This window comes from Stegodyphus dumicola, chromosome 5 (genome assembly GCF_044657685.1).
Source record: "Stegodyphus dumicola isolate Sdum_Otavi_A_Nest chromosome 5, ASM4465768v1".
Lineage (NCBI taxonomy): Eukaryota > Metazoa > Arthropoda > Arachnida > Araneae > Eresidae > Stegodyphus > Stegodyphus dumicola.
Window position 1 is genome coordinate 76,531,020 of NC_140772.1, and position 72,089 is coordinate 76,603,108.

A 72,089-nucleotide genomic window follows, 5' to 3' on the forward strand; every position below is an offset into this window, starting at 1 on the left:
GAAACTGTATCATTAAAATAAAGTTAAATTTATCAGGATGATCAGAGTATACTAAATAATTTTCCAATTAGTTGAATGCATTGCATAATGACGTCGCTCCTTGCAATACATTATTTTTTTACTTCGTCTGTGACATTTGTAGAATAAAGATTAACCTGATACCTGATAAATGAATAATTAAAAAATTCAGAAGATTCATACGCAGTGCTACAACACAAAATCTTTCTCATTCCTTGCGTTGTCTTTTACCGTTCGACAGCCCGAAATCATAGTAGCTCCGAATTCCCCAGGTCATCAGAGTGAGATGTAACTACTGGAATACTGTTGCGCCTGTAGCGATTTCTCCCATACAAAGATAAACAACTGTGATCATTTGTTATCGTGTTGAAAGCAAGAAGCAAAAGAAATCTGTCTTTTTCGAGCAGATCAGTCGTATTTAGAAACGTAATATAGTATAAACGTTTTGATATACATTAGTAAGTCAGATATATTTTCATTTTCCCGTAATTTTAGGAGATAATAGTCTTTAGCCTTTACACTTATTCGCTAACTATAATACCAGAATTATATCATATGTTTCTAAATAACTTACGCTCAGTTTTGGGTAATGATTTTCCTTTCCTTAATAGCCTACAGGCATCCGAGTGGTAAAACAGCTGAGCAGTAGTTCAACTCGAATTTAGATCTCATCGAATGAACTGGCTGCATGGGATTTTTCGTTGTTTTTCCGTATTTACGTTTTTGCCTCTTCCTTTAGGCAGATACCCTTCGTGTTCTGTGCTATAACATAATCCAATTCAGTCCCTGGAGTTGCCACTGATCCCATTAAGTCTAGGCTGCTAGAATCATTCCTTTAGAATCCTAAACGATAGACACTGGATATCAACAGATGCTTATACAGATTTTAGTAAATGTCGAAGCTAGATGATATCGTATTTCGCTTACACAAAATTTTTATTAACATTCACTCAGTTTATACATTTTCCCTTAAACTCATCTTATTCGATTTAGCTTCAAATTTTTCAAATATCAATTTTCAAAATGACAAAATTTCTATCTGAACACTTTTCAATTTAGCTGAATTTCATTCTTTATTTAAGTTTGTTTCGATATGTGGAGATACACAGATGTCTACACACTATATCAAAGACGTTGTAGAGTCATTGTTTTTGAAGCAAAAGACATTAAATGTGCAATGCCCTAGCCGGGACTCGAACCTGGATCTCTCGAATACACGCCGAATGTGTTATCGTTACACCACAAAGGTATGCAGAAAGGAGGGATAAAAGGCTTTATACAGTCCCCCTTTTAAAGGGCGACTGGAAATTAGGGGATCCAATTGTCAAATCCTGGTGGTGAAGAATCATCATTCTTCACTATTTTAATTCGGGTTCTACTGTAGAGTTATTAGGATTTTTTTTTTTTTTTTTTTTTTGAAGCGGAAGACTTGAAAAATGTGCAATGCCCTCGCCGGACTCGAACTTGGACCTCTCGAATACTGGCCGGTGAGCTACCGTTACATCACGAAGGCATGCAGAACGGAGGAAGAAAATGCGTTATAAATTAAACATTGAATTTTGTTTTAACAACTAAATAATAACAAAAAATATAGGTGTAAGTCAGTTGCACACTATATACAAAACTTCTAGGTTTAAGTCAATTGCATCTAAACGCTGAGAGAAAAAACTTCTTTTTAAAACAAAAACGTAACTTTACTTACAGAGAGATGGAAATTTTGTACAGTACTTGTTTTACATATTCACACACTAAAATGTTAAAAAAGACTGGCAATCCGCGAAGGCTAAATAGTAAGAAAGTGCGCATGTTATATCAATAGTCAAAATATCTGTTGCAAGTTGTACTTTACCGCGTAAAAGATATGAATTTGTGTGTAGATTTACTGTTTGGCACCTATATCAAGCCTTAAATACGCATTGTCCTTGAATTAATAAATTGATTAAGTAAAGATTAAATTAATGATCTTTATTCGCATCCCGAACAATTCAAATAACGTTTTTTTGCAGTTTTTTCATTACTTATAACAAAGCAAAGGAACCAAAGCTTAAGGGAAAGGTACTTTTATTGAGAACACTTTCTAAAGAACATTAGTAAGTCACGTGTTATACACGGTGAATGCAACGAAATTATTTTGGAGCCGACCCATTCGCCAAGACTAAAAGCTCGCATAAGACATTAATAAGCATTTTGTTTTGCACTTATCGTTGTAATAGGAAGAATTCTCAATATAGTAGTCAGTGATGTAGCAATATAATTTGCTTATAATACGATTCACTAAAAAAAAAAAAAAAAACACTGATACAAAAACTCTTTATCTGCGCCGCTCATAAAAGATTACTCCGCTGAGAAACGTTTTGTCTGTTTTCTAACGGATCTAGTGAAATGTATGAGAAATGCGAAACCTGATCTATGTAGCTAGTGTTTGACCCTACGGGCCATGAACACCAGCATTTATTGATCAGTCAGAAAGTACTCCATGCGTGTACCAGTATATACGTGAGAGAGCGTTCTGTATTGATCCCACACCCTTGGTAAATTACTAACCGGTTAATTGAATTCTGGAAGGTCTTTTGAGCACCAGCTGATTGTTCGCACAAAGTAAGGGCAGAAAGATTATTTTAATAAGTAAATTAAATATGGCAACATCAGTTCTTTTCTAAATGTATTCGTGATGCCGAGTTAATTGCACAACTAGGCGTTTGGAGCTGATTTGTAAGTGACAAATTATATATTTTCATTAGAACAATTAGTTTTGAAGATTAAATCGGAAAATGATGTAATGGTATTGGGAAACTCTGCATGCGAAGTGCCAGAAGGCTTCAAAAATTTATAAATAAAGACTGAAATACAGAAATAATGGATTTATTTAATATTCTAATTCCCTTATGTATTGTTGGATTTAATTTGAATAAAACGGAAAGCTGACGCTGCAGTAAATGGATCTATAAATTAAATAAAAGAAAGTTGATGTAAATTTTCGTCTTAATTGCGCAATTAATTTCCTCATAATATTTAAAGTGTTTTTATCAGTGATTTCTTTGCTGAAATTTTAATATATTTTTACCTCTTTAAGTACCTTAGTTTGTAAACGTTTTACTTTTGTTTTTCATCAAATTTTATATGACACTCTCAGTACTAGCTTTATATTGTACTATTTTGTCTGTGATTTATTTCAGCTTTCATGACATATATTATGCAACATATATCTTATCCGTATGATAATAGCCTGATTCTCATAACTGCAACTTCCTGCACTTAAGCAATACTAAGTTCAAAATGAAAGTATGTTTCGTAGGTACTCTCTGACAGCATTTTCTCAGTCGTTTTTATACTCTAAGATTGAAACAGCTCACCATTTTACTTTGGCAGCTGAGAATTATTATCGATTTCAAAACTTTACTTTTCAAATGCATGCTAATCTCTATGCAGCATACATTTTTGGATTTTCTCTCAAAAGTTGCCTTTTACCTCGAAACTACACCTGTCTGTTTCGACCTATGAATCAATGAGAGATCGAAGTACTGAAAGCGTACTGTGCTTGATATTCTGTCCTGGTTTAAATGTAGGCATAAAAGAAAACACAGAAACCGCAGCGAAATACGTATGAGAAGTCTGCTGTATATTTTTTGCTGTTATAATGACAAAGGGATTGCAAACCATAAAAGGATTACAAAGCAATAAAGCATGTTTGGAAGAAAATGTAAGCACACTATTAATCAAGAACGTTGCGCAATTGTCTGAAGCTTCAGAATTAAGGCGTTTTTTCAAGAAATTATGACTTTAAATTTAAAGAAAAACTGTAACGGTTTCAAAATTTAAAAAAAAAAAAAAGAATTGAAACTTAACTGTAATATGAATGTTTTAAGATGATGTTTTGGGACCAGCAATGAATACATCAAAAAATATTTTTCATCGTAGGTGAGGATATTATATTTCACAGAAGGGAAGAGCAAATTATTCTGCGATTTCAATTCTATTCTCAGATTTATTCCATTCATCGAAGACACAAGTAGGTCATCAAAATAATATTAGCAAAATATATTTTAATACTATCGAAGGGGCACTTACTCACTTTTTGGAGGAATCTCCACAGGAAATATCACAGACACTGAGTTCTGAAGGTCCTGGAATCTAACCGCCCAATACATGACCATGTTGGGCAGTTCAGTGGACACAGGACTTCGGAATATTTATGTTTAGATGACATATTGAAGGCAACTGAAGCGGAACCTAAACTCTCTTCATTTTGTTTTGAGACGTGACGTCAGAATTGACGTATTTGAGACACATTAATGTGAGACTCAAGTTTCGCTTGGAAGAAACAACAGTTTCGCAACGAATCCAAAATTTGCTTAGACTTTTTGAAGAATCCTATATATACAAAGTATACATAAATTACCGCAAAATATTTAATCGAACTTCGTTTATCCAAACTGACTGTGGGAGATCAATATCAGATAAAACGTATGTTATATTCAGCTTTGTACTCTTTAAACAAAGGTTAGAAATGGCATATTTTATATTTATCCCTTTGAAGTGTATTATTTGTGTGGAATAGATGTAGAATAAAATAAAATTTAATATTTCCCCTGTTAACCTAATTTTTTTACTGAAGGAGATGATATGCACACCTAATCAAGAAACCAAATGTTGCAATTTTATAACAAGACTCAGATAAGCTGCAATTTGTTATATTTCTTTTGCCAACTCCAATTGCAAAACAGTGCTATTATTCACAGAGTGGCAAAATTGTCTTGATTGTACTGTAAGACTGTTTTACAGTTTATTAAAATATGTGAAGCTTCCCTATTTAGCAATTTATTTATTTTAAGGATATACTTTTAGGGCTCAAATTTTAATGGGCGTAATCAGATAAAAGCACACATTATAAACTCATCTACAAGGACTTCTTCTGAACCTTCATTTTCACTTACAACACTCAGTTTTCACATATAAATAGATTGTAATAACTTGTTTATATTCTAATATATTTATGGACATTAATCACAGCGATGCTGTGCGAACATCTGCAGGGAGTTAAAAGGCATAGCGATGGAACGGAAAGGGAAGAATTAGATTTCAACCAGTGAAGAGAAGATGTGATAGTAATGTGGGTACATATAGTAGCATCATGATTGCGTAGTTTAACCATATTAAAAATACTTACTTGAATTTTATTTGGATAAAAATTAGGAGTAGCAAAGTGTCGGATGAATAGCCTTCTTTCTCATATTGAGAAGCTAACTGTACACTCATAAATTCCATGCCACATCTGAGCATAAAAGTTTCCGCATTTTTTTTTGTAAAGGTTTTGCATATTTCGCAGGGGGGTTACTATAAATATCGTTATATGGATTCACATTTTGGACCGTCTTCCTTTTTTGCATCCTTGTAACAATAAGTAAATATAAAACACCCTTAGAATCACGTTGCGTTTTGGCTCCCTTGTACCAGTTGTAAACAAAATATTCTTTAACACTGATAAGTCATGATTTTTGTTTTCGTTTTCATTATTTAAAATCAGCGTAGCTACAAAACACTGCTACAATATACATTAACACTTTGGTGATGAAAAATGAACAGGTTGATAAAAACATTTATTTAAATGAAATTGGAAATGACTGTTTGGGGAATTTACGATTCTTACCTTTATAATTAAGCTTTATAATGTACATATTTTCCAGTTCCAAATAAGGGATTTTCGATGAGTGAAATGGAAGCAGGAATTTAAATTTTATCTCAGAGCGTCGCAATTATAATTCGACTAATAATTTTTTAAACTGCTTATTTTTCGGAGCAACTCATAACAAAGCGCAAGAGGATGCCTTGCACACAAAAAGTTTCTTAAAAACTTTCAGCTTTTTTTTCTAACAAAATAAGCATAACGAAGTTACCTAAAATAATCCATTTTACTGAAATAATGATAGTGAATTTTATAGGGGGTATTGCGCATTCTATTCAACCTCTGCGTTAGCATTTTATTTCAACTCATCTAATAGGCTTCAAAGTAATACATGTCAATGTTTGATCTATAATGATGACATGGGCTGCAACCGTTAGTACTAAACATTCAGTGTATTACAAATGAGTTAATAAATCCAATGATGAGATATCTGCAATAAAGATGCTAGGCTCTCTCTTAGAAAGCGTGGAAAGTTAATGGTTTTTCCGTGCGTCCAAACAGAAAACTTATTTTTCTTTACGGCCAAGCACGTTTTGCTTAATAAATAAGTTCAGAAAAAAAATAATTGACTTGGAAAAACCTATAAATTTAAATAATAAAATCGAACTTATAAACACTATTATCTTTTATTTGATATATTACACTGTAAACGATATTGAAATGTGTGAATATTTTATTGATAGTCAGCAGAAGATAATGAAAGTACTGAAGAGACAGAAATAAGATAGATACAAAGACAAAACGCATAAACGAATATTGTTGTGTACAAAAAGATGAGTTATTTATAATGCTTAAAAATCTTCTTTCATAAATATCATTTTCAAGATCTCAAACTGGCCTTTTTAATTTCTATTTAGTACACCAAGAGCAATTTTTCATTGGTATAGCATTTTGTCCCAGATCCCAACAAAAATTTAATTTATCTTGGAGTTTAAAGTGAGCGTAAATTTAAATGATTATTCTTTTAAATGTGCGTTCTTAGTTTTTTTACATATTCCCATATTTCATGCACATAAAAAGCCAAATTTTTATGACCACGTGTCCTCAAATCTTACAACACATTTGGTGACGGTAAAGCGCTTATTGTGACTTCAGAGAAATATAAATTTGGTGGAAGTTAATCACAGTTATCAATAAGATTAGTTTGAACACATCTCGCTGATAAAGCACGAGATTTAAATGAGTTAGACAAAAGGCAGATTGTCATGACACGACGCTTTGGAAGCAGCATTTTGGGAGCCTAAAAGCTGGACGCATGCTGCTGCAATTAGTGTGTACAAAAATAGTTTACTGATAATGAAACGAACAGTAAACATCAAGACGTTGTTTTCCCATGCTTCATCAGCAGTCGGTTGTGACGCTCCCTAAAATACAACTGATGCTTTTACATTGCGCAGGGATTGCTGATTTTTATGCTAGCAAAGCAGAAGTGTTTCAGAGCACCCATTTTAGCGGATGTTGTTAGATATAAAATTCCGCTACAGCCGATCCCCAAAAGTTGATATCATCTCATCGTAGTTTACTCTTACAGTGGGCATCATCAATGGACCTTTCAAGAGTGCAAATGTATTGGCTGGTTAAAAGAAACCCAATTTCTTCCAAATCATGTGGATGGGAGGATCAGAATTTGCCTGTTGACCTGTGAATAGCTGCTGAACCAATTTACGGCAGGTTGTGGCTTATTACGCTGCGAAGAACATTTAAATCGGCCAACTTCAGGCTCTGTGGTGGTCGTCGAAAAACAGTTGAAAGCCGTGGGCTACATGAATGTCACTATTATATTTATTTATAGCGCCTGTTTTTCCCATATGACGGTGGACTCTTGCAGTAGTACAATACCTTCTGCCACAAATCCAAGATTGTAGTGTGATATATTTGAAATTTATAATGGCTCTGGAAGGAAGCCAAATGTTACGGCAACACTTCTTGCTTACTCAGAACGCATTCTGAACGCAGCAAGAAAGACTGCGGATAAAATTTGAATGCCATAAGCATATTATTTGGCATATTAATCTGTTCTTATAAATGTTCGTAAAGTATAGTTTATAGATTGCACATATTGCATATAAGTGCATACATAATTATTAAGGATTATAAACATCATAAAATACATAAAATTAAGGATTATAAACATCATGAAAATTGCAATTTTTGATCGAAATTACTTATTCATCATATAACAACGTAGTTTCCGCAGCAGGCCTCAGAGTTAACGCTCACTTTCTGGCCTTTCATTTCTCCATATCTTAATCCAATTGAACAATTGGTAAGGCGAAGGACCCGGTTTTGAATCCCGATGAAGGAATGGATGTTTATAAATGTATAGTGTCCGTACGGCATGGGGGCACTCTAGTTATGTGGCAAGCCGAAAGTCCTCTCGCGAGCTTGGTGGTAGTATAAGAGGGGTGGAATACCCTCGAACCCGTCTCCCTGGAGCTCTGGAAGTCCCTGGACCCGTCTCCCTGGTGCTTTAATTTTATGTTTATATATATACTCGATAAAAATTGGGGGGGGCCAGAACTGAGCTAAATCGTACTATCACCTGAAAGGTACTCAAGGCTGTTGCCAACGGCCGGCGTCATCTTGCGCTCTTTGCCACGAGGAATTTCATGGGCTGGTTATACTTCAGACAAGTTACCATCAGAATAACAACAACAACATTTGGTAAGGACAGCTCGTTGGAGCTCGTGGGTCAGAGCTGTGTCATCTACGAGAATTGACGAGCCTGGTGTATGTATACTTGGTATCTTTTCTTGGAGACACATAACAGAAACTCAGCGACTCCATATCCTCAAGTAATGGGGCTGTTGTTACAGCTATAGGTGGACCAACAAGGTGTCAGATATGTGGTCACAGTAGTCTGGGTTTTCAATATATAATTTTAGACACATTTGAATAATAACATGTAAAATATTACTTTTTTAACATATTAATTACGCAGATCTAATTTTTTATGTATAATCATAGAATATAGCTTATTTAATAACTATTTTTCCAAGTTCATCAAATTAAACATTAATGCTTGTGCCTGATAGTATATTCACAATATTTCCTGTAATTATACCTGTCACTCAACATGCCAGGTGGTGCAGTAGCTAGCGCATCGTGCAGCAGCACCACAGGTCCGGAGTTCGATTCCTGGGCTGGGCAAGGTTGACTCAGCCTTTCATCCCGTGAGTGGGTCGATAAAATGAGTACTAAGTTTGCTTGGGGACTAAACACCAGGGGTCCTGCGACAAGCTGACTACTTGTTCAGGGTAAATGCTCATGCACCCCGAATCCCACGGTTTAGAAGGCAGATATCAGGGCACTGTGCCGACCATGGTTCTCTGAGGGCTGTACCACCATGAGTTTAATTTATATATACACTCATATATTTCAAATGTAGTACAGTTTATTTGCTTTATTTTAGCATTGTTTCATTTCCTTGCTAGATAATTAAGTACTTTAACACATATCTGTTGCTTGGTTATTTATTGCTGGCGCTGTACCATATAAATCATAGCCAATATTAAAAAGGAATGTTCACTTTCATGATTTTAACTTAAATATACAATCAAGTTAAATTTGTCCTTTAAACTTTTGTTATCATATACCTTTTTTTTTGTAAATATCCATGCTAAAAATCTGAGAATCTTCTGGTGACGAGATTATTCATTAAAATTTTAACTGCCGGAAATGTTTTAACAAATTCGTATATTAATATAAAGAATAGATATATGAAAGAATTAAAATGATTTTTGAATATCAGAGTAGAATTTCGAACATCTCCTAAATAAATGAATTAGATGGAAAAAATAGTTTAAAAATGAATGTTTTATTTTTGAGAAGCATTCAAAATTATAATTTTTATGTTAACGGCAATTTTATTAAATAGGCTTATAATGAGAAATATAAGACCTTTAAATCATACGTCAGCCTACAAATTTAAGCCACTAAGGTAACCCACTAAAATGATTCCAGTAATTATTTTTCTTTAAAAGATAAATAAAATATCACAAAAGAGTTTAATGAGCTGAGTGAAATTTAGAATACATGTTAAAAACTAAATGAAAATGTAAATAAAAATTGAAAGCATGCCTTTTCTAAGCTGTGATTAAAAAGAATTTCAAATTTATAACTTGGATAACAATACTTAAACTTATCTCTAAACTTTTAATGAATTGCATTAATTCAGGAAAAGTGACCCATAAGTGTAAGTAGAAATTGGGTAATTTAGGAACTTAAAACTCAGATAAAGCAATAAAAAAGAATATAGAATTTTAATTTGAAATAATAAAAATGCTAGGCGTTTGGAAACGCTGTATGAAATGTCAAACACTGTACTTCCGATTTTTCAAGTTTTAGAATTTCAGTAAAAAATAATGGAAGTATTTTATTCAGAAGATGTATCCTCCTTTTACTTGTTTGGGAGCATTTACATTTCGAAAAGGTCGTTATGGAATAGAAAATACAAATGACAATTACAGTTATGAATTGAGTTTTGTTATGCAAAGAAAGAAATAAGGTGCTTAGGGATACCGTTCTAAATGCTTTTTCATTCGTTGCATTTATTCATGCTTCCCATAGAAATCTGCATTCAGAATACCTGAGCCAATTCAAAACCTCATTTTAAAGTAATTGCGTAGTAAATAGACCTTAATAACATAAAAATATTTGCAGGCATTTGAAGCCTTTTAATTTCAGGATTGTGGAAGATGTTCTTGTGAATTCATTCTTACAACAACTTCCAGCTTCATGTCGTAAATACAGTTTGTAAGCTGATGGTTACTACCTCTTTGCTTTAATGTACAAGAAGCAGATACTCATTGCATATGTTGATCTTCAAATTTTCTCATATCTTATAATTTGTGAATATTTTGTCTAATGCATGAAAAAAAACTATGCAGCCTTGTGAATTGTTTCTTAAATGAATTCTAGCTGAATTTACAGTCGGATTTCAAAGTGACTTTTTTTTTTTCCTATCATGCTAAGATTTATTGAAATTTGTGTTAGTCGCTTCATGAGTGGTGCTTCCACTTACACATAATGTGCAACAGAATGTTTATGAAAATAACAATGTTATCTTGCGGTTGCACTTTTAAGACACGCATACAGTAGTTATTTTTCACGTTCATATATTCTTGTTCCAGTTGCCTTTATTATGTGTTAGTCGATCACGTAAAAAGAGCGATGTTTGTAATTAAGAAACCTTTGTGGGACCGTGTAAATAAAGTTATTCTTAGTTTTATCAGTATGTCTCTTCGAGCCAAATTTTATTCAAAATATAATTTTAACCGCTACTTGAAAAGGGAAATAAAGTAACAAAGCAAGAAGAAAACATCGCAGCTCTAAAACACTGTAGTAAAATCTGAAGGGTTTCAGATTTTAAATTACATTCGAAGGGGCGTTTTTTTAACGTTTTGTGTGTTACCTTTATTTATTAATGTCATGTTCCACGTACTCTAACTATAAAATTAAGTTCAACAGCAATATCGCAAATTAATTTTTAAATGAGCATATCTTTAGAATTTCCGATACAGATTCTCGCACGCTGGAGATAAAAAAGTTTTTTTTTTCCGTACAGTGTTGCCATTTCTCGCTTTGAAATAGTTTAGGTTTTCAATCAAAAATTTGGTTGAAGTCTTACAAAATCTGAAATTGATAATAAAACCAATTTCAAATTCAAATTTGGGCTTCCACATGCCAATATTCTATGGAAGATTACGATGTTCAAATTTTGATGGCTCTAGGTACCGTTGTTTTATCACAGCGCAAGAAACATGCGTACATTTATGCAGATTCTTCATTATTTAATTTCTTTAAATATAAGACAGGGCGATAATATATGGTGGCAAGGATTTAAAAAGAGATACAGCCTTATAAAGACGCAAAATGGTTTCGACGCAAAATGCCAAAATGAAATTAACAATCCCTCAGGGCAAATTGCCCCTTTCGAATAAAAAGAAATCGAATAAAATGATTTAAGTAAATACTCTACAAAACTACGTTTTAACAGAAATGTTTTCTAAAGTGGTCACAAAACTACCTGTTCTATATGCGATCCAAGTGAAAATAGAGATGCACAGCTGACATGCACTCGAGCACTTGCAAGCCCTTGACATGGCCAGTAGCAAATGACAGTTCTTAAGCTTACAGTTTTTTTAGTTAAGTAACAAACAGTGAATAATATAGTAATATACTTGGCTAAATTATATACCGTAATTTCTCATAAATTTATTTATTTATTTATTATTTTCATTAAAAAACCATTTGGTCTCTTTAGTTCAATCTATTAATATTTATAAATGATTTCTATCTACTGGCTGGAATTCGAGGACCAAATAGGTTTAATCTAATCGGAAACATTTTGCTAGTATTACTTAATTGAGGATACTGTTTTAAAAGGCTAATCGTTTTTTCGATAATTATCCTATGAATGTTTTGCATTTTGCATGGCCTCATCATTAATGACGAATCATTCTTTTGTGGAAGTTTTACCTTGATATCAATATATTAAAAGTAACATTAGTTGTGTATACCCTATATTACTTACAAGAAAATAATTGAAGTTTTCATAATGAACCCTCATAGTTTAATGAACCCACAGTTTCATAATTATTATAAACCCTCTATAACGATATTTGATGCAAGATTTCCATGAAAAACAGAGGATTCACTTAAGGCAGAGAAAATACCATTCATTTTCTGCAAACATCCCCAGTTTTGCCATTCATTTAAAAATCAAACAACAGAAATCAGAGTTATGTGTTCAAATTTTCACAGGACTAATATCGAGGGTTTTACCGAACCATTATCCTCAGCTAAGGATGGTGGTTCGATTGATTGGTTTAATTTTTAAATTAATACTTGCTCGGCGTGTTATTGTAGCTTAATTAGAGAAACAGTATCTATCTCCTATTTATTTTGTTTCGTAAATCAAATGCCTAAAATGATCTGAAATGCGAAGGATAAATGAACTTTGACTTCGTTTCATTGTTTCAAGTAGATTTTGTTGTTTTCCAAAAATGTCCCGATAAAGTAATATTTCATAGAAAAACGATGAAATATCACTTTATCGGATAATGAATGATATAAAGTAAATGAAAAAAAAATATTTAATTAATTTTGGATGAAAATTTAAATTTGAAACTAAGAAATTAAATCTTGATACATAAAATGGAATTTTAAGATGAATAATTCTAATAAAGTTCACATAAATATTTCGCTACTTTCAACGTATTTTTAACAAATAGTATACAGATAGATGTTTGCACAAATAGCATACGGACATAAAAACTAAAAAAGTATATAGACATTCATGTGTTTAATTTAGTCCCTTTTAGTTTCATCTTCTCTTAGAAATCCCTTACAAATCGTGTATGTCATATTTATAAAACCAATTTTACAGTAAATAATAAATAACCTTCTTGAAAACATAAGTTGTAGTTGCTGCCTTTGACACTAAATTCTGAATCGCAATTTTCATGAAAATATGCACTTAGTGTCTCACAAAAGTGATGGGACACTTGTGTTTACAAAAAGAAACTGCAATAAAATAAATTAAAAAAATATGTAAAATTTTTTGTGGGTGTGTTTCATACTTAAATTTAGTAACAATTATTACATAACATACATTTTCTCAAAATATTAAAACAGTAATTTAATAAAAATACAATTGTTTGGAACGGAGCAAAAAATGTCTCATCACATAAGTGATGGGACACCATTACATATTACTACGTACTACAGTAAAAAAAAATTTTGGGGTTTTCTATTTTTACTCAAAAGCAATTGGCAATAATTTATAAAATCGTCTGCAGTCTTTCTCTCCAGTTCGTTTTAGAATTTTTGTGTTTTTTTGCTCTGTGCAGCCATGAATGCTAAACGAAAAGAAACTTTGCCTGAAATTCGAAAATTAGCTATTAATTTGCATATTGAACGTGGAAAATCTATTAGAGAAACTGCTGAAACAGTTAACATGAGTCATTCAACAGTTTTCAATATCATTAAACGATATGAAAAGAATCATATGATTCAGGATAAAAGAAGACCTGGCCGACCATCAAAGCTATCCAATGGAATAAAGCGAATTATTGTTCGAAATATAAAAAAAAAATCCAAGAATGAGTGCTCCTAAAGTTGCTGCTGATTTACAAGCATTATATGGAGTAATTGTTAATCTTGAGACTGTTAGAAGAGTAATTCGATCTGCTGGATATCACGGTAGAGCAGCCAGGAAAAAAATTCTTCGTAAGTGAAACGAATAGAAAACTCAGACTGGCTTTCGCAAAATCCAACATAAATAAGGACTCTGATTACTGGAATGAAGTTATATTTGCTGATGAGAGTAAATTTAATATATTTGGTTCTGACGGTAGAATCTTGGTGTAGAGAAAAACCCAGGAAAGAATTTCGCAAACAGAACTTGGTGCCAACAGTAAAACATGGTGGAGGAGGAGTTATGGTATGGGGGTGTATGTCGTCCGCTGGAGTTGGTAATCTTGTTTTTATTGACAGTATAATGGATCAGTACAAGTATATTGACATTTTAAATCAAAATTTGAAATCTTCAGCACGAAAATTGATCCTTCATAACGATTTTAAATTCTACCAGGAGAATAACCCTAAGCACACTGCTTTGAACGTTAGACTCTGGCTGCTGTATAACTGTCCTGAAATAATAAAATCACCACCACAATCTCCAGACTTAAATCCCATAAAGAATATTTGGCAAGAATTGGAACCAAGAATTCGCAAACACACCATTTCTTCAAAACAGCAATTAAAATCATTGCTTCAAGAAGAATGAGGTAAAATCACTCCAGAAAACACAAAAAAATTAGTCGAATCCATCTCAAAAAGATTAAATCACGTTTTAAAAGTAAAAGGAAATCCAACAAAATATTAAAACATTTTAAGAAGTAAAATTTTTGGATAAACATTTGATGGAAAAGTAAGTGTCCCATTACTTATGTGAGCCATTTTTTGCTCCGCTCTAAACAATTGTATTTTTTATTAAATTACTATTTTAATATTTTGAGAAAATGTATGTTATGTAATAATTGTTTCTAAATTTAAGTATGAAACACACCCACAAAAAATTTTTACATGTTTTTTTAATTTATTTTACTACAGTTTCCTTTCGTAAAGCAGAAGTGTCCCATCACTTTTGTGAGAGTCTGTATATAGCATATAAGTTCTTTGAGTAAGTTCATATAAATATGACGCTGCGTTCAAGTATTTTATACAAAGAGTATATAGACATACAACTATATACACTTTTAAACCAATAATACACAATACAGACATACGTTTACACAAATAGAGTATACTGTCATTGAAAACTAAGAAAGAATATAGACATTCATGTGTTTAATTTATCCTCTTTTAATTGCGTCTTCTCTTAGCAACACCTTAAAAAGTATATATGACAAATCTCTAAAACCAATTTTACAATAAATAATTATTGATCTGCCTGAAAACATAAGTTGTAGTTCTATCACATATCACTTTAATATTGAAATCTGAATCGGCACTTTCCTGAAAATATGTACGTAGTATATAAATGATTTAAGTACTTTTTTAACAATGCGTAAAATGGAAAGTTATACAAATATGTCTCACTTCTCAAATTCTGATCTTATTTAGAAAATCTAAGCTGTGAACGTACTGATATTTTGGTCTCTGTTATAATATTCTTTATCTCTTGTTTTTCGCAAACTGTAAATACATTACTATTTTATAAATGCAAAATGCTATAAAAGTTTTCAAACAAGTATGTGAATAACCTCCACGGAGCGTCCCTCCATCATCCGGCGGATCACGTAATAAGCAAAAAAAAAAAAAAAAAAACAAGTATGTGATTTATGGTATAGAGAGTGTAAGACACTGATGATGAAAAATTATGTTAATAATTTAAATAATACTTGAATAATTTTATTGATTTCGTACAAAAGAAAGAAATGCTTCGAAATTTATAAAAAAAATACAATATGTGAAACTTCGAAGCTGCCACGAGAGTATTATATTTTATTTAAAAATAGCTGCATCAGAAAACCACAATATACGATACCTCCATTGCATATATTCCTTACGGAAAGCTAATTATTAATTTTGTTTGATGCTAATATTCATCAAAAGGTCATATAGGATTTCAGTATTGGAAAGCGCAAGTATATCAGAAGCAGCACTCGGTTTGTATCTCTCATTGTAAACACAGCGCTCTTCCATAACAATTACCTGAATGAAAAAAAATCTGCATTTTACGTTCTCAAGAGCATAAAATCCCGGAATTTATAATACTTGATTTATGAGCGAACTCATCAGTCATCGAAAATACAATTATTTTTCAACTTGTTCCACCTCACAGTGCCGTAAAATGCTAAAGGAAAAAAAAAGGATGTATCGATTTCACTTGAGAAGCTTCTGGAAACTGTCAGGGTATAAACATCTGTAACTTGAGTGAAGCTCGGCTATCAGATAATATTCTCGGCTATAAATCACCCAACAGCTTGACAGTTGAATATGATGCTTTTCAGCTTTAATTTGGTGGAGGCCATTTTGATGCGGAATGAAGCACTGCAGTACGTAACCAAACTACTAACGGCTTCACGCCTCTGAGGCTCTTAATCTAAATATATGCCAGGATTTAAGTAGGCCAATGAAAGAATAATTCATAGGTTTGTTAAGGATTGCTTTTAATGAGCATGAGTCATTATTACAGAGCACGTAGCTAGGAACCAGTCGTTAACTTCTGCGCTTCAGAGGCTTGGAGTTTATGATATTAATTTCACTCGATGGGTAATATTTGATTAAGGTCGTTTTAAAAAGGACGTTTACTGAAGCCTTTGGATTAACGCAAGCGGGAGGAATGATTTATGGATCTCGATGACGAATACATTTTGGTCCGAAAGGATTTATTTATATAAAGAGCAGAGCATCTCTTATTATTATTCCCAAAGGTATCATTTTAACATGAGTTGCGGCATATTTCATGTAAACAATACAAGTTCTCGGTGCGGATAAATAAGCTTGCGTTTTATCATTAATATCTTAGAAATCCTAAATTTAAAAGTTAATATAAATGCAATACATAATTTTCGTTTGCTACGACAAGTGTAACGAATCACTCTAATAAGTTGAAAGCATATACATATGTATATCTGCAGTTTTCACAGGCAATAAAAAGGATTGCTGGCAGAATAATTGTTTAACAGCTGCAAAACTTTAATTCTTTTTAAAACTGATTTTTTTCCTCACACCCATTTTTATCAATCTTGACTCATTCACTTACATTCGATAAGAGTTCTTAATTTTATAGCTGAGAAAGGAGAATACACAGCAGCAGGAATAAAAGGAAATGCAAACAAAATAAGGAATACGTGAGGAAATACTAGTATAGCACCTAAAATTTCCTGAGTCTGCAAGAATATGGGAGCAGCACTCAAAAATAATCACGATCGTGACAGAGGTAAAATTAGTTTTTCATCTATGTTAGTAAGTGCTGATACTGCTAGGCTAGTAATTTCTTTCATCTAGGCTAGTAATTGCTTATGTTTACCGACCTCATAAAAATTCGACATTTTCCTTTCTTTACTTTCTGAGTTATATTAACAAATACTATATTAATCATGTGTATCGAAGGACAGTAACTTACACGCTCGTGTAACGTCTATACCTTAATTTAGGTATATAATGAGAGTAGAAGGATGCAAGCAGAGTGCGTAGAAAATTTTTTCTAATAGAAACTTTGCCACAGAATAATATAGAGTTAAAACAATATGGAGTTATTCTGGGGTACATCATGCATTGTGTATTTTTTTTGTTACAAGTTATGTATAATGCGTAGGAAAATACATCAGGGCGGAGGGGGAGTTTGTTCCATCTGCGTTATTAGAAAAAAAAACAGACATCTCAAATGCAATGCATGAAAGAAACGCTTATTCAGTCAACTTTTCTATCTATTCTTGGCGTTTCCAAAGCAGTTACTTACATATGTTCCTACCAGTACAACATACTATAACTCAAAAGATTACTGAATTAGAACTTGGTTGCTATTATTTGCTTTGCAATAGCGCCAAATCATTTTGCTCGCTACTATCATTTTGGACAAAAGTATAAGAATTGTGCTTAAATAAACAAAATTTTGATGAATACTTTAAAATAGAAAAGCTTCTTCGATGAATTCTGAAAACTGAGATATCATTGCTCGAGACCATAACTATAGATAAAGTAGCAATTTCGTACAATTACATAAAATAAAACTAAATACTTTAAGCAAAATTTCATTTGTCTTTTGCTTCCGTGAAATTCGCGTACGCGATTCTCGAGGAACTGTGACCAAGTTACACAGACCCTGGTCTTTTTGATTTAGACTCTTCTGCGCGACTTGTAACTTTCTTCGTTTGTTTCCGATTCTCCACACGATCTTTTATTTTCGATCTCTATATCTAGGCTTGCTCTCTCTGGTTTTCTTGAATTTTCCTTCAACAGGTTTCTTCTCCGAAGTCCTTTTCCAGCATAGCTTTCGCCCCGCTAGACCAGTCATTTTATCGTCACTACAAGTTTGCTGCTGGCCTTTGTTCACCGCCATTTTCTTTTCGCCGCCCTTCCCACTGCTGTTGTTTTGCACACGGGTGTTGACTATTTCGGAGATCATTGAACTTTTCCCTGACTTTTGCACATAGTTCTTGCTCTCTTCTTTTTTCTTGGGCCCCATTCGCAGTAGCTTTTCTTTTGACATCTTTCTTTCATCATTGAAGCTCGGATATTTTTTCGGAAATTTTCAGATAATATTTCAGAATCCTTTCTTTTTCTTGCGGATTCTGCACCACCAATGCCAGCGCTGGATCCACTGCATTTCTTGATGACACTCTCGTATCAATGGCATATCAGCCAGCTCATAATATCGTTTACCCTGTTCCGTATTGGCCTTTGCGGATTCTCAATGTTTTGCTTCCAAATAGCACGTTTTCTCTGATACTCTCAATTAAAAAGGAAACTTTAAACATGCTAAAAAATTTTCACACAAGAAAAAGAATGTTTAATTTTCAAGCTTTAGCTTCTACCTAACAATCAGTTTCACACCTTTTCTTATCATAAAAAATTTTCGTTTAGAACGAGCAATATACAAATTACTCTTGCTTCATCCCCAAATTTATGAAAGTTTGCAAACTTGCATTCTGCAGACCTCTTTTCAATAACAAAGAAAAGCTTATCGAGGGACGTAATTAACTTATCTGAGGGAAACAATTAATGATTAATATTAAAATATCATAATCGTAATTAATATTAAATTATCATAATCTGACAAAAAAAAGTAATCGGTGTTTTACCCATGCTATCGTGTTTGGCCGATCTCAGATCGTAGACTAACTTATTCAAAAAGTTATCGGAGCACTGGCGGCAATTTCGTATATCATTGCGAATAATTTTAGCTATATATTTACCCATTCGCTTTGCGATTGCGGTCGATAAGAGACTATTTTCAAATGTTTTATGTTAAGACTCATATACATTTCCTTGAAAATTTGACTTACCAATTGCTTAAAATTCCCTGAGATTATTTTAATTTGAGCTCTTTTGCTTATTATAATTTTATTTAAAAATCAATCTGCAACAATTGTTATTTACTTCCTTAGTATAGAACAGAAGATTATCAATAATTTTGTAATTTTCAGGCCTGTTTCTAATTCTCATTAAGAATATAAGGTATTTCTCCCACCTTCTTAGCCTGCCTTCGTGGTGTGGTGGTCTGCATGCTGGGCGCGTATTGCAGATGTCCGAGGTTCGATTCCCGGCGAAGGCGTTGCTCATTTTTTTATCTCATTTGCTTAGAAAAATCCTAACGATTCTACACTAGCGCCCTAAATAAAAGGGTGGTGGATGATGATAATCCACACCCAGGATTTAGCGATTGGGCCCCTGAAAACCCCAGTCGCCCTTTAAAAGGGAGAGTATATAAGGTATTTCTCCCGCCTTCTTAGCTGACTCCGTAATGTGGTGATCTGCACGTTGGGCGCGTATTCCAGAGGTCCACGGTTCGATTCCCGGTGAAGGCGTTGGTAATTTTTCATCTTTCCTGCTTCCGAAATAAATCTAATATCTCTAAAAGTCATGATGTTTGAAATGATCGTGATGTTTCAAATAAGCGTAAATATTTTAAAATTCGGCATATAATTAGTTCTGAAATAATTGCTTCTCGTGTATCTAAAATTTTAGAAATTAAGATGGCAAATCTTACTTCTTTCCCCATATTATATAGTTTAATAAAAGACAGGGCGTCCGCTACAACATTTTCTTTCTGGGTGTATGTATAATTTTTAAATTCGTATTATTGCAACTTAAGAAGCTATTTTACGAATCTGGGACACAAATTCTTACCCGAATACAGTAGTACAATGGCCGCATGGTCCGTACATGCGAAAAGTATTTCTTCTAGGGAATAAACTGGAAATTATTGCACGGCTAAGAGGTCTGTTAAATTTCTCTGTTAGTAGCTATATAATTTCTTTGAGTTGCAATAAGTGGTTTTCTGAAATACGCTACCAGCTGTCCGTCTTCCAACATGGCATACTGGTTCCAACTGTGATGCCAGATGTATGTGCGGTGATTTGTAATTTACTGTTCGCTTCAGGACATTTCACGACAGGTGCCTGGATTAATACTGCTTTCTTCCATTTTCGGTAAACGAGTCCGCAAATAGTGAATATCTTCTTTGCTAAAATTCCAAATTCATCAGAATTCACAACAGTGATCTGATATTTTGAAATTATTCAATAACGCATTAAAGTTGCAACACTTTGTGCAGAGTTGTAATAAATGTACTACGCGCTCAAAACCTCTGCGTGGCTACTATTCAGAACAAAAGCTTAGCGTCTATTAAAATTACAGTCATAATTACAGAGGTAGGAGAACGTTCGCGATTGTAGCCTCTTTCATTTTAAAATTTAATAGGGGCTCTGCTATATGAGCAAAAGCTTTAATAAAATCTCTGTAATAGGAGCACAAGACCAAAAATGATGCCGATGATTTCGCCACGTTAGGTTGTGGATAGTTCTCCTTAACTGTAATTCTGGAAGCTTCCGTTTCTATTCCTTCTCAGATATGTTACACCAGACGTATTGAAGTGTTTGGCTGCATTTGTTTACATTTTGCGGCATTCACGTTCAAAGCTGCTTCTTTTATATATACTCTTGATAATTTACTTTGATAGTTTTGAATTAAAACCTGCAGATATTATAGCACTATATAACAACTACGTAGGAACGTTTGCTGTATAAATTTTTGTATTCGTATAAGTACTCGAAAAGTGTAATACCGATAAATATTAATAAAAGATTATATATTATACCTTTCTTAAGTTACGGTCGTCCAACGGAAATGCTAATGTGATCGCATCTTTAATTATGCTAAAAGAATCTTCACGCTTTACGTTCGGGAGAACATTTTCTTTTCTTCAGTTCACTGATGCAGAGATCTTGCACATTTACAGCATTATTTGATACATTTGTGATACTAAATACTCATATCAAGACACTTGTTAAGTGAAGAACATATTAAAGCGGCACCAATAAGGAAAATATCCTTATTATTCCACAGAGATCAGTGCCCAAACCCTTTTGAGAGATGATGTGATCAAGGTAGTTATTCCTCAGCGGAGTACTTCACATATTGAGTATAACAATTAAATTTTATCTTGTACTTGCTTAACCTTTATTGTTATTTTTCCTATATTTGAGCATACAGCTCCAGGACCGTGAATAGTTACAAGTGGGATAGAAAGAACTCGTCATTTGTTTGATTTCCTGATTTCGCGTAGAGGCCAGTTTTCCTAAACACATCCCATATTTGAACGCGACACCGTGCGGGACGACACATTTCAGAAGACATATTTCATTTTCATTCTAGTTAATAATCCGAGAAATTTTAAATGGCCTCCAACGGCTGAATGGTAAAATCACTGATTATCGGTAGTCTGACCTAGGCTCAAAATCTGGAGGAAGAGCTTAGCTGCAAGGGAGTTTTGGGGTTTTTACCACATGGAAAAGGAATGTGAGCTTGTTTCCCTTAACACATCTTCCATGAATATACCAATTCGATTAAGTAGGTAGGTCTTATGACATTGCCGTAATCTAAACAATTCAGTCCAATCTAAATTGCGAATGTACATATGATTGTAAAAGAACTACACCGCAAATGGCCGCATTGTGTTTGAGACTTAAATTTATTTTTATTTAATTATGGCAAAGCACACTAGCGCTATCTGCCTAAGAAAGAGGCATGCCTTCGTGGAGGACTTTCTAAGGGAAACTGGCTCGTATACACGTTACACATGGAGAAAACCACGAAAACGCCCATGCAGCCAGCTCGTTCGCGGGATTCGAACCTCGGACGAACTACCAGTGTTCACCGACTTTACCGCTCGGCCGCTGGTGAGTCTTAAAAGAGAGCCCTATGTTATTGTAGTTTCCAGTATACTGTCGCAGCAGTAACTCTTTCTTTGTTTTCTCCAATTGTTTCTCAAAATTCCGTTTTACCACTTTTTATGCGTTGTATCCGTTTGCAATTACGTTTATTGTCGTCTAGTTCCACCAGGCACGTTCTGCAAAGGCAAAATAGCTTGGGCTTTGAAGAGATACATGAATCAACAACTTTCTAAAATGCGTACAGCTTTGTTAGTTATCAAATGGCTTTCAACAGTTTAATTTTTTCCGTTACCACCACATAAATGTGTTAAATTATCTTAACTGCTTTCTCAGTCAGAGGTATACTCAACGAGATTTGTCAAAATACGCTTTTTATTGGAAAATCTAGCTTTATTGACCTGAAAGTTTATGCAGAATATCCATAACTGACGTAGGATTTCGTTGCGAAAACGCAAGAAATCAAAGATTGGATTTAATCTGCTACGTTCTGTGGCAATAAATGGCTGAATTTGCGATGTGATTGCCTCCTTTTTCTTAAAACTATCTTTGGATAATTGAGTCGCTAATCAGTAATCTAATGAAAATCGCTTTTTTTTTCCTTTTTTGTTAACCAAAGACTATGTTTAATCATTAGATAAATGATAATCATGCTAGTAGTAACTATACCAGTATATTTTTTTCAATATGGTTTTTAGTTTATTATAAAATGATTGTGTTATACTTTCGTAAAAGATGAACTAGCATATCATAATGAAATATTGTCTGCATTAAGGCAGACTCAATCATTTTGTCAGTCAATGAGTACATGAGGTTAAAGTTATAATGAGTGCTAACTTCTTCAGACAAACGAGACAAATTTTAAAATATCGATAGTATTAAAAACTACATCAAATATTTAGCATTAAAATATGAAACATTTGCTGAACTTAATGTAAATTTAAACGAAGAGAGTTCTTTATTTTTCATTGATAAGATAAAAAAATCAGTTATGTGTTTAAAGGATTTACGTTGAGATAGTGTATGTAATAAAACTTCGAAAATATGCATCGTTAATTTATTTTACACTCATATATATATATATATATATATATATATATATATATGTTTAAACAAATAAGTAAGTATTGTAACATGATCAAAGATCACCTTTCTGAGTTATGATAAATTAAGCAAGGAAAAGCAATTAGCCGTTACCTTCACTAAAGCTGGAGTATTTTTGCTAATTACAAGTTCATTACCGATTTATTGCTTTCTATGTCATTTATTAAAACCGTCCTGGAAATACAGATAACAACATAAATATATTTCATGAACATATAGTTATAAATACTTTATTCTCTGTATTAAAATATTAAAGAAGAGAAGGCTTAGTGGAATGAGATGGGTCATCAGTGAAAAACGACACTTTCTTTCTGGTCATTTTTCATGGAAATGTTCACTAATGCAGCGGAAGTTCATTAATTTCGAATGACATTTCTCGTACTGCATGCATTTCCAATCAATATCATGACATATGCTTAGGTTTATAGGTTTGGCAATTTAAAGGTATTTCACGTAGGAAAATTCAAAAGAAATTACAACGAAAACCATAAATTCAAATATGATGACAGTTCAGTAGTTTCTGTACCACAAAATGTAACCTAGTTATTTATTGCGTAGTAGTTCTATAATGTAGGGGGGTGAAAAATATCGTATAAAAGGCTGGGTGTAAACCCGTCCCTAGTCCTCTTCCTTTCGCCTTTCAAACGCACGTCATTTACATTCAAACTTAGTATACATAAATTTAAAGCGGGTTGGTTTTGAAAACATTAATTATATGAAACAATGGGATATATAAATACATAAAATATAATTGATCAAAAATTTTGTGTTAATGTACACCTACGTTCAGCTCTATGAAATTGGATTGTCTTCAAGGTTTGAATAACTTCACATGACGAGTTATAATTTGGCTTAAAATGCAGGTGTTGTTTCTTATTGAGGTATACAAAATTAGAATATGGAAGTTTAATTGTTCTATTTAACTGATTCCGATTCTTGTGATTTGACCTGGATGATAGGCCTTTCTTATCTAAGCGGATGCATCGTTCACATACACTGCCACAGAAAAAAAGGTTCCGGAAGCTTTTTAGTTTTACAGGACTATAGCTGCAGAATTAGAAATGCAATTACAAACTCTGTCAGCTATCTTTCGATCTAGAATACTCAAAATTTTGGAAGAAATATTTTTAGAACAATTTAGTATTTTTATAATATTAACTCAAATAGTTTATTTTTCTTTTACATTATTTTAACTGATGTTATTTTGAATGAGAACGCCCATTTTCAAAACATTAGCGTTAGAAAATGAGTTTAAATATTGAGGGTTTTGTCATATGTTTCACTCTTCCATGCCTGTATATAACTCCATTATTTATGAAATAGTGAAGGAAGTTATTTGGATACATTTTGAGTGCATAATGTTCTGTTTTCATAGGATGTGGAGAGCACTGCACTTCGCAGTTATGTGCTGAAAATTTCATCTGTGCTTAATTTTAAATTCTCATGTCTCATTAACTTAAAATATTTATTTAAATTCATGGTCACACAGCTAAAATTATTTTGAAACTATTGTCTTTGTTTAAGCATTTCTGATATCAATAGCAATTCGATAAACCTTTAAATACTTACGAATTTAAAATGAGCAGCAAATTTCTTTATGCACTTTGAAAATATCACTAATTCTTTAAGAGGCCGAACACATGCTTGTTAGGCATTCGACACAAAGAGTGTAACTTCTGATTAATTTATTTGTCTCATCACTGATACAGACATTTGTAGATTTCAGCACATGGATCGTGGGAATGTATTAAATTTTGATCATTGATAAATATCTGAATGCAATGTCTAAATTGAATATTATAATACGAGCTAAGTATAAAAAGGACGGTTTACCATCTACCTCCGTCCAATAATGTTTAAATCATATGAAATGAAACCAAAGACATAAAAAATATAATTATATCGCGAATGCTAGAGGCGCTATCAAATGCAGAACTTCGATCAACAATTCATTGTACAGAAATTTTGTATATCCTAGGCCGCGCTTTCGAGACTTAAGATACGATATTTGAGACTTAGGATATGTTACGCGTATTTTAAGTAGTTAGAACAATTTAAAACTATTATTCGAAACTTTTCTGTCATTTATTCGTGATAAAATTTGTTCTTGTAAATAAAACATTTTAAATTATATTACGTGCACAGAACTAAAATGCCAGAGCCCGATATTTTACAAGAAAAAATGCTTAAATTCTCGTAACCATAAATCATAATTCAACTTACGAACATTCTTCCCTTCAGATTTTGCTGTCAGATAATTTGATCTTTTAAAACTATCAGTAAGTTCATCCGGGTTGCGAAATGTAGCTAACCGACGTCTCACATAGTTTACAAATGCTCGATTTAGGAACGTTTGAGAGTTCTGCAAAGCTAAAAGGAAGTACGAGTATGTGGGTCTGAGTAGATAATTTACCCTAGATTTTCATCATGTACCAAAGGAGCATTTTACTAACTACTTAATTAACTTAGTACGAGCTTTAGGCGGGAAGAATATATCCTGCTTGAGAGTGATGCGCATTGAGCAGCGTAGACGAGGCCTTCATCATATGCGAATTCGTAGGTCAGCCGAAACAACTGAGGATCGTCATCCCACCAAAACGATATGATTGTATTTTAACACGTTTTAAGCATTTCTTTCACGATGCCAGAGTAAGTCTCAACGTTGATTTCCAGAAATTTGCAACCTGCTTCCCAACTGACGCCGACAACAAAACATGTCCTCTATTTAGACTTGCTATAATGATGTTTTTTATGGTATCTTTAGATCTTTTAATGGAGTATAACAAAGCTTTCGTTTCAATTATAACAGCTTTCACTCACGGAATAGTCCCAAGAAAGTTTTATGCTAGTTCTGCCGCTGCTGTTATGACAGCATCCAACCTCATTGTAATCATGTATAAAAAATGTTTTGATTGTGTCCTTGTTCCAAATTTTATGTTGACGATTTCAATTGCGAAAACTTTATTTCCTAAATAAGGCTAACACTGTCCAGCTTCCTCATTTGGCTGTGCCATTGACGATTAGATCTTCTGGAAATTTGTTAATGCAAACAATATTACCACAAAGGCAATTTGAATTGCCACAAATTCCAAATAATGTACACCGCCAAAAAAAAAAAAAAAAAAAAAAAAGGCGGGGACAGTTCTATATCTCCCGTTCTACTAGGCCGATTGACGAAATTCAAGTTGTGTTTTTCATGTCTCGAAAGCGCGACTTACAATGTATATTAGATTTATAAACAGCATTGTTCTAATATAGGTATTTTGACATAAAATCGTACTTTATTCTGAAATAACATATACCATTTTATTTTCTATATTAAGATTCTACAACTCAAATTATGCCTAAATATTAAATTTTGTAAAATGTGGTGTGAAATTTACAGAGAACTTCAAAATTTTAATTTCACGCATTTTGTCTTTGTTGCGCCAAGAGTAATTCACTTGGCGAACTTCTTAATAAATGTCAATCTATTTTCCTTTCCCTTTTTACATTGTGCTTGAGCGGAAAAAAATTCACTTCGTTCCTGCTTTCTAATAATTATAACAAAGTACCTAAACCACATTTCATATTATTATCACTTTCAACAAATATGCCAAATTTTAAAACGCGTCAATATATAAATTCACGTATATCTTCGGAAATTTTGAATAAAAAACTAATTTTTTACATGTATGCTTAGAAATGCATCTGCTTTAAGACGAAGGTAAAAATTTATAGATAATCATTCAAAATGGTTTTTGAAAAATTTTAAATTTTTTAAAATTTTTTAAAGGAAAAAAGGGGCGAATTTTATTTGAGATCAGCCTAAATTTCAAAATTTGAAAGGCGAATTAAATAAGTTTAATAAAAAATAGAGATTAATAAATATATACTAAATTCAATTAACATTGAGGAGATAAAATTTTGAGAACTAATTTTTTAAAAACTACTTATGCGATTTTTACAAAACTTGACAGCTGGGCATAATTTGATTCATAGTATCGGAATATGGAAAACAATTGGCATGTCATTTCAGAAAAAGTCAATTTTTTGTCAAAGTACCTATATTAGAACAATGCTATACATAAATCTAATATATATCTTAAGTTGCGCTTCCGAGACAGGAAAACGCAAGTTGAATTTCGTCAATCGGCCCACTATAACAGGAGATATAGAACTTTTCTTTGTTTTTCGTACAGTGTACCTTGTGTGCGTTTTTTGTGTTCTTCATATCTGCTGAGTATGTTCATTGTATGTGCATTTTGCATCATTTTGTCTTCTGTCTAACGGGTATTTGTACTTTATGGAAGATTTTTCTAAGAGCAATTTTTTTAATTCTTTGACACAGAGTGTAATGTATTAGTTTCATGAGACACTTATGTTAAATCATTTTCCAAAAATAGTTTACTGTTTATGTAAGAGATACCTTGTTTTGGGTAAAACATTCATTGCAAAATAATTATTATTCAAGATAAGGATACAGACTGAACCGAAAGTACTCAGGATTTGATAGGAAACCACCAAACTGCCAAATTTCAGTAATACCTTACGCTTATTTCCTAATAATGGTAGAATAACTGTGTCTCAAGTGTACTGAAAAACGATTTGCTATTCCGTTATTTTTGAAATAATTCTGTTCTAAAAATAAAAAGATACTCGTATTTAAAAGTCTGTGTATCGGAACTTAATAATATTGTATAGTAAATTATGAATTATTACCTCTCTCTTCCTGTGTTCTAATGAAAATTAAAACATCTGTTTCAATACCGTTCTTTCGATGAAAGTGGACACAGCTTAATTCTTTGGCAAGATTTGACATTTATACGTTACAAATCGGGGAATGAAGTTTAACTGGTTGGGTGATTTAGCATCCTAACTGTTAAACTTGATAAAACAGTGACTCGAAACCTGACTTTCAAAGCATATAACTTGCTCAGTTTTTTTATATTCATAATAAAAACATTATTATAAATGATGGTTTACTGTATCAAGGTTTGTAAATTTACTCTGGGAAAGTACTCGAACTTTACATGGTTTGGATAGAAAGTTCATGGATGAATACGTCTAGATTTACGTAATCTAGCCACAGAAAGTACGAAAATATCACACAAGCAACTATTCAATTGGAACAAAACACGTGAACAAGTACCAGTTCACAGTCACATTAGCTCAGTCATTCTGATGGTAGATTTCCTGTACCAGAAATTTAAAAAACAAATCTGAAATTTTCCAGAATTTAAATGTCGTGAAAAATGGTTTGTTAAGGTTTTATATGCTCTTGCTGAACTGGCAGTCTGCAACTCTGCTGTTTTCACTCAATCCTATTAACCTATTTTTAAAATCTTTTTAGCCTTTATTATTAAATATCATTTTCCTCGCACTTACACCACTCGCAATTCAACAGAAAAATCACAAAAATTTTGAAAGCAGAAGAGCAGCACACTTTTAGAATTGCCAATGGATTATTAAATGCTGCGATATATTTTTCTATCTCTTTCCAGGCTTTTCTCAGGTCATCATATTGTTGCTCAGTTTTTCTTAGAAAGATGGCTTTACAGAACTTTGTTTTGTCTTTTTTTATAAAGTTTTATGTGTTTAGTTTTTCAAATATCACGCTTATGGTGCTTACGCCACAGCAACTTCGATTCATGAGCAAAATTCGCAAAATATTTAAAAATAGTATATCTTCAGAATATCTGATAGATTGTCTCGTGCGCTGGAGGAAAAAATGTTTTATTCTGTACCACCGCTCGCTTTGAAATCGCTGGATTCGTTATTTAGAAATTTGTTATGGTTTTAATAGAATATAAAACAGAGAATGAAATAAATCCGAAATTCCAATTTTGGGCTGCCAGGTGCCCATGTTTGGGAGGAGAAGTACATTATTCAGAATTTTAAAGCTGTAGGTACCGTTAATGTTTTATGATGCGAGGAACATGCATACATTCATTCAAATTATTCGTTATTTAGTTTCTTAAAATATATATTGGGCAAAAATATCTGGTGGCAACAATTTGAAAAGTGACACAACCTACTTAAGTATTTCGAAGCAAAATTCAGTTTCGAGACTAATAATCCCATTCAAGATTATTGTCCGTTTTGGGCTAAAAAATCTCCTAGCTCGTAAGAAAACTGAAAGAGTGTAACTTTTAAAGTGATTTTTGCATATTATAAATTTGCATTTAAAGGTTCTTAAATTTATATAATATGACAAAAAAGGTGGTTAACATTGAAATTAATCGCTTGTTGTAAAACTTATATAATTTAGAAGAATTAAATTTACGTGATGTTAATGTTTAATTTCCTAGTATATCAAATAATAAAAATAGTATTTAAAATAGTTGCAACTTATAACGCTTAAAATATGCTAATTATGATGATTGTTTGTTTCTCTTTCTTGGAAGGAAACCTAAATTTTAATAAAATAACGAAATCATATATACTTCTTGAAGATTCTTCTGCAAGATTGCACATCTTTCCATTTACCACATTCCGTCTTATACATATTTTCATTAATTTTCATTTACGGAAAGGTAGGGTAAACATTTTCTCGATGCATTCATCCAAGACGTTTATTTATATGCAACTGTAAATTAATTTTATCGGATGTCCATTTGTACATTCTAGGAGACAGAAATCTGAAATTTGCATAAATTTTGATTAAATATTTGAAGGCGGGAAAATGGACAAAGCGGCTTTATCGGAAATTTAGAAAATGCGTATCAATCTTGAATCTTCTTTGCCTTTTGTAAAATATTCAATAAAGACGCTGTCTTTAGTTTCGCACCACCAGGAAAGGTAGTCATAATTTCAAGAATAGAATTGGTTTAAGATGTGTTTCGTTAAATAATGTAATATATATTCATGCTTTGTTCGAGAAGTTTTAGCGCAAGATTCTCCAAAAGGTAAAGCTAGCTTTGGAATCCTGGCATTAATGATGCTTATTTTATCATAAGTGAAGTATATTTACCCGAGATTCGTGATTTCTAAGGTCGTTAATTTTACGAAATATTACTAAAACTGTGCCTTATGCTTCTGAAAAATGGTCACTGCAAAATTCAAGTGAGAAAACTGGTTTGGTTTAGAAAATATAGATATCGTTCATATATCATTTGGGGTTTAGCTTGGAATAAACGTATCAGTTTAAATCAATGCGCTCTTAGGTTACCTGCCTAAGGTAAGGAATTCCTTCATGAATGGCCCACCAGCGGCCGAGCGGTAAAGTCGCTGAACACTGGTAGTTCGGTCCGAGGTTCGAATCCCGCGAACGGGCTGGCTGCATGGGTGTTTTCGTGGTTTTCCCCATGTGTAACGTGTATACGAGTCAGTTTCCCTTAGGTTCAGTTTCCCATGTGTAACGTGTCAGTTTCCCATGTGTAACGTGTATGGTCCCATGTGTAGGTCAGTTTCCCATGTGTAACGTGTATACGAGTCAGTCCCTTTAACCGAGGTTCGAGGTTAGAAAGTCCTCCACGAAGGCATCCCTCCCCTTAGGCAGATAGCCCTCGAGGCTTTGCCATAATCACACACACACACACACACACACACACACCTTCATGAATGTAGGTCTAAGATAAACTACTTCGAGGTAACATTGTGCACACAGATAAGCAAAATCCCTGAGCAATGCAATCTGGTTTCAAACACCAAGCTATCGTCTGTGGCTACAAAGGACCCCTCGTTTGATTTGGTTCAACTGATTACGACAAAATACATTAGGGGTACCTGCCTAAGAGAAAGGATGCATTCGAGGAGGATTTTCTGACAAAAACTGGCTCGTATACACGTTACACATGGGAAAAACCACGAAAACGCCCGTAACTTTTCTTAAAAAGCCATCCATGAAGACATCCCTTCCTTCTAGCAGATAGAGCGGCGTGTTTTGCTATAGCCTTTCTTACCCTTCGGCTAAACTCATTCAGGTAAAAGCATGAAATCTTGTATACAGTCAAACTCTCTCTTCGGGATTTGAATCGCACCACTACTGTTCAAATAATTCCATGTGTGATTGGTCAGCTATAATAGGCTTATGAGGGTATGTGACTTTTGGCGAAACATTTAATTTTTCGTAAATCAATTAAAAATGTAGAAAAATTATGTAAGATATTAAGGAGTTAGATACGTATTCCTATACATAAGGCAAACTACGTTTACATTATTTTAATCTCAAGCATAATTTCAATGCTCTGAACAACATAAGACTAAAGATCGCAAAATTTATTTTCCAAATACTTTACATTTTTCGGTTGCGTATTAAAAATTAATACTTTCAAAAGTTCCATATTCCCTTATGCATTGAAACTACCTGAAATGCAATTTTAAGCTTTAACAGAAAGTAGGCGCACCTGGAAACAACCATTTTCTTCTCCATTCATATTTGAAGAGAAAACTAATTTTGTGTATGCTGAATAAATTTTATAAATGTTGTTATCAATTACTGAATATTTCTCAAACATGTCAAATATGTTTTGGAAAGCAAATCAGTCAGACTTAATGTAATGTCGGGTTATGCAATATTTCGCTTAATGGAACGAGTGTTCCAAACCACAGAAAATTATTTCGTTTAGTCGAGTATCATCGTTAATGTTATTCCGGTTGTTAGAATTGATTTAGAAATTGAACTTAGCTCGAAATTTGTTTTAGACGGCAGTTTCTCAAGATTTGGCAGGAGTTAAAGTTATGCTGAAATCGCTTTTGTTGATCTTGAAATGTTTGGGAAAGGGATATATTTCAGATTCTGATGTGAAGGGGGAGGATTCTCTTAATCGTCTTCTACGCTCAAGGTTTCCGGGCAATGAACATTATTTAGTAATTTGATATAAGTTTTGCATCGGGGTCCTACTTACAGTGTAATTTTTAGGAAAGCTCAAGTTCCAAATATCTACTGAATTCCAAAATTGAAAGAGTGCCCACCGGCCGAGCGGTAAAGTCGCTGAACACTGGTAGTTTGGTCCGAGGTTCGAATCTCGCGAACAGGCTGGCTGCATGGGCGTTTTCGTGGTTTTCCCCATGTGTAACGTGTATACGAGCCAGTTTCCCTTAGAAAGTCCTCCACGAAGGCATCCCTCCCCTTAGGCAGATAGCCCTAGTGTGCTTTGCCGTAATTTAATAAACCAACCAAACCAACCAAAATTGAAAGACATGATAGGAGAAAGAATTTTCGTTATTATAGTTGCTATGTTTATTTACAAAATTTTAACTCTTAACCTCTTAGTGAATATATACAAAGTGAAACTGATAAGAAAACAAGTATTCTCAAAAAATTAGAAGACAAATATTTGCAATCCATGATGAGTTTTTGAAAATTTAACCAACTTCAAATTCTACGCTATATTATCAATTATAAATTAAAATAACGACTTTGATAAAAACTTTATTTTGCCTACATTAAAATTACTAAATGAATAGGCTGACAAAATTATGTCAGTTTTAATTAGCATTTTACTAAAATTAAAATACCAATAAAATACAAAATAATCTCTGAAATTTCAAAATGATCATAATTACAAAATCTTGATTATATCCACAATGTATAAATTATATATTAATACATTGTGAATTAAAATAAATTAAATAATGCTCCTATAAAGTAGCAAACATTTACAATCGTCAATGCATTACTTATTGTTTAAAGTTTAAGTTGAATTTTTCCACGCAGTTTTGTTTCCATGAATTTTGGATAACGGAGTGGCCTGCTGAATATAATAATTTTCAGAGCCAAAACTTTTATTCTAATAGAGAAATTGATTGTATTAATTTTCTCGCAGCATAGTATCTATACATTCATATTAAATTGCGTTTTATCGTATTATTTGAGTTTTAAATTTAGTGATGCTATGTAGAATTTTCTGATAGTGCATGCCCGAAGAAAAACGTTATTTTCAAAGAATTTATCCTTTGATTAACACATTTTTCATTGAGTAATTTAACGGAATAACGATGCTCGTTAAATTGCAGTAGATCATAGTAAATTCTAAGAATTCAGTTAAAATATAATTTAATAAATATATAAATTTAACTTTTTAAATAATAAATATAAATTTTTATTTCGTAGACTGCATTTTTAAATACATTCAATGAAACGAATCAGTTTTAAGTGTTTTAATAAAATCGGTGAATAAATTTAAAGGAGTACAGTTGAGACATGTTACAATCCTCTAAAAAAAAAAAAAAAAAAAAAAAAAAAAAAAAAGCTTTAATATACTTTTATTAGTGTGGGTCTTTTTGCAGCAGCCGATAACAGAACGATTGAATTAATTAGCATCTTCTATAAAGAGGGTCACGTGGACATTTAAATGCTCTGAAACAATCCAGTATTGCCTTCAAAAGTATAAACTTGAGGATTATAAAAATTTACGAAGAGAATTAGCAGATGTTCCCTAACAAGCTGAGTATTGAACGGAGCATCTTGCATTCAAAAGTGCGTTTGATGATTTCCGTACCTTTTCCTTAATCATGGAGATCATTACTCTTTCCACCACAAAAGGAATTCTGATTTTCCCCTGTAAGAGTGTCCGTTTTTTTAAATGATTGCCAGTTCAAGAGGGACAAAACTTTTGTACATGAAACCCTCATTCGTCCTTCGATCCATCGTTTTCGGCGGAAGTAGCCTAAAAAATTTCCCGGGGGCGTAATACATCACGGCCAAGAAGAACAGTGAAGTCGCCGTGAGGAAACCGCATGAATCCTTCTTGTCGGAGATGGAACGCGTCTTCTGGATTTTATTTCAGTATATATCCATATCTAAAAGGGTAGAAGGCGAACAAAAAATAAGGAGAAAAACGCATCAACGTGACTGTGGCTTCCATATTCCTCCTTATGGAGATAGATGCAAGTTTTCCTGCAGTTCTATACCGTACATGCGAGTTTTACAACCAGGGCTATACGTCAGGGACCGCCCTTTTCTAAAAAAGTAAACAATCAGCCCAACCGGGTGGAAGATCTTGGCGTAAAACGTTTTCCATCTTCCAGATGTTTGTCTGCCCGGTTCATAAAAGGAATTGAAAAGAAGAGCATTCCGGTTTCCTCTAAAGTGCTTCCACCACGCTCGAAGAAGAATCGGGTGGGAGAGACGGGGAAATTAAGGAAAAAGTTTTTTTGAGAGAAACGGGAGAAAGAAGAGAAGCGGCCGAGTAAAAGATATCCTCACTGGGTGTTATAAAAGGAAAACGTATCAACAGGAGTGCTACGTGACAGACGTATGGTCTTATTAAATAAAATTTGGCGGGAAAGGAAGGCAGCACTGGGATACGTAAGACTTCGGAAGTCATTACGAATTCTTGCTTTAAAAGAAACAGTAGAGAGATGGAAAAGTAGTGCATCCTAGCGGTAAAGTGAGGCAAAATTAAATATATTTGTATGGTTAGGAACGCGCATGTCATACATACGTCTAATCCGATCGATTCGAGATATAACAGCTTTTGTTGAAGTACTGCGCTTCCACAGAGGGAACAACTATGTATTCCCCATTTTTTACATCCCCCCTATGTTTTAAGGAATCTTTTGCAGTTTTTTACTGCTACGGACTTCTTATTTTGAGAAGCAAGCCATAAATTAAGAAAACCCTAAACGTTTATATCTAAAAAAGTGGTAAAATGATTAATAGGCATTGCGAGAGACACAATTAATGAATATATACCATGATAACTAAATTGCACTGAATATTTGATGAAAATGCATGATTTTTCTTAAATTTTTCCGTATTACCTGCTTCGAAATAAGCAGTTAAAAGCTGTCTGTTTTTACAAGGTATGAACTTGATAATATGAACTACAAAATTTTACACTTGTTATATATTTCGCAGTAGCATTACTGCGTAATCATAAAATTGTTAGTTTCACACTTACAACTCCAGATTACACCGAGAATCGCCGACTTAGTTGTCAAAAAATAATTTTTTAAATTTTATTTTTGATAGTTAACCAACGCTAACAGCTAATTATGTTAATTAATAGAAATCAACTGAATAATGCTGCATTTTGAAACAATTTGTTGTAAAATTCCCACTAATGATGTCGGATAAATGTGCTGTGGAGAATAAAATGAAAATGACATTGTCTTTAAAACACTACTGTAGGAAAGAGAACAGAGGCAAAATTTCCTCAGCTTTAGGCATCGCATGAAAAACATCAAAGCTATAAAATAATCATAATTAAATGCGCAAATAAATAAAAACTATAAATAAAAACAAACATCACAAATGTTTGCAATTTTACTGAAAAACAGACGAAATGTTTTCGATGAAATATTGCAATTATTGGAAATAAAGCAGTGTACCGAAAACTGCAAACCCTTTTCCTTATTTAGATGTACAGAATTAAAAAAAAAAAATGAACTATTAAATTATTCTGAATGGGAAATTGAAAATATACTATATTTGGTGATACAGCGCTGTTTTGGCGATTTTAAGAAAAAACGGTTAACTTTATCAGGAAGTTTGCCAATGGCAATAACATTTGTAGGGATGTTTACCAGTGGCAATCAGATACTCCACATATGACGGTTTTTTATATCATCTTTGGCGTATTAGCAGCTTATTTCTATTTTTTTTTTTTTACTTTTGTGCAATACTAGATGACTAGCTTTATATAATATATATTTTGAGAAAAATTGAGATTTCAAGTTTAGAAAACCTTCTTTATATCATAAAGTTGCCGATTTGCCTCTTTTACTTCTTAAATCTCTAATTCCGTTTGAGCTTACCTTTTTTGTTTAAAATTTTTTCATAAACGTTACAAAATTCAACCGCATTCATTTTAGTATTTTTACCTCATGCCAAACAATTTATATAGGTAATTTTTCGGTCCAGCAATTCGGTAGTGAAATTTCACTGAAGCATTATGAATCAAAAATATGTTTTCATAACACTGTTTTATACGCTGTTTCAATGTGTTGTTACAATGCTGTCCGTCTACGATTTTTTTCGTCCACGATAAATAACTCTTGTATATAAATTCTGAAATTTCTTGTTCTCTCTACATTTAAAGCCTATATGCATTTTTGTATATATGAAGAGTTAAAAAGATTTTCGGTGAAATTAGACAACCGGAAAGGGTACATTATATAAAAGCCATAAAAATTTTAATGGACCAGCGGAAGTGTTGTCCAGCAATTTTTAATGAAAAACTACATTAAAATATAATCCAAAACGTTTAATTTTAGTACCCATATTTATGGGAATAACATATAGGATTTTGACTAAAATTGATAGATCATAAGCGATACTTTACTTAAAGCTCTGAACAGATATTCGCAAAAAAAATATGATAAAATTCGATATTTGAAACTCTCTATTCTTCTTCGGTGCATACGCATTCATGAATGAGAACAGCATATGAGGTGTGGTGTATTTAATTACAAAGCACTCAAGGGCTAGCAGTCTATAGGGATGCTTTCGTGGAGGACTTTCTAAGGGAAACTGGGTCGTACGCTCGTTACACATTGGGAAAACCACAAAGATGTCCCACACAGCTAAACCGTTCGCCGGTAGTCGAGCCCGGCCCTAACTACCAGTGTTGAGTGAATTTACCGTTCGACCGCTAATGGCGAGCTAGATGCTGGGTTTCTGTATTTGACCGACAGATTCAGAGGGGTGAGAGTAAGCATTAACAAAACTGTCATAGAACATTTGGTCGCAAACCATATTTAGTGAGAAAAAATCGCAAAAATAGTTACGAAGAATGTGATACCGAATGGTGAAAAATATTTATTTGATGTAAGGCAGGATCCCAGTCAACCACAAGTCAACATGCGAACGGAGATAACGAGATAGTTTTATAGGAACTATTATAAGTTGTGACTGCGAAGGTCATTGCACACGACATCGACGGACGAAAGATTGCCGGACACGTTCAAACATGCCCGGTGCACTGGATGTCTGCTGAAGGGACAACGATCGTTGTTGCCAGATGCTCCAGCGTATCCGCAGGCGTCTGATATACAAGCGATTTCAGGTGGAGGCAGAAAAAGATATCCAAGGGATTGACGTCCAGATAGCGTGAAGGCTCGCCCACAGTATTACGCTCGAAACGTAGCTGATGAACGCGCTTTTACGTTACCAGCGAAATAGCGTCCAGACGAGTACGCTTGCGAAGAGTGCGTAAAACCAATAGAATTATTTTGCGCGAAAATCACGTAGCGCTTTAATATAGCGTCAACGGAGCTGTATCTTGTTACTTCGCAGTGCTTCTATATGTTTGCGGCAAGTTGCCCGAATCAGATGATTTTTTGATAGCTGAAACTTTACTTCATTAAGCAGAGGCAAAACCGAAAAAAAAAATGACGAGAACGGTTCCTAAAGATTTATTTAGAGCGACCTGTTCAAAGAGATTTTTTTTCTTTACTGCCTCGTTTGCGAAAGGAATATCCGGAATTATTAAATTCCTACTATTAACTCACACTCTCCGTATATCTTGTTCAAATTTTCAGTCGTTAATAAAATACTTTTTTTTTCATCCACTCAAGTTCAAATACAATTTTTTAACTTGTTTCTACTTTTATCAACAACCCAAGTAACTCACGACGATGCAAACTGGTCCGAAAGGTTACAATGTAGTCGTAAATTTACAACGTCTTTACAACGTTGCGAAGACGCAAAATATTTGCCGTTGCATCTTGGCAATTAGTCGACGTAGTTGAAACGTCATGATATGACCGCTTTTAGATGTGGTCGTTTTAGCATCTTTTTCATAGTTCATCAACGTTACTTTTAGAATGAAAAGAAACTGCATGCCCTTTCAAGTTCGCATAAAATTTATTTTGCAATGTTTCATTACTTTATTTCATTTAAATATATTAATCTAAGGTAGATTCATCTAATGAAATATAAATTTAATATAAATACTTGAAATATTAAATTTAATTAGTACTAAAAATACGTGCTAAATTATTGTTTAAAATTTTGAAAAATAATTAATACTTAAAATATTTTTTTATAAATATTATAGCAAAATATTAAAAAATGAAACGAATCTATAAAGTAAGTTGCATTTTATGTTCTATAAGTAGTTATGCATTTTATATATTTAAAAAAACTATATTTCCGAAATCAATGCTAATCACATGTTAGCAATTATTTCACTGCTAAAATATGACTTTCTTTACGAATTTATTTGATATAATATGCTGACATAATATGAAACATTTTACCGCATACAGAGCAAAAAGTACAATTTTCGCGAAGATGTATACACGGATAAAAATGGGAACATCGAGCGTAATTTTATTCAGTTGAAATAATTCTTCTAGGCCACTTAAAAAAGATTCTATTAAATTATCACAAGAACCGTCGAGAGATTTAATGCAATCGAATAAATCGCTGAGTCGTTGCACTGAATTGCTGTTCGACATTCCATGCATATTATTTACTGGATGATTATATAAACGAACATCCGATCTTAAGGCTTGCGTTCTTTGGCTAGCTGCCAAATTCGAACAAGTTAAAAAAGGAACAAATTAGTAACTGCGCAATAATTTGACTCTCTTATTTTCAGGAATATTTTCTTCACGCTTTTATAATTCACCGTCGGAATTAAATACTGGGAAGCTTCAATACCGAAAGAGAACGACGGACACAAATATAATGATGGCAGTTTATTTTGAATTGAGGAAAAATTACCGTCGTAATTTCTGCTTATTTTGTTTGTGAATATCTGCTTGCAAGGTGTAAAATCTCTCATGCAGTTAAATAGTGTTCTGTTTTGGTGTTTTATGACTTTACAGTGATTAAAATTATATTGTGGTTTTCCAATCTTCAGTAGCTCCAACGGTGCTATGTTTGGATCCACGGATTATCGTTATATTTGGATACACGGATTCGGTTATAACGGCGTGCAATATTTGGATACACGGATTCGGTCATAACGTCCTAAGTGCTATATCGTATATCATTCATATTAATCAATGATCGTGTTCATGATACAGGTTGGTGCTCAGACTTTGCGCATATGATTGAAAACATAGTGTTAACGAAACATTAGCATTACTATGAAATATTGTAATCTATAAATGCCATACTTAATTGTGTAATATTGAAGAACACTAAATATTTTTTTTATTGATTGCAAATTGCAGTTTTATTACTTGTCGTTTGGTATCTATTCTTCCAAACACTGTGTAATTCGCGTTTTTTTTTTAATATTGCCGTTATGTATGTCTATTAGATTATCTCAATAAGTGAATGTTGGAAATTATGTTTTGTTCTTTATAAAATTTAAGTATAACCATTATATTTAAATTAGTATATTAAGTCATTCATTTAAGTGTAGTATATTCATAATTTAAGTATATTCTTCGCTTACATTTTATGTGCTTGTGATAACCAATAAATTCATAATAAATAGAAACAAAATTTTCATTGTGTGTTATTTAACGAAGAGCTTACTTTAACTTACTTAGCTTACTATCTTATACTATATTATTTAAATTGTATATGTACAGTATCAAAAGGAAAGTTATTGAATGTAAAAAGTGCCTGAAATGATCATTGTAATCTAGCACTATTCTAAAATGTGGAAACTAAAAATAGGTAAATACATTTACATATGATCGAAAGAAATGGTGTTAAGAAACATCAGCATTACTATTAAAAACTGCAATCCATAATTATTGCACTTTTAATTGCTTACTATTTAAAAAACACAAATAGTTTTTTATTAATTGGAAATTTTAGTTCTGTTACCTTCCTACTACTATTTATACATTCAAACACTACTAGTTCATGTTTTTTCTTAAATAGTGCTGTCATGTATGTTGTTTGTTAGATTATTATTTCATTTTAGATATGAATGTGGGAAGTTATTAGATTTAGGTATATTTTTCTATGAAATATTTTTATCACATTTATTAACTACTTTATATTTTCTTTCATTTGCATATCTTGGAGATATAGAAGTTAATGGTTATATATTTTACTGTGAAACGCGAATAAATTTATACTTGAGTTCAGGTAAAATACCGATTGTGTTACCTTAAGAACCGCTTCCTAATTTATTATGACAGAAGCAATTTTTAATGTCTTTGAGATTTAATAGAAATAAATTTGATAATGCTGTTATAAGAACCGTTCTTTTTTTATCCACATATACATCTTTACTTTTATCTATGTCTAATTGAGTTTTCGTTACATAAAACCTACTATTAATGTTATATATTTATAGTAACCACTTTCATAATTACTCTTACTTAAGGGAAAAATGATAATATCTTAAATAATCGTAACTTCGAATTTTAGTTATTTAAAAATATAGTTTAAATACTGAAAATAATTAAGGCTATTATTAATTATGCATAATTATTCTAAAGAAAAAAAATTGTATTATCTTCTGGTTTTCAGAAATGATAAAATATTTAAACTTTTGATAAATACAAGGAATGCAAATTTTAAAAAAAAGGAAGAAAAATATATTAATTATTAAGCTTATATTTCTGCATAAATCAATAGGTAACACAAGGACATAATAACGACATTTTCACAACTGTTGCAAAAAGGTGGAATTTTGCGAACATTTAGGCGTCGTTAAGACGTCGTGATACGATGCTTTCACAACCAAAATATCACCTGCGAAAGATGCAATAACGACGTCTATGCGAGAAAAACCTCATCTGCAAAGACGTAATAAAGACGTCTTTGCAACGGTTGCAAAACAGTGAAGTTTCGAGGACATCTGGGCGTCTTAAAGCACGACATATTGCAACGTTTTTGCAACGACATCCGCGACGAGTTTGCGACGTCGTTACGACGTTGCTGTGCTATTCGGGAAGGCACAGAGACAGTCACTTTGTGTAGCAGGTATTAACGCGGAAACATCATATTTTCCACAGTGTCTCTTATATGTGCGCTTGCTAAATTATTTATACTTATTACATGTGCACTCCTATTGTATACCTATTATATGTGGCTTGGCACTCCGGATAGCTTGGTTTTGCTTACGCTTTAGAAGGCAAATGAAAACTATTGTGTACTTTCAAGCTTTGCCATGAAATTTGCGAAAACAATATTTTTTTGGGTCTAAATAAAACCTACAGTTTTATTCGAGCTTGATAAAAGTTTTTACATTTCATCTTGAAGCAAAATAAGAAGAGAATCCCTGTCTATCTGAGATTTCGAAAAAATGATACCCACCCCACTGAATGAAGTCCCTTCACTCTACATAAACTCCGGACAACGTGGGTTACTTCAGCTAGTTGGTTCCTTATAACTGGAAATGCTGGATAACACTGAATATTGGGAATTCGCTCTTAAAATAAATCTCCTGCTCAAAAAAGAAGCATTTATTACAAGCATGCTTTTTAATAGAATACAGATATAACTGCCGACATTTTAATAAATTGATATTTTTTTCTTCATGCGATAGCATTAACGTTTTAATAAACGTAACGTTCTATATAAAATTAAAGCGCCGAGAGTAATGTATTTATTTTCTTCCCTTATTTCTTTTCCAGTCATTATTAGCTACGCTTTCAACTTCAGAATCTGAAGAAATATTTTCCCTGACTCACCACTGGCTGTCATTTTCAGAATTTTCTGAAGGCGTAAGAACGATTTGATGCGACATAATATTTTATTACAGTGCAGAAGAAACGGATACTAAACCAAAAGACTGAATTTTTATAATACTATTTTGATGGACGATGCAAAAATAGCATGACTAACTTAGACATAAAAGTCTGCTAACATGCTGGTTTTCAGATATCAGTATTCTATGTTTTTTCAGAACAATGTTTGTCTTGATAATAATAATGGGTGTAAATTTTGAGTTCATAGTATAATGACGTTATTACTACTAGTAGTAACTTTATCAATTTACTTTAAGTTTCACTCAGTAGTATTTAATAATAATAATGATAATAATAATTACTAGTAAGAATAGGGTTTTTGTAGTATTTCAGATCGATATCTGGCCATATCTCTGAATACGATTGACTTGCAGCAAAAAATTATTTAAACGATAAAGATTATTTTGTTTAATGACAAACGAAATTTGGTCACAGGATGTATTTAAAACATTTTACAACAACCACCATTAATTCTTGAAAATATTTTAATGTGAAAAATAATGAGTGTTTTACAAATTTGAAGGTTTTATGATTTACTGTTAAATTAGCTTGGATGAAAATCGTATTTTTCAACTTGAAACGAATGTGATGAACATGGTGCAAATAAGATCATACTTTTGAAGCAATTTCAGTATAAATTCGTAAAAATCCTGATTAAATAGAACCGTAATTAAGATTTGCTTGATCAATCTTAAATCAGCAAATGACTATTTTAATGAACTTCTGAAAAGCTCCTTAGAAAAACTACGCTAATTTACGAGCGGATGTAAAGATAGGAACTTAATTTAAAGAATTTATTTTAAAGCAGACCTCACTTTTCTTACGTTTTCATGACCCCGCTGCAAATAAAGTGCAGACGAAATCAAACGGGAAGTTTTATTAAATGTTCTAAATCACTTTAACTCCCCTAGATAACCGGAAATGCTCTTGGCATCTAGCCATTGGCAACGCTAATTCGACAGAAGCGACTCTGAAAACGAAGATCTAACAGCAAAATGCCTTCGATCTTTGAAAGTTGAAGCAATCTAAATGAGACTTTGAAATACTTTAGGGAATGTAAGAAAAGTATTGTTCCTTTCTAATTAACTCCGTAAATGCTCGAAAACTTTATTTTTTCCAGTGTGACGAGCGATTTGCAAAGTGCTTTAATTTGAATTCTGCATCTCGTAGATGGCAAAGGGTCCATAGTATTGTTGCAATGTTTACTCTTAATTTCCCTATGCCTTAGTTAGAATTTTGCAGGTCATAAAGGCCTCATCATCTTGATTAATGTCACAGGTTCTTAGCAATAAGTTAAAAGAAAACAAACCAGATAAATACATTAATTTATATTACTTGAAATTGTACTGGAAGCAACTATCATAGTATTTTGAATGCATTCATATAGCATGGTAAGACAAAAAATTCCCCTTAATTACAAATGAATTTAAAACACGTGACTGTATTTAAGATTATATATTTTTAATACTGTATTATTTAACGTATCATTTAACTTCTACGTACGTTAATGTTATAAGGTAATGCGCATCCCAAAAAACCTCTTTAGTTAATAGTAACAGTTTACAGTTTCATTAATTTCTGAGATTAAACATTGACTGCACTCCTAAAAGTAAACTTTAACTGCATCGTTTATTCAAAAATAAAAAAGAAAACACTTTGCCGCTGCATCAAAACAATGTTAAGCAACTCCCTAAATTTAAGATTATTTACTATAACTTTTTTGGCTGATAAAAGACACACCTTTTGGAATAACAGCGGTTAATATACAGAAAAAATTCTGATACCTTGTCACTCACTAAACGATATCAAGGTTACTGTATTTTTCGTCACTTTGAGTTGCCGCAATTAAGGTTTTGTCACTTGAAATATGGTTATACATTGCTGAATTCAAACGTGTTTTAGATTTTCTATATCATCACCACCATAATTGGCATACATTTGAAGTTTTACATTTATATTACTAACATTAAATTTATTTTTAGTATCTTGTACAAAGTGATTTCCTTTTTGAAAATATTCTTTTATATTCAGCATTGCAGTTGGATACGGAAATCATGTAAGAGCTATTAATTTGTCGTTAATTACGTTTGGAGAAGAAAATTTTTCCTGAAAAACTAGTCTACATTTCTTCATCTGATTTCAATTGTTTCAGAATCTGAGATGATGCATTTTCTTAAACTAGCACTATTCTTTTCAGAATTCCTCCATATCTAAATTCGCAGTTTTTTAATTCACAAGAGTAAAAAGAAATACACTCATGTCCATAAATTAAGGATAATTCGGAGTCACGTGGAAATCGAACTCTAAAATAAATATATCACCTGTAAAATCACTACACACATCTTCAAGAACCATATGCAAATTTCAGGAAGTAACCAGATGTCACCGATGGTACGTCACAGTGACGAGAGTGTAAGAGAGTGATATATAAGGAATACAGGCAAAGAAGTAAAATTGTTCGCAGGCGCTTTATAAGCATTTCAGTGGAATAACCGAATAGTTATGACGTAAAGGACGCATTTGGATGATATTTTACGTGGTAGAATTATCGGCCGTCTGGAATGTGGGCGTACCCAACTGGAAGTATCAGACGAACTTGGAATTGCCCAAAGTGTCATCTCCAGGCTTTGGCAACGATTCCAAGATGATGGTAATGTGAGTAGACGTTACAGCACAGGTCGCCCCAGGGTTACAACGCCGAATGAGGACCGGTATTTGGCCGTTACTGCCAAAAGAAACAGGCGGAGCACAGCCTCAGACCTGTCTCGTCAGCTCTCTTCAGCCACTGGTACGACAATTTCAAGGCAGACCGTGTACAGACGCTTGGGGAAGATTGGTCTATATGCTCGTAGACCTGTCAGATGCGTTCCACTTACTGCAACTCACTGTCGCCTGCGGTTAGCCTGGAGTAGAGAGCATGCATTGTGAACACTGCAACAGTGGGGTTGTGTGATGTTTTTCGACGAGTGCAGGTTTAGCTTGCAGTCTGATTCTCGCCGGACATTCATATGGAGAGCTCCAGGTACCCGTTACCACCAAGAAAACATCATTGAACGACACCGTTACGGTGGTGCAGGAGTGCTCGTTTGGGGTGGAATTATTCTGTGTTCCAGAACTGACCTGCATGTTCAAATTGGAACCATGACAAGCCAAATCTATTGGGACGTCATTCTGGAACAACATGTACGTTTGTTTCGGGGCGCCATGGGCGCACAATTTGTGTTTATGGATGACAACGCCCGTCCTCACCGTGCAATCATCGCATGCGAATGCCTTCAATTGGAGGATATCATCCGTATGGACTGGCCAGCATTCTCACCGGACTTGAATTCAGTAGAGCACATTTGGGACATGCTTGGCCGACGAGTTGCAGCCCGTCAACCTCCTCCTACATGTCTACCGGAACTTCCGAGAGCATTGCCTTTTAAGTGGTGTAATATTCCCCAAGATAAGATCGATAATTTGATACTCAGTATGCATAGGCGTTGTACGGACTGTATTGCATCGTCTGGGAGACATACAACGTATTAACAATCATACCAACGATGTAATATTGGTTTTTTGTAAATAGACGTTTTTTGTAATTTGCTCCAGGGAGAATGAATCGCTAATCGTTTTAATAATATCAAACATATAGTATCTTTTTTTGCTCTTTACCTTTTGTTTAACAAATAAGCTTTACAAATAAGTCAAATTTGTTTTGCTTCTAACTCTTCCTTTGCCTGATTTTGCATTATCCTTAATTTATGCACATGAGTGTATATTATACTAGGGAAATTTATTGTTTAATAAAAATGTCACAATTTTTTAAATATTTTGGAGTTACTGAAACCATCGGTTTCTGCAAGGTATATTTACGTTCTTTAGCAGCAGTAAAAATTTTTCACCTTTCTGCTGCTTGTTTTATGGTACATTTTTTATATTTTTATCAAAAATTCTGGTTGGTGCGCTGCTGAAGTTTTAGAAAATACGTTTTCTTTCATTCAACTCCTTAAGCTCGTGGAAACTCAAACAGAAAATTAAACAGAGGTTTGATGTATGGATGGTGAAACGACATGTCGCCGTCCATCAGTGTGTCGTCGATGGCGCATTGATTCTAGAGGAGATCTGAGGTTGCTGCGCATTGTTCGTCGTGACCCAAGTCACCACCACCTGCAACAGTGGCGACCCAAACAATGATTTCCAACACACTCTGCAGTGTACACCAGCGAGAGTTAAGAAGGCTGTATCACTTCCCTCGCTACGTCTTGTTACGTCACGATGAGGAGACCTCTTGCGACTCGCAGACTTGACCTTTGACTGATATGTTCACGAGCTCTCGGTAGTGTTAGTATGACCGATCGCCATTGCTGTATATTTGTATCTCCTGTAGAAAACGTTTTTCTCTTCCTTGTGTTTTTCGTTTACGTTTTATATTAAACCTCACATCATGCCAGCTAGGTGTTGCATCCCTGGATGCAAAGGACAGTCAAAAGTGTCATTTTTTCGTTTTTTGAAGGATCCAGATCTCCGAAAAAATGGATAATGGCGATTTATCGAAAAAACTTCCAGCCTACGAAAGCTTCTAGGGAAAGAAACATATGTTTTCTTTGATTACTGTCTATCATGCTTAATATCAAACTGTTCATTATATATTTTAATGTATTCAATACCGTTCACTATAATTATGAGAAGAATTAAAAAAATTAAGAGACAAGAAAAAGCAATTTTAGCTATATATTTTTCTGTGCAAAATGTCAGATGATTTGAAAATTTCATTTGTCATCTTTCACAAATGAATAATAAAATACGTTTTGGTGAACATTAAATTTGTAATAAATAATTTATGATTATCCTAGTTATAATTCTAATCCTTTTACGAGTCATTAATTTTAGAAAATGTTAATTAAATTGTTAAATAAGTTAAGTATTGTAACTAATAAATATTTAGAACATGATAAGTGATCTTGACATAAGAGGACTCCAATATTAATTATCATATATGTTAAAATTAAAGCATTTTAGGTCCAAAATTATTTAAAACTTAGTCGACATAAAAACTGAACAATTGATGTCTGTTCTCGAATTAAGTAATATTTAAAACAGACCAATTGTAAAGCATTATGAAGTACATTAGTCAAAACTGTATTTATGATTTAAAAAATGTAACAAAACAAAAGAAGAAAATTTCCATTAAATATATTCTTGAACTATTGTCATAAACATTTTAAAACTATATGCTCACTAAAATTTAGCTTCGAATTTAAACTAATAAAGAATCTGGGAAAACCATTCAGTTTTAAATTAAACATATTTTGTTTTCTTGTTATAAGAAGAAATATTTTAACTTACTGAATAATGAAAATTCTTCATTTTCAACTAAGCTAACATTTTTTTGCTGTACAATACACTTATTGCAACATTTTAGAAAGGTTAAAAAAATAATTTTTGTTCCTTATAGGATTTATATAAGGACTCTAAATGTCTCTTTTATTTCATTAGGTCTGTGAGCTTCATTTTGCTGCATGCGACATCGAAAGAGTTTCGGAAATGTACGACGAAGGAACCAGCAAAAAAGTTACAGCAGTTTTACAGCATCCTCGCCTAGCATGCAATGATGTTCTTACAAAAATTCCTAATTGTGCAGTTTATTTATCGAAACACTGTAACAAAAGAGAAAGTTTTGACTGCAAGAAAGAAAGATTGGAAAACAATATTTAAGAAACTGCAGTTACTAAAAGCATAAAATCCAAAGAAGACTATGACAAAAAAATGATATTTACTATTCTTTCTGAGCTCTTTGAAAAGTTGTGTTTAATTAGTTTTCCAGAACAGTGGTCAGTTATTCAGAAATCAGATATTATCATTTTTGCTTTGATAGCTTTAGGAACTGCACCATGTATTGTATCATCAGTACTGTCGACTGAAGGACTTGATTTAAATATTTACATTGAAGGCATTCCAGCAACAAAGTTAGAAAATTCTGTCATACCTATAAACGTAAGTAACCGTGATGATGTTACAACAGTTATTGAGAAAACAAATGCTGTTTGTTGTAATCTTTGCCATGAAAACGATTCAAAACTACATATGGTACAAACGTTGCTATATGATATAATAGAAACTCATTCAGGTATTGATAACTTGCATACGATACAGCTCATAAATGACCAAATAGGTCTTTTAATGCAGAAAATGTACGGAGGCATTACAGTACGGATGTCTTAATCTTTTGTTCACTGCTTTATTCAGTATCTCTTCATCAATATCGTTTCATAATACCTTCAGGAAACATGATCTTGCCGCATCCTTGCAGAGATTATGTTCTTCCTTTCAACTAAACCCCAAAATGGAACAGTATGATAGTAAATTTTTGTCATATATTAAGCTCCCATTATTACACCAAAATGACTCATGTGTTGCACGTTTGATGGATGAAATCCATATTCAGCCCTTTTTTGAATTCAAAGGAGGAAATATATATGGCTCATCACATGACAGTGTCCACTCAGCTACCACAGCATACGTTATTCGTGATTCAGTTTTTTCTGTCGTCTTATAAAGATGTTGTTCATATTTTACACACTGCAAAAATAACAGCTGAAGAACTGTTTCTGTGCCTAAAAAGATAATCCTCAAGCTAGAGGAAATTGTTTTTATAGTGATCACAGCGGTGAGTGATAACAATTCTATTAATTCAAAAGTAATTTCTTATTTTGCCCCTCCACCTAAAATATCTGTAGTTTATAAACATCCTGCCAATATACTGAGACCGTTATTTTTTGCTATTGATAGTATTCACATCTTAAAGTGTATTCGAAACAACTGGCTCAACCAGAAAAAAAAACTTCGCAATGTTTTCATTTTCTGGACTTCAATGCTTGTTTCGACTCAGATTCAAATGAACCTGTTCTTATGGAAAATATCAAATACTAACTGCATCTTTCTCTGCTTTAAAACGAATGCATCAGCTAGAAAGTTGTGAACGATTAATCAAATATAGTTATGGCTTGATTTTAAAAGCCCTTAATCCCTCAAATTTAGAGCCCCAAATTGTAGCTTTAAAATATGTAACAAGTTTGTTTCTGAAGGACTTCGGGAATTGGGACAGAAATATGATATTCAATACTATTCCTCAACTACAAATTTTATAGAAATAATAAGCACATGGTTTGATATTGTAAATGTGAAAATACTATTTCACATTTAAAATATAAAACCATGTGCTGGTATTAGGTTAAGAAATGTATATCAGCAGCCTATGAGATGTCTTTTAGTTACAGAGTAGTAAGTAACGCAGATGAAAGATGTCTTTTTCTGAAAATAGTTCTTGCCTGGTTTGACGCATGGTGTTATAAAAATTGTTCTGTGGGAGCACTTACCAGAAAAACAAATTTTGCCTTTACTCATACAACACACGCTCTCCTTGAATTAACAAGGTATTGTATAGATGAATTAAAATTTAAGTATTTCCTGCGAGGTAAAGATCTTCAAAGAGATAAATAAAGATTTATTATTTCTTCACAAAGATCTTCAAAGAGAAGTATGTTTGTATTAAACCGTTTAAAGTTAAGTTGACATTACGAGAAAGGCAAACTGAAACAAATATTTCCTATATTCCCTACATTTTAAATCCTGTTCTTATTTTTTAAATTGAAAATTTCAAAAATATGCAAAAAAAAAAAAAAAAAAAAAAAAAAAAAAAAAAAAAAAAGAATTATTACTATAAGAATTTGAAAAAAAAAAGGTGTATTTATTTTAATAGTTTGCAGTATAATTTAAAATTAGTTTAATTACTATTAAAAGGAAAGTGAATTACACATCAGAAAATCTATAAATGGAGCTATGTAATTCCTAGTGTGGTACAAATCAATTTCAAGGATTTGAAGGTTTTGATTAACTTTTATTCGTACTATCGAAAGATATATATACCCTCAGTTACGATTTTTTGAAATAAAAATAGCCACTTGGTTTGGAAGTATATGTGAATAATATTTTTAGCGCTTAAAAATTAATAATTCTGAGAAAAGAACTAGACTGACTGATGAGCATCTAGAATCCGTAATAAAGACAGATTCTAGTATTTTTTTTTTCTTTAAGGCTATCGGAAACGAAATGCCTTTAGTTGTCAAACTGTAGTAAGAAATAAAGAAATTTATAACTTTTTACCTACAAATGTATGAATTTTTTTTTGTATGTGTCCGAGAAAAATTTAGAAAACAAAAGAGAGTTGTAATTATTTTTTCTCAGAAAACTCTCTCTTCAAAAGTTTCTTTGTAGAATTCAAAAATTTTCGTAAAATGCGTTTATTTTTAGTTTTAGTAAATTATTCACTATATTTAAAGATATTAGAAAATGTTTGAAATGCATGTTAGCTTGAAAATTTAAAATGCAGTTGTAAATATGTTTGACCTGCATTGTGCAAGCAAGAGAAATTTCTTGCAGGTACCAAAATTTAGATTTCAGAGAGAAAATAAATAGAAAATTGAATTTTCCCTTTGGGTTATTTTTATTACAGCTTATTATGCTTTGGTAAATATATGAAAGAGACCTGAAGAATGGAAAATGGAGTTTAACGGAAAGAAAATAGTTTTAAGCCAGGCAGAGAAGGAAAAATTCGTAAGTTTCAGAAATAAAAAGTAACTACAGAGGAAATCATGGTAGTAAACAAATTAAATAATATTGAAATAAATTTTAATTAAACCCTGTTCGAAGCAAATTTAGATTTGAAAAATATGATTTCCAGAAAGCTTATAAACTTACAACGCACCACACCTAGACGTAACCCCAGGTTGCGAAGGAAGAAGGAATGATAGCCATACATTAGAGGTATAAATGTAAAAAAAAAAAAAAAAAAAAAAAAAAAAAAAAAAAAAAAAGACGAAAGGAAATTAAAATTAAATGGATGCGCGCCCGTCAGCTGATTTTAGATCCTGCAGCTAGGGTTTGAGGATTCTTTTTGAGGTCACTGGTATAAGCTTATAAGGTATTTTCGTCCTCTTTCCAGCATGCCTTCGTGGTTTAATGGTAGCTTACTCGGTGTGTATTCAGAGGTCCAGGTTCGAGTCCCGGCGAGGGCATTGCTCATTTTGAAGTCTCCAACATAAAAAAACCTAACGAATCTACAAATGGCGCCCGAACTAAAAGGTGGTAAACAATAATTCGTCACCATCAGGATCTGGCGATTGGACTCCTTAATTCCTAGTTGCCCTTTAAAAGAGGCAGTATATAAGATAATATCTCTCTCCTTCCAGCATACCTTCATCTTATAACCGATAGCACACTTGGCGAATATTCGAGAGGTCCAGGTTCGAGCTCGCAAGGGCATTACGCGTTTTTCATGTACTCCTGCTTCTAAAAAATCTAATGACTCTACTAAGTACATTGTGGCCATAATTAAACTGACAGTGCTCACAGTGTTCTGTAGCGCGATCTATTTGCGAGAATGACACCACATTTTGTAGGAAGATTAAACAAGACGGGGGACGAAGGATTCCGCGAAAAAACAAATTAGTTCCAAAAGTCACCGCTAGGGGAATATTTGGCGCTGTGTAATAGAAAATAGAGTGTTAACAAATGCAAATTAATACGGAATAAAATTACCTTTTATTATATGCACATTTTCTGATTAAGTTCAAGTGCAATATGGCAACACTTTTAAAAAAGCGTAAAATCTACATAAACACCTATAAAGTCTCGTGATCAGCAATATCACGTACACTGAGCACAAGAAGTTCTTTATTCAAATTTCACGTTACATCCATTCGCACAGTGTCAGCTGCTTGGGTTTTCAAGGGCAATGAGTTACGTTTCGAATTAATCGTATTGAAAGTTTATGTGCAATGTCTCCTTCTTTAGTCGAGCGTGCGTTACTCGTCAAATTCTTTTACCTCAACCAGTGCAACGTGTCAGCCGCTCTTCGTGCTTTAAGAACGCACAAAAAATGCGTAAAGGTAACGATCCTATGTAAGTTAATGGGCTAAAAGCAATGGTTGCGACGTTTGAGAAAACACGTTGTCTGAGGGTTCAGTCAGGCAGAGTATGAAAACCTGTACCACAGGATACAATCGAAGCAGTTGCCACGGCGATTGTCGACAGAGGACCAGACAATATTGCTGCCGCCTCTAGCGCTCGTGGAGTAGCTCGGAATATGGATATGCCTTACAGTACGATATGAAAAATCTTACGAAAGATTATCAACTTCTATCCGTACAAGATCAGCCGTGTACAGGAGTTACTGTACCCCGACCATGATAAGCGATTGACTTTTGCTCTCACCTTTCTTGCCAGAATGGAGGTGGATGATGCTTGGCCGTGGAAAATCTTATGGGGAGACGAGGCCCACTTTTACCTGAATGGAACTGTTAATACCCAGAACTGCCGAAATTGGGATCCCAAATCACCACATGCTGTCACAGCAATTCCCATACATTCACCAAAGGTAACTGTTTGGTGTGAATTCACAGCGGAATTTATCGTAGGTCCATTCTTCTATGAGAACATTACCCCGACAGGGCCGGAAACCTGTTCTGTTAGCGGAGAGAAATATCGCCACATGTTGAACATCTTTTTCATTCCGGCACTTCAGCAAAGACAATGCCTGGGGAAAATCATTTTCATGCAAGATGGAGCCCCTCCACACGTTGCTGTACGGGTGCAACAGATGCTACGACAGAAATTCACAACAGAAAGAGTCATTAGCCGCTACTTTCCAACTGCATGGCCACCTCAGTCGCCTGATCTTACCCCATGTGACTTCTGGCTATGCGGTTACCTTAAGTCCAAGGTCTATCAAAGGAGTGGTCCAGGACCTGGCTACGTTGAAGGATAACATATCACGGACTGTACGGGAGATTCCTGCCGACATGTTACATTCTGCTGTTGTGCATACTGTGCACAGAATGCAATATGTGGTCCACAACAACGGCAGCCACAGTGAACCTCATTTGAATGCAAAATAAAAGGTAATTTCCGTATTGATTTGCATTTGTTAACACTCTATTTTCTATTACACAGCGCCAAATATTCCTCTAGTGGTGACATTTGGAACTAATTTGTTCTTTCGTGGAATCCTTCGTCCTCCGTCTTGTTTAATCTTCCTACAAAATGTGGCCTCATTCTCGCAAATAGATCGCGCTACAGAACACTGTGAGCACTGTCAGTTTAATAATGGCCAACCGGTACTTTGGCTCAGTTGTGGTTTACTCTTATCCCCCCATTTGCGTAATATGTAATAGTTAGATGCATACTTTACAGTTCAAGAACTAATTCAAAAGCATTATTAGATAATTTGCAATAAAAGTAATGAAATATGTAATTTTCTAAAGCACAGTTCTTTAATAGCAAAAAACTATAACTAAATGTTACATTGAATGAACAATTTATTTGCAAATTTTTGTGAAAAAGTATCTTATGAACAAATTATGTGTCATTGATAAATGTTACATTGACTAATTAATTATTTATGCTTTCGGACTAAGAGCTTTTAATTTTTAAAGTTTGTCGCTAAATTTTTGATATTTTAATCTCATCCAGGACTCTAAAATACGAAATATTCTCTTATGCATTTATGACTATTTCAATGTATCTTGCATAACATCCATGACATCCTAACGACTATTCTCCATATTTACTGAATTTACTAGATCAGATTCTTGAAGAGTTCTTTAAATCACCACCAGGAGTTCTTTAGTCTTATCAAGTTAAAGTAAATTTGACAGCAGGGTAAAGTGTTTGTTTCCTTAAGCATCGCAACCCCATTATCACTCACATTTTCCGTTTTTATTACTCGCGTAATATAAGAACTAATGGGAGGTGAACAAATCTGTATAGACCTCTTTTTTTTTTGTCTGTGCCTTCTATCACGTTTCTTTTTATGTTTCAAAATCCGATTAAATCAACTATTTCAACATTACAACCAAACAACGCTCACATGCCTAAAAAATCTGCCCTTTAATAAATTATTTATTTATACAAAAAGACTCTGATGTATTCAGTCCCATCCTACTCAATTAGATTAACATGGAATTGGAACTGACACATAATGAGGAATAGAATTTCTTGGAATAATAACGCTCTTAAGGTATGAAGTAATGTTTTCATGAGATCAGTTCACTCTTCATGAGAAATATTAGAGGGGGGAATCTTATATTCTATGTAATGCAGAAAATTTCATATAAAGTGCTTTTTAAAGAGAATTAAAAGAAATCGAATTTATTATGTTTCATTCCGAATTGACAGAGTAGAAATAAAATTGTCAGTGAAGTTGAAAAACATTGCGAAAAGGTTAAAAAAAATGTTTTTCATTTCTTTCTTTTTACGTGAAAGCTGTGTTTTTGCTTGAAGAGTTCTTGTGATTTAGTAAGGAAAATGCGACCCAGAAACCTCCGCAGTGTAAGTAAACTAGTGTAGATATTTATTTTAGCAATTTTCAATATTTATTTGATAAATATATCATATTAAGCATTTTACCTTAATTTTCCATACATTGATATGCAGCACCTTGGCAAAATAAGGAAATCATAACGATCACTGACCAATTTGTTATTTATTAATGCATAGGGAGAAATCCTGCAGAACTGGGAGGAATTAGAACATTAAATCTATACCTCTTGCTCGAACGCAAAAGTTTATACTGTAAATTTGGAGGCACACAGTGACATGTAGGGTAACTCTCTCTCAAACGTTCAGTTTACATACGGATTCTGATAAATATAGGCAGCACTTTTATTCACATACTAACGAAAGTTATAGAGAAAATTATAGATCTGATCTAGTTAGTTTGCTTAGATTATTCGGACGGCGTGATCTGAATGCTTGTAATACTTTACGAAATCATTCATGGGAAAGATTAGAAGTGTTGAGGCAATATCTTATAGGAACCTGGCCTGATAACAATCAACAATCATAAAACAGTAGGGCACAGAATGCCGTATGACGTACTGTGCTAATTGCCAAAGAGTTAAAAGAAGACTAACAAAGATTTATGTGATAATCATCTTGTGTTAGTTGTTTAAACAGTCATTCTCGTTTAGAGCGGTTCTAAGTTCAGTACTTACATTATCAAATTCTATTACAGCACTATGTTCTTTTGGATTTTAAAAGTGTCCCACCGGGACAGAATGTCTCTGAACGCGTATTGCAAACTGTGATTTCCATGAATAAGTGACGGCAACATCGTTACATTAGTACATTAGTACATCGTTACATTAGTACATTAGTACATTAGTACATCGTTACATTAGTACATTAGTACATGTACAACATCGTTACAAAGTACATGTTTCACTCCGAAATGAGGGATAGACTAGACTATATTAGCTAGTTTTTGTAAGTCCAATAATAGATCTTCTTTCATATCTTCGTATATGTCCAAATACTAGTCCATCCAATGAAAAATCCATGCATCCGGACATCTATAGAACTTCACACAACTTAAATTGGTTGTAGCAATTGTCTGAAGTCTGATCTTCGTTCTCTTGATGTGACTTCTCCGATGGGCATTTTAAACACACTAAGGTGTGCAATGAATCATAAATTAATATCGCGTTTATAAAATATTTGATCAAATTACGTTAATTAGATCAAAAGAAGTTCTTATGCATCATATATTCTAAATTTTTATTTTCTTAGTTCATATCATATAACTATACTTAAATGCTACAAAAAGGATATAATTTGATAATGAGAACCATGCAAAAATTTCCATCACTTGTTCGACAGGGTAAGAACCGTATTCGAATTTTTAATTATTGTTTTCATCAGAAATTTCTCCAAATTTGAAGGCAGTCTAATTTAAGCTTATACGAGTCATTTTGGTAGATATCAGTGCACTATTTTATTTTCAAAGATATGAAGTTGAAAAATGCCGTGCACATTAGTAGTATGAAATAAACAAAAGCTCATATTCAGTGCACAAAACATGGCGAAATAAGATGAAATTGCATATTAATCACTGAACTGCATTCTAACTGTAAACGGAAAGATGCAAACTCCCAAAAAATGCTTATTAGTAACGCATAGTCGAATGACAATCTGCCGAAGCCTGAGAAATGAATGTACTTGCATAAGACAGTGATTCTTGATCAAGAATAACATGTTATCTTAGGTAACCGTAAAACACTGGTATGGATCACGAAGAAGATGTAATATATTGAAAGAAACCACAGATGCATTTTAATCAATCATACCATTTTACCAGAAAAGGTTTTTGAATTATACACAACGTAAACCAAATTTCGTATCCGACCTTTATATTCGTAAGCGTTGTACTTAGATCTATACTTCCATTTTATTCATATGCAGAGGATGATTCTATGTTCATGGGACAAACTTAGAGGGATGTTTGAGCATACTAAATCATGTATTTTTATACAGGGATATAGGTGTAAAGTGACATGCTAAGGCACGTACGCAGAAAATGACTCGAGAGGAAAAATGAGCTTATTTACAAAATCAAACGCAACACGCTTCTTTGCAGCAGCACAGTATTCACAATAAATGTTCAAAATTGCGATCACCAGCAGTAATACATGCTTGTTAGCGTCGTAGAAGATTTCGTCGAGCATTTTGAAAATGTTAAGTATTTCGCGCACGCTTGCAGCCACAACAGATATTTTGTGCAACGAGGTCCTCCAGAGACTCCATGGGAGTCTCTTAAATGATACTCTTTATATGCCGCCATAGAAATAAATCCACCTTGGATAAATCTGGCGAAAGGGATGGCCCTCGGGCTGATCCACCATGCCCAATCCATCGCCCCACAAAATTCGCATCCAAGTAATTCCAGATCAAGTAATTTTTCAGCTGATGCATCGTATCGAAGTTTGCTCGGCTCACTACCACCCTCTACCTACTTCACTGCCAACCTTAGTTCGTAATACTATTGGTGGTCGCGCTTTTCTTAATCTGCTACAAAAAAAAAAGGGGGGGTTGTGTTAAATTTCTAAAATAAACTCATTTTTCCTCCCGTGTCACTTTTTGCGGTCGTGCCTTAACTTGCCACTTTAGACCCTACGTTCCTATAACAAAGTACATGTTTTAATAAGCTAAACCACCCCTCCAAGTTTGTCCCATGATCATAGAATTACTCTGTATATATATATATATTTACAAAAAATCTGTAGTCGTTATAAATAGTAGAACGCAGAAACTTTCACTTCTGCAAGGTTACAATTGGCCAAGGACTTTGAAATTATACGACTAAAAATTGCGAAAAAGTTTAAAGAAAGAAATCAGGTTAATTTCAATTTAAAGTCATTAAACACTCATTAAATCCTTAAATTTGGGAATCATATTCAGGATATATGTATGTAAAATATAAAATATCTAAATATGTGAAATATAAAATATTTACCTATCAAAATCTTTCAAATAATAAATTAAAAGCTCTTTAACTTCCGTTTCATTCTAAAAGTAACAGCAATAAATTTTTCTTCCTGTAGTACTGATGCGCACTTCCGATGAAATTTGAACCTAAAATCTTATACGTTAAACTGTCATGAGATCTGAAAGGGAATTCGTATAAAAGCTTAATTACGTCGCAACTCCATCTTTTTCTCTTCTCTCGTCTCTTCTGCTGCTTTCCTATGTGTCTCTAGTTACGCAAAGTTTACTTTCCTAAATTTGTCCATTGTTTAAGATGTAAACTGAACAAATTTGTAGGGTGCAAAGAGTACCCATAATGATAATGTCAAAGAAATAAAATTATTTGTGGAACTTACGCCAAGTCTGCAAGTTTTTCTTGTTTATGCATTCATCATCCTAACTATGCAGCAATGTCTTCAAGTTATGATGCAGTCCTCACCAACGCCAATCCGTTGCAACTCTCAACAAGTCATCTTATCACAATAATGAAGCAGTTTTATTATATATATATATTACATATATATATGTATGGAGATCTTATTTACAGAATCTTGTAGAATTCTTGTTCTAAAAACAGTGGTAGGCTTCAATTTGGCACGTCCCCTGTTCGCAAAATTATTTAAATTAATTAAAAATGAATCACTTTAAAAAGTTTTTGTACGATTACCATATTATGATTTTAAAGTAATAAAATTTCATGAGAATATTAACGACTTATCATTTTACTTTAAAAACTTATAAATTATTTGTATGAAAATATTTTCGGTATATCAAATAAAGCAAAATTATATTTAAAATACTATTAAAGCACAAAAAAAGTGGAGAAAATTCAATCTCGATTTAATTTATTAATTGACTTTTCAAAGTAAATTCAATATGACATCAAATATCACAAATTTCGAAACTAAATATCTTGGTAAATTTTTGTTGTACGAAAGTCAAACCTTTTGAGTTTTAGTTTTTACTATGAGTATAAAATTTTCCTAAACATAAATACAGGGACTGGAGAAAAGTGTAAAATGTTAGATCTGGTAATTTTTACAGGCTTGGTTTCATGAAATTAAAATTTCCAAAATATGAAAATTTGCCTCATTTAAAACCTTTTATTAACTGGAAGTATATATGTATGGTTGCGAAAATGGAGTTCGGATAAGAAATTTTGTGGACATGATAAGCACATTTGGGCCTCACATATAAAGTGACACACACAGAAAGGCCAGTAATTTTATTTGAAGCTGTTGCATACGAGAGAAATCTTATGTGGACTACTAGACAAGACCGTTGAATACAGATATAATTCTCAGGCTTGTCTCTTGGTAAACAGACTGGTTTCAACGCAAATACTGGCTTGCCTTAAAATTGCCTCCATGGAGACATCGAGCATATGTTAGATAATCATAGTGTGCTTAATCAAAAGGAATCTGTGACTAAATTTTACTAAAAATGCGTTTTAAGTTCAATTAAATCCTACTCTTCTTGGCTGCTCACCGTACTTGTTTGGATCTGAAAATTACGTAACTGTATCAGGACTTGTATTCCTCTTCACTTGCTTTGGAAACATGAACTGTCCTGACTCGGAACAGGGAGCTTACTCAAGCTATGTTCAATAAATTGTGAAGTAGACAATACACACAGGAAGGGTATACAAAACCCTTTATTTTTCTATCTTTACAGCGATTTCCGGAACTTCGGAATACAGATACCAACCACTTGTGGTCTGAACGTAAGAATATAAAATTACTAACTAAAAAATCTAACTAAAACTAACTTTGGATTAATATACAAGTGCCTAACTTCAAGATTGGCCGTTATTTAACAAAATCCGTATGTAGTACAGAGAGCTGCTAAAACTACGATACGTTTAAAATTATCAAGAGGATTAAACCTCTGGCCTTGAAGGCAACCAGCAACCGAGTAAAACTACTATGGCAAGCGGCCTGCTTCTAATAACTCTTTCCTCTCCCTTGCTTGGCAAAAAGCCACAACTTAAGTACTTGGCGTTAGCAAGACAAATTTGCATAAATAAGTTAAAGCTTTTAATTCTGGCCGGAAGTAGAAAATAAAAAGTGATAGTAAAGATTTAAAATAAAATAAACGTTAGTAAAACTTAGGATCCTTACAACTGAATGGCAAAAGGAATAGCTTAGAAGTTTAATTTCACAAGAATGCCTATTAGACAATGCACGCGCTTTGTTTTAGCATGTTTTAATGTGATAATAGTGAAATATTGTACCAATGGTAATCTCGGCTTGATAAGTTGCTTAAGAAGTTAATTGCATCAGATCCGAAGTAGGTGAGATTTGGTTGACTGCTGTTAGTAATCAGAATCTTTGCACAATAAATCATTCGCCTACATTTACAAGTTTTGTACGAGAGGCCCATCAGTGGCTCACCGATAACATCCAGGGCTCAAATCCTGGCAATCAAGCTGACTCTAGGGAAGTATTCGTGTTTCTTTCCATGAAAATAACGTGGATACGAGTCAGGTTCCTTCAAAACGTTCTCCACAAAGGTACAGTTAAGCTTTTCATTATCATCCAAATAATCCCAAATTTGAACGAAAAGAATTTTTTTTATTACATTTTAATTTTTTCCCAAATCCCAGCAAAAGTGACTAATAAAGTTCTCCGTTGATTTCATATCTGAGTTTGTATACTGTGTTAATCGTTAAGTAACATCAGGCGTTATGGTTCACCCATGATTTTCAGAAGGCTTCATTGGAGTAGCTTAGTCTTATATTTGGTCCAATATATTAACTGCATGATTAGCAAAATCATCTCATTCGAGTAATAAAAATTAGCTCGGCTTAAAAGCTACAATTTCGAATCTACGGTCGTTTCTTTATTTTCTTAAAAGAATTCACTTATCATATTTTAAAAAGTATACAATATGAAAAGTCCATATAGTGATTTATATAACTAAAGTTCAAATGAATATTCATGAGCGATACTTTCGGGTAATTTTTAAATGTACTTTTTAAAATTTTTAAAATTTTTAAATGCACTTTTTAAAATTTTTAAAATTTTTAAATGCATCTTCTTTATTTATGCGTCACTAAATGAGTCAAAGAGACTGATTTATAGAAAATAAATCTGCTAAGAATTACTAATCTAGAGAAATTGATTTTTTTCGATACAAATGGAAAACAAATGCTACATCGACATTTTTGATGAAGTTCATAATAAAGTCATATCTCTGAATAGTTTTCCGACTGTCCGCTAAATAACAACCTAAAGTAAGACTGCGAAAAAAAAAACAGTTTTTAAAAAAGACAATTAAATTATTCAGAAAGGGAGAACGTGAAATTCTAAAATATAATTTGTGTGAAACTAATGGAATATGATTGTTATGCTTGAAATCCCAATACACCTTCAAAACTCGAGTGCATCATTTCATAAATATCTTCCACAAGAACATATTATTAGAATTCAGAGATAGGTACTACATCCATTTCTATTTGACGCAAATTCCAGGAGTGACAGCGATTTAATTAAAGACGATATTACTGAAATACGATCCAACGCATGAATGAAAATAGAATTTGGAAACCTGTGCTTAGAACAATTCCGTTGGGTGCAGTTAGAACCTTATCCACGACTGGCAAAAGCAGCATTGCCGACGCTTTCATCACTTGTCACCTCCTATACGCCTGAAATGGGTTTTACATCAATTTGCACATAAAACCAAAACCTAGAAATTGATTAAATACAAGTTACGTTTTACGCATAGCTCTTTCAATAACGGAGCCTCGCTTCAAATGTATTATCATGAATGACAATTTAGCCTCTCTTCAAAAATATTACCCTGAATAACAACTTCCATGTAGCCATTAAAAATTATATATTGCTTTGTAAGCATATGCAAATGTCAGTATTTACTTATTTTTCAGAGCATAAATTACCTAAATAGCCTAAATATAATTTCCGATGTAAAAAGCAGAATCCCATTTATCAAAGGGTAGCCCGAATGTTTTTTCCGACTCAAAGCAGTGCTAGTTACTAAAACGTGTTCAGAACCGTTCCCGTAATACAATCAACTAGAGCTCTCAAAACAACGTATTGCTTAAAAATTTAAGTTGGTCCAATTTTTGTAATGTTTTAAGTTAGAAAACTTTTATTTTATAATATGCTTTTATCTAACTGCAATGCATCATATTTTTTACCATAAGATGACTATTATGTGAAGAAGATGCACATATTATTACAATTATATGTAACATAATGTAGTTCAGAATATGTAGTTCATTACAGTCATTATATGTAGTTCATTATATGTAGTTCGGAATATAAATGCATATGGTCTCTTATACAACGAAGAGTTTTATTCAACAGCCATAAAATAATTAGTTATTACTCGGGGTTTTTAATACATTGGCATTAAAAATTCCTTCCAAATCATAACCGTTTCTTATACTCTCTAAATTGCTTAGAAAGCACAAGGATGGTATCACGAAAACCTTCTTTTATATGATGTTTTAATCTTGTACCTATTTTTTAGTTTGCACATTGAATTAATTATTCTTCTTAATTAATGTATCATTAAAACTCAATTTTTGTAAAAAAGTTATAAATATATATTTAAGAATGAAAAACCTTTATATGAGGGAAAAAATATGTGTATGTTTAAGTAGAAAACAACTTTCTTATATGCTGTTCAATCATGTACTGAACTGGATGTATTACGTAAATCTTAATATTTTCCCGAGTGGTCTATAAATAATTTTCATCTTAATTTTGTAATCGCGGGTTTTACATGTGATAAAAGCATTCTTACGCGTAAACTCGTAAGTAAGTAATGCTATTTGGTTTAGATTTAGGTAAATATTGTAACATTTCCATTAAGCTATTTCAAGACTTATCAAATCCTCTCTTTTCTTCTAAGCTGTTCTTTCTGTTACTTGCCAAAGGGAGTCCCGTAAGAAAATAGCATTTAGAACTATCAACTTACAGAACAAAATGGAGTATGGGGCAAATATTCTTTTCTAAGTTCTGCATGCCACCATTCTTGGGGAGAGCTAATTATTTTCTTTCTAAAACACTGGAGGGTCATAAATTCCAGTTTGGTATCATCCTTAAGGATAAAAGGAAAATAAAAAATAGTAGGATGGTTTGGGCACCCACAACGTCTGCTTATCATGCCACGGGAGTGTGATTCATCAACAGCGAGACAAGATTCGAGGACCATTACTTACAGTTTTCTTCGCTTTCACCTCCTGTTCCTCCTGCTGACAAATGATGACTTGTGGAGGCTCGAGCCACCATGTGGAAATCCGTAATGGATAATGCTCAGAAAGAAGAAACTTCAAGGTTTTCAAAGGTTTATTTTGCCACTGAGCCAATTTTATTTTTCAAGGTATTGGAACTTAACAACGATCTCTCCAGTGCCTTTCTCTAATATCGGGAAAATGTTCCTCTCGCCTCTCCACTTACCAAATAGTTTCATTAAGACAGTGATAAATGAAATTTGTTTCTTGCTCGAGCTGGTTAGAATATTAAATTTTCTGATTTGCCTCCTAAAGTGGCTAAATAAAAATTACTGTGCAAATGTTCCTATAGGTTTGTTTATTATAGAGTACAGGAATGATAGAAACGTTAACTCATGCAGTTAATGTATATTGACAGCAGATAACATTTGCCTATTATGTAAAAACAAGCAGGTAGAAAACGCCCAGTTAATGTTTTCCTGTGATAACATTCTTCTTCACGGAAATGATACAGCTAAATGCATTAAAATTTATTTCCAATAAATAATGGTCAAATGAATTTCAAACACAAATTAAATACATGTTCAAAACATAAAGATTTTATTTGTTTATTATAAATCACCACCCGTATGTTTGATACCATATTCAGTTTCTTTGCCATTGTAGCATTCTTATTAGCTTGCTTTCATACGTGAACAGCCACCTGTCATATGAGTGACCATAGCAAGAGTGCAATCAAGTTTTGTTTGCGTGATTTAAAAATGTTTTTTACCATATTACTTTCCTATAGTGTAATCCTAGGTTTTGATATTAAAATGTTATCAAAATAAAAATGTGGATGCAGTTGGAGGCCATGCACAGAAAATTTGATAATTTTTGTACTGCTAAAATCCGCCTGCGATCGAAAATGCTGTTTCTAAGGAAATTTATGAAATTTTAAAACATGCATTCTTTATTTAATATAATATATTAAATGTGTAATAATATAATCATTTAATAATCGATAAAATATATTCAATAGCAAAAACACTTTTTTCCATTCAATCACAAATGAACAGATAACTATTTATGAGAAAACGAAAAGAGTCACAATGTATTGCTTTTTCTCAACAATAAAAAGCGATATTCGTCAAAACATTCTACTCATAATTCTGGGTTCTCTTCACAATTTCTGCACTCATAAGGTGCTCTCTTCTTCTCCTTCCTTTGTTTTGTACAAAGAACAGATCTTATTATTTTATCCTTTGACTGCGGCCTTTATCTTAATTCTTCATTTATATGATAAGTAAAATATGATATTTGATGAATTGGCAGAAGATTAAATATTACCCCAATCATGAGCCCAAACCCCGAAACATCGTGATAAATGCTTGGATGCTTCTCCAGTGCGAAAAACAATCAAAGTTTCCCAACGCTTCTAGCATAAGTAGCATTTAGAAACGAAAGAAATGTATTGCAATATATAGCAGCATTTGGTTATTGCCTTCCAAAATGTTCATTAAGGAAGTCTTGGATAATTTTGATTGTATATGAACAGTTTCTTGTTGTCGTTTGATCCATTCAATTACGGATAATTTTCTCATTGACAACTGATTTTCTCCCCTTCGTATGGTTTGGTTTATTTAATCATGGCAAAGCACACTAGGACTATCTGCCTAAGGGGAGGGAGGCCTTCGTGGAGGACTTTCTAAGTGAAACTGGCTAGTATACACGTTAGACATTCGTTTGTTTTATTTTAAACTTTGCTATCCTCTCGTATTTTCCATTTCCGGCCAGAATAAGCGCGAGTAGGATTTTTATGAAAACTCCTATGCAGCCAGCCGGTTCGCGGGATTCAAACCTCGGACCGAACTACCAGTGTTCAGCGACTTTACCGCTCGGCCGCTGGTGGACCGCTCTCCCTTTCGTATACATATTTTTGTAAATGTTTATTAAAGGTTGATACATGACGAAAATTCTAATAGTGTGAAAAAATACCTTAACATTGATACATTTCTTAACATTGATCTTCATTGATACATTTCTGAAGTTTAAACCATCGATTTCTGAGCATAATACTACCTTCAAAAATCATATTTAAAACTTTCAGACCGTTATATGCATATATGCAAATCTGTAACACTGAAGGTCAATAAAAGCTGTTGAAAACCAACAAGCATTAAAAATTTCTTTCTGTTTCTCATTAGATTTTAGGGTGTTATTACAAGTTGCATTTCATTACGGATTACTGCAAAATCTTCAAATAATTCATTAGACTTTGAAATCAGGTCTTCAGTATAATGTTCATAATAAACAAAATTTACATCATTTATTAAAATGCAACAATTATTCCTTTACAGACTCAATTTAAAGTAGGTTCATTTTGATTTTGAAGTCATTCTGTATTAGAAGTTCGAACGATAAAGTTAGATCAATAGAATAAGATTAATGCGCGAGCCACAGTAAATAGATTAGCGAAACAGGTATCGACAACTGACCAACGTCTAGGGGATATAGATTCTTATGATTGTAAATTATTTTTACACGCGCTTTATACCTTGAACATCCACAATCAGAAATTAGTTTAGTTCATTACCTAGATACACTTTCTATTGAACTGATACAATGAATAAATCAGTGTTGCATACTTTATTTGCCAACCATGATTATATTCTATAGTATTATAAGGATTTTAAGTTTTACAAACGTTTATTTTATTTTAAACTTTGCTATCCTCTCTCATTTTCCATTCCCGGCCAAAATAAGCGAGAGTAGGACTTTTATGCCAATGAGTCTACAAACTGCAAAAGGTATTTACGATGTGGTTTCTAGCCATGAAGGTAAGAAAGGACTTCCTACCTCCTACCTCCATGTTTCCTCCTTACTTCCTACCTCAATGTTTCTAGCCAAGGGAGAGAGAGCCTTCCGGCTGCCCTGCTACGCGCCTGCTTTTCAGTCAGTTCGTGTCTGCCTTTATAGTCCAGAACTTAGCTCCTGATGATATAATAGGCATATTGAAGCATTTTCACCTAGCTTACTACTTACGCAGGTTCAAAAGGCCAATCTTCGCTTTAATAGTCTTTGTAATGCTTTTAAGTTTAATTCTCATTTAATTAAGTTAGTTATTAATTGAATATTTCTCTTTTTCTACATTTTAGACCAAAGGTATTGGCCTCTGCATCCCGAAGTGTACGCTGTGAGAAATAAAGGGTAAAGTTAACTCTTCTTCACTTGTGTTGTCTATTCTATTTCATGCACACTTGAACATAGCGTGAGTAAGCTCCTTGTTCCCTCTCAGGATTTCACTGATGTTTCTTAAGTCAATTAGAAGGAACAGTAGTCCTGATAGTATGTTTATTTAAAAAAGTGTAAATGAAAATGTTTTCTAGCGCAGAAGCTTTCATCCATTATTAAAAATACTTTTAGTGCTGCCTGATAAATAAGCTAAACAACATTCTGTTAAGATATCAGTGCTTGAATAATGCATTTCTAATTATCTTTACAATAGTCTACCATGTAAAATAGAGGAAGATGTCAAATAAAGGAGAGTAACAGACATTTTTAGAACACGTAAACATTGACAATAACACAGAAGAAGAACAAAATTTATGTTTAACCCAAAAGAAAGCCTCATTTTGTTATAAAAATTCAAAGATTTTACTGAAATTCGTTTTTATTTTATTCTTGAATATCTTGCTGTTATTTTAAAACTTAAGGTAGCTATGTTTAAATAATGATGTTTAAACAGTTATTTATTCATTTCTATCAATCAGTTAAAAAATTTCGAAAATATTTACTGTGCAACATTTAATATCAAATATACTAAAAAATTGACCTAGAATAATGTTATAAGGTTATTTCAGGGCATTTTGTTTTCATTTCTCAGGAACAGTATTTCTTTTTAATTATATATATAAATTATACTGCTCCTTTTATGAAGCCCTTTTGTGATTGATACATTAACTTTTGACCCAATAAAAATACTGTGTTTAAACTGATGGCGGAAAATTTCTGCCACATACGAGAAATTTGCAATACTTTCTTTTGGAAGAAAAAAGGCATTTTTGTACTTTGAAAAGAAAAAGATTACGTCTAAGATAACGTATCTCGTGCTATACAAGACCTTTCTAATATACAAGATCGGAGCTAAGGAATTGTGTTTCTTTCGCAGAACCATACACGCACCCCAGTGGTGGGCCAAATTAAATATTTATTTGCCTCTTCTCCACAACCCTCCGTCCCTCAATTTCCCCTTATTTCGCCTTGTAATACAGCCCACAACCGAAAATCTAATACTGTTTTTATTGCATCTTGATATAACGTTTCAGCAAAATAAAAAGCAATTTGATGTAAGTTGATAGGTTCCCCCCCCTTTTTTATTTATTATTTCTTTTTTTGCCCCTACTTTCTCTTTCTCTCTCTCTCTCTCTTTTTTTTTTTTAAATTCACTTGCAAAACAGTACACAGATAGATCTAAATGAAGCATACCATTCTTAAGAAAACTAATAAGCTGATTTCTTTCGTAATAATATCATTAAAATAAATACATATGATATAAAAACGGTACTATTTTTAAAACATTGTGTTAATTAATTGTTATAATGCAAAACGATTATTATTATTGCTTACTATAAATATTGATAAATTATAAGTTCTCTATTCACAAGAATTCTTATTTAAAAATTTGCAAATTACTCTACTTTAGTATATTCTGACTTTATGCAATGATCTCTGCTGTGAATCCTGGTATGATTAGAATTCTTGATTAGCGTGCAAACCTTAAGCACCGTTTATGATTTTGGCCATAATTCCGCAAAATAACAAATAGGAGATATGAAATTCCTAGTATAGAGGCACAATGTAGAACTTAATTAATGAAGAAAGCAAAGTAGCGAAAAAGTGAATAGAATGCGCACAGTACGGAACGAATAGAAAAATGTTTTATTAACTGCAATGACTGCGTTTCATCGTTTATCGATATTCAACACAGAATCAGATTACTAACAGTTCTTGGAGAAAAGTTATCTATTAAGGAGCGTCTGTTTCAGTCGTCTTGTTTACTTCGAATGGCACGATGGCGCCACCAGGTATCTTGGTAAAATATCCCACACATGTCTAAAGGAAATTAAATCAGGTGAGCACGCTCGCAAAATCATTCTGTGAGTATCTTAACTTTCCAGGAACTTTACAGCAATGTGAGTCTGTGTGGCGGTGCATTGTTATCCTTAAAAGCAATGTCAGGACCAATCGGAACTCGGAAAAGACGCATTCTGTGAAGAATTATCATCATAGTGACGATGTCCGGTAAGTGACCCTTTTTCGAAAATTCAATGATCGGTCAGTCTGTTCACCATAATGGTTCCCACACAAGCACGACAGGGCCACCCACGACATCTGTTCCTGATGTCAGTGAGATGAATGTGTGTCCTTATTCCTCTCCATATCAAATGGGGCCAAGAATCGTTTGTCAGACTAACACAAGTCTCATCTGTATGCAGAAGCTGACTCCGTTTATTGATGTGCTCAGTATTTGTGTTCTCTTTGCCACTGTACATAGTGCCGCCGGTCAATGGTATGCAGCGTTCAGGATGGTGGGCGAATATGCCCCCTTTATAAAGTCGTCTGTCCATAGTAAACCAGAACACCTGTCATACGGTTGTCATGCGCAAATGCTGAGCAAGATTTCCCGCTACCTGATTTCGATCTCGTTTCGCCTGAAGGGCGATATATTGGTCATGAGTCACCGTTACTTTCCTTGGTCGACCACCATTAACCTGTCTTACAGCCGCACATGTCGTTTAGAACGCTTTCTAGGCTAGAGAAATAACAATTTTATCAAGTTTAAACTCTTGGGCAATAGACGTTAAACTACGTCTCCTCTAGTTTGTCAATCGTTCTACCACGTATGAAATAAAAACAATGTTCAATGGAGGAATCCTTCTGTGTTTTTATAGCCATTCTGCACATACAAGCTCATTTTCACTTGCAGGAGAATGTCTGGAAATTCGTCTTCCTTAATTCCTTTTAAGTTGCCTTGCATTGTGTGCTCTGACGCCTCGCGTTTTGTGCGCCTTGACGTACCCTCTGACGTCATGGTGCTAATATTTGTATATGCACCCCTTTTCTACTGAGTTTCTTTTCATTATAAAGTACTTTCCAGTAATTTCATGGCTGTATGTTTAAAACATATTTGCTGCTTAAGTTTTGGTTACTAGCGTATTTGTTTCACTAAGTCGAAACAGACTAATTGCAACGAAAGATAAATTTTATGCTAAGTTATACTGTATGAGCATAACTGTTAAATGTGTTAAGGGATTTAATTTATATTGAGTTTAAATACATATTTATATCACTGAAACCAGTCTACTTCCTATTTAAAAGAAGCTGCTTCATTTACCACTTCCACATTGTCAAATTATCGGCTGCAATTGGTACCAAATCTGAGATATCTATTTCAAGATGAGATATTGGACTTTAAATAAAATCTTATGATATCGTATGGTACTGAATGGTTTAAGTTTTAATCTCGTGAAACATAATTCACATGATGCTCCTCCGACTTTTGATCGTCAACATTCACATGGTTGGCCAGATTTGACTTTGTCTACTTTGCCTATGGCCTCTCTTCTTCAAGATTGGCGAGTAATTGAGGGTCTAAGTCTATCAGACCATAACTATATACGTTTTTCACTCGCGGGAACTACAGCCACCTCAATCATACGGCGTTATAATTTACCTGGCCGAAAGGTCAGACAGTTTACTGCAGCCATTCAGGCCAATTTGGCCTCTTATCATTCTCGTCTTCAATCTCTGCATTCTCGTGAAGATCTACAAAATTTTACTAGTGATCTTATGGCTACCATTCGAATAGTATGTGATAGTGTTTTGCCTATTCGTACCACTAAGAAGTTATGTACATTAAATTGGTGGAATGCTCAGCTTCGTACTCAACAACAAAAATGTAGAGCTCTTCGACGTCGGCTAAAGCAAGAGCGTGGAAATAATATCAGCTCCAATACTCTGCTTCTTTACCGACAGGAAAGAGCATGTTACAAACAAATGATTATACGTGCCAAATTAACTAGCTGGCGCAAATTTTGTTCTGAGACAACATCTGTTTATGGTATTCATCATAAGATTGCGACCGACAAGCTGTTTAAGCCAGCAACTTTCCATCTTTTACCTACAGTTAGTCCTAATAGTCACCTGACTGAATCAACTCTATCAGAAGTCCTTGATACGGTTTTTTCTACAGATGATAATTCAACTGATTCCTCCTTTCATCAGACTATTCGAAATCAAACTTCTAGTCTTCAAACACCAGACGATGTTATTTTTACTACTCAAGAAATTCGGCAAGTCTTACGCCAACTCCCTAATAAGCGCGCACCGGGTCCAGATGATGTTGACTATCGTATTGTCAAATTGATTATTAGCACCAATCTCAGTCTCTTCCAAAGCCTGTTTAATAAGCTATTCAAAAGTGGAACTTTTCCTCAATGTTTTAAAATTGGCCAGGTGATCTTATTTTTAAAGAAACACCGTGATCCAGCCCGTGCCGATTCTTATCGCCCTATTTGTTTGTTGTCAGCTTTTGGCAAAACTTTTGAAAAACTTCTTATGGGACGATTGAGATTTCATTTGCACTCAACAAATTATCTGTGTCCTTTTCAATACGGTTTTCGCACCAAAAGATCAACATTGCACGCTTTAAAGGAAGTTCAAGATACCATCCTGCGCAATAAGTTCTCCGGCCACCACACAGCGTTTATCTCAGTGGATTTAAAGAGCGCCTTCGATACGTTGTGGTGGCCGGCAGTTCTATATGCATTAAGAGATGCCAATTGCCCCCGCAATTTATATAATACTCTTGCACATTATCTGTCCGATCGACATTTGATCATTTCCTATAATGGAGGCCTGGTACATAGATGTCAGACTCGAGGGTGCCCGCAGGGTTCATGTGCGAGCCCCTTTCTCTGGAATGTGACATACAATCTTATCCTTAAGCAGCCATGGCCTGAACATACAACTGTGGTTACTTATGCCGATGATACCGCATTCATAGTGCGAGGTAGGACTCGTGATCAACTTCAAGCAAATTCACAAGAGACCTGTTCTTTGTTTCAGACTAGATGTGAAGATTTTAAATTGCAAATCTCTGAAGAGAAATCGCAAATTCTGATCATTCCTAAGAAGGGTGGTTCTATGACTCGTCAGCCGAGAATAACCATAAACGGCAAGCGTCTTCGTATTAAACGTGAACTTAAATACCTTGGAATTATTTTCGACGACAAACTCAATTGGATTCCCCATGTGTTAGATCTCAAGAAGCGTACTGCTGTGATTGCTCAACGCCTTAAACTTATGAAGGGAATCCACTGGGGCTTAAATCCACATCTTCTTAAAGTTTTATATGCAACAGTAACTGAAAAGATTGTTTCATATAGTGCTGCAATTTGGGCAGCACCAATGCAAGGACGCAAAGTCCGACATTTAAATAGTATACAGAGACCATTTCTCTTAAATATCACTCGTGCCTTCCGCACATCACCAACTAACGCCCTCGCAGTTGCAGCTGGAGTCTTGCCTTTACCTATTGCGGTTGAAAAGGACGCAGCTTATCAGTTGATTAGACAACTTGGCTGTTCAGTTCAGCTTGGAGATCACTCTTTCTCCTCCCATGATTATGAAGCAGCAATAAACAGAGAAGATCAACACCCCTCCCTCTATGGTACGGGAGTTAAAGTTAATCTCAAACCGAGTCATCAAGTTTCTCATGCTGATCTGGTCTTTTATACTGATGGCTCTAAATTGGAAGATCAGGTTGGCTGTGCATATATAGCCATACTGCAAGATCAGACAACTCTTCACCAGTGGAAATGCCATCTGTCTTCTTTTAACAGCGTCTTCCAGAGTGAGGCTATTGCTATTCGACAAGCAATACAAACAATCATTAATCATCGATATTCACATTCCTATGTTCTTACCGATAGTCTCTCCACATTATATGCCATTTTAAATCCTCTGCATTCATCCCCCATTATTGTGGACATTCAAACTAGCTTGTCTCGACATAAAAATCTACACACTTGTTTAGAATGGACAAAAGCTCATGTGGGGAACTACGGTAATGAAACTGTCGATAGGCTTGCTAAAGAAGCAGCACAGAATCACGAGATAACACAGACCATGACGGTTTCACGCCCAGTATCTAATCTAAAGCGTCCCTTACTTCTCACAGCCATCTCCTTGTGGCAAAATGCATGGAGTTCGGAGGAAACTGGTCGCCGAGCATTTGCCCATGTCCCTAAAGTAGATTTAGACCGATTAATCATGCCACCACAGCTGATCTTCTACATTACGGGCCACGGGCCTTTTGCCTTATATTTCGAGAGACATGGACTCTCTTCCTCAGCACTCTGTAGTTGTGGACAACTGGGCAATCCAGAACACTATCTAATCGATTGTCCACTTACTACTGAATTCCATATTCCTTTTCCACCAACGGATAGGACTGCCTTTATTCGTTTTTTGATTAAGCAACGGCATCAAGTCAAAAAGATAGTCCGTTTAATTGACAAACTGATGAATCTGGGACTTGATCTTTGTGCCTTATAATATCGACATATGATTCAACTTCTTCAACTGCTTGTATATATTATAACCCATCTACTTTTATGCTCTGAAGTGTTTGTAACCATTGTAATCTATTGTAATCCATCTGTTATAAGTCGCTGTGTATAGCAGCAGTCAAATATTTGTATATTCTCTCTCAGCATCTTTTTCTAAGTGCAACCAGGTAATATTGTCT